General features: G+C 33.4%; 2 protein-coding genes and 3 long non-coding RNA genes across 7 annotated transcripts; 4 read left to right on the top strand and 1 right to left on the bottom strand.

Moving 5' to 3' along the window:
* Positions 1–13,141: 13,141 nt before the first annotated feature.
* LOC103489604 (putative polyol transporter 2) lies at positions 13,142–15,101 on the top strand. Its single transcript, XM_008448826.3, has 3 exons — positions 13,142–13,432; positions 13,511–13,860; positions 14,004–15,101. Exons 1-3 carry the CDS (start codon positions 13,300–13,302, stop codon positions 15,057–15,059), a joined length of 1,539 nt encoding a protein of 512 aa, XP_008447048.2. The 5' UTR covers positions 13,142–13,299; the 3' UTR covers positions 15,060–15,101.
* Positions 15,102–17,612: 2,511 nt separating this feature from the next.
* On the bottom strand, positions 17,613–19,714 carry LOC103503189 (uncharacterized). Of its 2 annotated transcripts, XR_001764668.2 has the most exons (3): positions 19,219–19,714; positions 17,919–18,217; positions 17,613–17,828 (listed from the first exon to the last, which is right to left on the bottom strand). It is a non-coding gene; the product is annotated as an uncharacterized LOC103503189 (long non-coding RNA). The 2 variants fall into 2 exon arrangements; XR_540748.3 differs by having other exon boundaries at positions 17,613–18,217.
* A 23,578-nt stretch (positions 19,715–43,292) lies between these two features.
* On the top strand, positions 43,293–47,362 carry LOC103489603 (uncharacterized). The gene is made up of 5 exons (XR_007820532.1): positions 43,293–43,710; positions 43,961–44,009; positions 44,564–44,784; positions 44,903–46,077; positions 47,241–47,362. It is a non-coding gene; the product is annotated as an uncharacterized LOC103489603 (long non-coding RNA).
* Positions 47,363–47,955: 593 nt separating this feature from the next.
* Positions 47,956–48,639, top strand: LOC127149121 (uncharacterized). Its single transcript, XR_007820506.1, has 3 exons — positions 47,956–48,050; positions 48,180–48,386; positions 48,493–48,639. It is a non-coding gene; the product is annotated as an uncharacterized LOC127149121 (long non-coding RNA).
* A 12,420-nt stretch (positions 48,640–61,059) lies between these two features.
* On the top strand, positions 61,060–67,010 carry LOC103489602 (polyol transporter 5-like). Of its 2 annotated transcripts, XM_051084276.1 has the most exons (4): positions 61,060–61,340; positions 61,518–61,649; positions 61,728–62,074; positions 65,684–67,010. In XM_051084276.1, the coding sequence occupies exons 2-4, from the start codon at positions 61,523–61,525 to the stop codon at positions 66,731–66,733; spliced, it is 1,524 nt and encodes a 507-aa protein (XP_050940233.1). In that variant the 5' UTR covers positions 61,060–61,340; positions 61,518–61,522; the 3' UTR covers positions 66,734–67,010. The 2 variants fall into 2 exon arrangements, with proteins under 2 accessions (XP_050940233.1, XP_008447047.1); XM_008448825.3 differs by having other exon boundaries at positions 61,061–61,649.
* Positions 67,011–67,708: the final 698 nt, after the last annotated feature.

Raw genomic sequence — 67,708 nt, 5'->3', positions numbered from 1 at the left:
TGTTGATAGCGGCGAACTGGACTGAAAAGGGCAGAAACAGATTGAAAAAGGGCAGACGGAAGAGATGATCAACGAACTTGTTGCAGACTGGACTGAAAAAGGGCTTGAGCGGCGGCAGCTTGTTGCGAACTTGTGACAGCGGGCTGCTTGCGACAAACCTATGAATGGCGATGGACAAACTTGTTGGATCAGACGAACAATTTGCGATGAACGACGGCTTGCGATGAACGACGGATGAACAATTTGCAATGAACGGCGGACGGATTGCGATGAACGACGGACAACTTGCGATGAACGGCGGATGAACGCAATAGACTGAAGACAAAATGGGGCTTATGATGAACGGCAGACGAACGCAATAGACGAAAGACTGAATGGGGGCTTGCGATGAATGGGGGCTTGCGAGTAGAGACAATCGTGAGAAGATTTTTACAAAATAGGGGGAAAAAGATTTTTTACAAAATGGGGGAAGTTAGGGTTCTTTTACAAAATTTGGAGGAAAATGGAAATTTTGGGAAAGTAAACTTAAAAGAGGGAAAATTTAAATTGAAATGTTGAAAACTATATATTACTTGACATTTTTTAAATGTCATAATTAAAAATAATCTTGACATTTTTAACTTGTCAAGTATTTAAAAAAAAAAAAACAAAAATTATGGTTTTTTTTACCCTTTTTTATTAAAACTGTCAAGTATATCAATTATAAAATTGTCAAGTAAACCCAGTTTTGTAGTAGTGAATATTGGCTAATAATGTCTTCTTTTACATAACTTATGAGGGGACAGTTGATATTGACAAAATATCTCACCTAGTATGTTCACCTTTATTACAATTGATTCTTTCAAACTTCAGGGTCTCTGTTTAATTCTTTGCTTCCCCTAATTTTGGAAACAGGTACAACAACGTGCCACACAAGATCAAATTGCCTACTTTGGTCAAACTCCATCTCAACTTTTGACTGTGCCTCATTTGAGGAAGAAACCCTTAGCTGATGTCCTTCATCTGCAGATAATGTCATGTTTGTACTTCTAATAATGTACATGCATGTGTATATGGGAATTTCATATTTGTTATTTGACAATAGGGAAGCGACGAAGGTGACCTCTCTTCTTTCTTCACTTGAGGGTATATTCTTAGGGAGGGGAAAAGGGATTAAATTTGCAATTTTGATGCATTGAGCTTATTGAAAGACCAAAATTAACAGAAAGTTGAATAACTAAATTTACAATTTGATTGTTTAAGTTTTTGAAATTGCATAATAGTAGCTAAATAATCAAAAGAAAAACATTAACACAAAGTTCAATTACTTTTTGATTGAATGTAATGGTTTTTCTTCAAGGAAAACTTAAAAGTTTTAAAAACTGGGATATATACACTTAACGACAATATATTTTCTCTTACACTAAATGATAATATATTATACTCTTAATTTTTATATTTTGTATTTAAATATTTAAATTTGTAGTTAATTATTAAAATCATACTAAAAAATGGTAATGGGCTAAAAACATCTAAAACGCTACAATCCACAAAGAGCAGAGTCATAGAAGAATCACCTTCATTATTGTGGACATAAATGCAACTTCAACACTTAACCATAATGTTCAGTTTTTTATTTTTAAGCCAAGTTATTGATTTAAAATGATTTTTAAGTCAGGAAGATAGAAAAGTGAGTCATTCTTTGATTTTCATTATATGTCAATGCCTATCAAAATGTTCATCATATAAACAGTACTACTACAATTGCTCATGCTGTTATTGATCTTTTCTTTGATCTTCAAATCTTTCTTTTGTCATTATAGTTCATGTATTCTTCTAGTTATTATCATTCTCTTTTGTGTTGGTTAGGTAATTGTGGAGAAGGCAGAGAGAAGTGATATTCCTAACATTGACAAAAAAAGTAAGAAGAGTTTCTTTTAGCAATCTTTCATTAGTTTCTTAATTCTTCATTTTCTTGCTGTGTAATTACAACAAGATTTGGTTGTATCTTGGCCTACTTAGTTTCCTTGATGTTCAAGAAGATAGGATTTCAGTTTCTTGACCTGATTACGAATAATTTGTAGGTATCTAGTGCCTGCTGACCTGACTGTTGGTCAATTTGTTTATGTTATCCGAAAAACAATAAAATTGAGTGCAGAAAAGATAATTTTCATATTCGTGGACAATGTGCTACCGCCAACAGGTTAAACACCCTTTTCTCTTATTGGGTCAAGAACTGTAAGGAAATCAAAATGATAATTATTTTGTTTACATAGAGGGACAACCCTTAGCCATTTTTTAGTAAATATCTTTTATTTATTTTTTAAAATTTGTACATAGTTGATTAGTTATTGTAGAGGGTGAAATAAGTAGAAAAGACTTAAGGGAGGGAATACCACAGCCAAACAGTGAGCAAAGGCCAACAATCCTACATAGGGATTGATAAACGAGCGCATGTAATGTTCTTAGAAGAAATGATAAACTATGTAGAAGCTGAAAATACTTGATCAATTGTTCTAAGAGTTGTAACGTGTTTCATTCTGTGGTTGTTTTAGATGTTAAAAAATGGAAAAGGAATGGAGATTTGGTTTCATACGGTGTTTTTGCATCAATGAGTCAAGCGAGACAATAAAATCATTTAACTATTAACTTTATTTCTTCAAAATCACTAATATCCATAATCTATGATGAGAGGAAGGATGAGGATGGGTTTCTTTATGTTACATACAGTGGAGAGAACACATTTGGATGACGTTTACTATTGTTTTGAAACTTTGTTGTGGTAGCCATTCTGAAACTTTATTGTGGTTGCTATTCTGAAACTTTATGTATACAGATGTGAAACTTTATGTATATAGATGGTATACTTTTGGGCTAATTTAATTAATTAGAGGATGTTGAGTTGAATTCTTGGAAATCTGATGGAATTGTTTATATTGGTTTTGTAAATGATATGAATATTTGCAAAGTTTTGGAAATGATATGGTGAAAGATTTTATATTTGATGAATATTATCGTTTATATGTATTTATAAAACAATTGTTGGACCCCTATACAAGACCAATGGGAGCATAATACAATAACAAAAATATAATTGAATTACAATTAAAAAAATAGAAAAATTCTTGACGGTTTTAAAATGTCATAAACAATTGCATTCTTGACGATTTTTAAATGTAATAAACAATCACTTTCTTGACGGTTATTAAATATCATGAAAAAGCATACTCTTGATGATTATTAAAGGTCATAAATATTCATATTCTCAACGGTTTTTGTCATGGATACTCATATTCTTGACGGCTTTAAACTGTCATGAACACTTATACTCTTGACGGTTTTTAACTGTAATAAAAATTTGTATACTTGACGGTTATAAACTGTCAACGTTCACTATTCTTGACGTTTTTACCAACCGTCAAGAACTTTGACTTTCTTGACACCGGTTTCAATGACAGTTTTAAAACCATCAAGAATAATAATTATCGACAGTTTAAACCATCAAGAGAGTCTGCTTTTTTTAGTAGTGACATGATTTGTGGAATTGATTATAGGCCTTGTATGTAAGAAATGATGTTCCTAACAAAGTCTATCTGAGAAGAAAGACTATTCTCATTCAAGATGAATGCTGAAAAAAATAATGGATGAGAATTTAAATGAATTCAAGAGAATTTAGATGAATTCAAAAGATTGACTTCTAAGATCAATCAAATAGAAGATAAGCCCAAGAAAGAAAGCTAAGCTACTAACCTCCTAAACTCTTTGCCAGATACTTAAAAAGATGTGAAAATCGCTTTGAAGTATGGAAGAGATCGTATATCTACAGACTTAGTCATTGTTGCCATAAACTGTAAAGAACTAGAGTTTAAATTAGAAAACAATGCGTCAGGAATATGTGAGACCTTGTTTTCAAAAGAAAAAAGCAGTCACTTGAAAAATAATAAATTCATCGAGGAATAGAGGTTTCACACGAAAAAGTCAGCATTTAAATGCTATCACGGCCATGAAGAAGGCCACATTAAAAGAAACTGCCTTGGCAGAAAGAAGAAACACTCGAAAGATCATTTTAGATCAAAGGACCATGGAAAAAAATAGATTTCTCTATTGGTGATGATACATTTTCTTATTTAGAAATCCTAGTTGTAATGAGAAGGCCATGAATAAGACTACTAAGGATAAGGAAGACTGGGTAATTGTTTCAGGTTGTACCTTTCATACGACTTCTAACAAGAAGTGATTCATATGTTATAAAGTTGTGGGAATAGGAACTATGATGTTAAAATTACAAAACAATAGAGAAATCTAAGTGAGTGAAGAATGTGAGACATGTTCCCAAGATCAAAGGAAATTTAATTTCTCTTGGAATGCTTGATGATGTAGGCTATTTAGTTAATGTGAACGAAGGTTTTCTTATAATTATAAGAGAATCAAGAATAGTACTTGAAGCACCAAAGTGTAATGGCTTGTACATTGTGCAAAATGTTCATCCTTTATATCATGCTTTGCTAGCTCGCTGCAGAAAAGATGAAGGGCTAGAGTTATGACACCGAAGACTGTATCATATTAGTGCAAATAGCTTGAAAGAACTTCTAAAGCAAGGTGTAATTAAATCTAGAGGAACAAAGAGGCTCAAATTTTGTGAACATTGTGTTTACAATAAAGCCAAAAGGTTGAAATTCACAAAAGAAGAATATTCCACCAAGAGCATCTTGGGATGTGTGCATGCTAACCTATGGGAACCTTCCAAAACTCATTCCCTTAGTGGTTATTTAAGGTATTTATTGTCGTTGATAGATGACTACTCAAGGAAGGTATGGACTTATATACATAAATCAAAGGATCAAACCTTTGAAAGATTCATAGATTGGAAAGTGAAAATTGAAAATCAAATAGAAAAGATGGTGAAGCATCTCAGAACAGACAACAAGCTTGAGTTCCCTGGGGCATCATTTAATCAGTTTTGTTTTGAAAATGGAATTACCATACAAAAAATAACTTCCTATACTCCTCAACAGAATGGAGTGACTGAATGAATGAACAGAACAATATTAGAAATAGTAAGATGTATGTTGTCAGAAGCTAACAAATGATTATACATACTAATGATAACCAATTAAGTCTAATCAATTAATTAATATCGCATAACCAATTAATATCAAATCCAACAAACTCTGACATTCAAACAACAAATTTAATAAAGAATAAACAACAAATTGAAAAAGGGATCTTTTAAAAAATATAACAAAGCGGCAAAATATTTACACTATATAGAACAATTTAAAAAACGGAAAAAGCCCACAGGTCCACAATGGTAAATACCAAAAATGCTCTGTCAACTATGACGTCAACAACACGCGTAATATATTTGGTACACAATCGTTTAGATTTGACTATTGTTTGGTACACGATCGTTTATATTTGATCATTTAGATTTGGATAGCCAAATCTAAACGATTCATTTTTTTCAATTCTATCATTTAATTTGGTTACACGATCGTTTAGATTGATTCATTTAGATGATCGTTTAGATTTTGCTAAACAAATGCCATAAATTAAGATTGAAGTAGCCAAATCTAAATAATATTTTAAAGATTTTTTATACGCGATCTTTTAGATTTGGTTATCCTAATCTAAACGACGTAAAGAAACAAAGGCGATGGAAAAAAATCGCAGCGAAAAAAAGAAGAGAAAAAAATCAGATTTGGTTACCCAAATTTAAACGACATAAAAAAATGAAAATAAGAAATATGATGGAAAGAAATCGCACCAGAAAAAAAAAGAAGAGAATAGGAAGAAAAACAGAAGAAAAAAAGCTCGAAGAAAGACAAAAGGACAAACCTGTAACATTTGAAAATGGCTAACTTTATAGCATTTATTACATGGGCCGTAAATATTTTAGTAATTTTTTACATTTATGAAAATTTTCCTATAATAAAAGTCAAAATAAACTAAAATAAATTTGATACTACAAATTAAACCTTAAATCTATTAAATTTGAAGTCAAATTAAACTCAATTATATTCGATGAAATTCAAATCCAAAACAAACCAAATCTAACAAATAGACAGAAACCACCAAATTTAATAAAATTCAATTCGGAAAAGAAAAGAGAGACAATTTATAAAAAGGAAAAAGAAATACCTTTGAAAACCTTAAGTTGGAAAACTTAATATCTTAGCCTATCTTTTTTCCTTCAAAGAAAAACTCAATGTATCTTCCCTTAAAAGAAAATGAAGATATTCTTTGTACGGTGAAAAATAAAATCTCAACATATCTTTTTCCTTCAAAGAAAATCTCTCCATGCGTATCTTCCTTTAAAAGAAAATCTCAACGTACTTCTCTTAGTTTCTCTTGGATCTTTTTATAGAGTAATGAGTCAGTTTTTTTTAGAGTGGAGAGAAAGGAGAGGGATCGAGAGTGGGGAGAAAGTGGGAGAATGGTGAGGACGGAAAGAAAAAAAATTGTGGGAGAGAAAGTTGACAGATATAAAAGGACGTAGTTGAAGAAACTAGGAATAGGAAGAGAAATCTTGAGATGATGTTTTCTTTTAATTTTGTTTTCTTATTATTTAAAAAAAAAGTTAAATTTAAATCTTAAACTCGAATAGAAAAAAACAAATTAAAGTAAATAAATAAATTAAATTAAAAATAAATAATGAAAAAAGTACAAAATACAGTATCTATGTGCACGTCCAATTACAAAGACGATTTATTGCGCTTACTATTATTGCATGTAAGGATTTTAAATATGATATTATTGAATAAGAAATTTACTAAAATAATTATATTTTGGATTAACTAAAAATTGACATTTGTCCAGATTAAAATTAAAGACATAAGTTGGTTAATTTTGATGATGTCACATGTCTTTATTATGACAATTTGATCAAATTAATTATTTTGGTTCAATTAAATATTATTTATTGAGCTAAAATTCAATTGAGGAAAAAAATAAGTTTAATTTAGCCCAAAGGTTAAATATGACCCAAACCCATGTAATTGAGTCCATGAGTCTGGTCCATGTATCAACTATACCCAACTACATAAAGGTTCACTAGAGAACTCTACGAATATATAAATAGAAGAGTTCTCTTTATTTGTAAAGGTTAAAAAAAATTACTCTAGAAGACCTGGAGAGAATTCTACCAAAAGATACAAACTTTCTTCAAAGACTCCAATTTCAAAAACATCACGAGCTCCACTTCCTCAAATCAAGTGTAAGCATCTTGTCGAGAGAGAATCAAAGGATCAAATTCTAGAGATTGGACCACATCGCATCAAATGAACATAAATACAACACTAACATAAGTTCAACTCTACGAATCAAATTTCTCTGAAAATCTCATGTGAACAATAATTTATTTTAATATTTTATAACATGCACACTATTTAATTATATATTATTCATAACCGTTCAAAATAATTTTGTTCAAGACATACATGTTTACTCGATGGAACACAATTTACAAGATTTGAGCTCAATGTATGGTGAAACCTTGGAAAATATAGAACATATTATTCAGCAGACCAGACGACTCAATGTTGTCAACATGAATTGAAGACGCAATTGACGTAGAAGACTACGACATGACAATGATGTCGCAAAAGAAGATTAGGATAATACTTAGTTTATAAACCGCACTTTTTTGTTCATTAATGGAGTTAGGTGGAGAAGATAATGCTTCGTCTTAAAAGGGAATTTTAAACCACCACCTACCAGCATTTAAGGATAACTTTAATCAAGTCACCCTATGACCGGTCAAATGGGTTGACGTGGATTAATGTAAGTTATGTGTCGGGTACACAACGTCCATTGTCAGCTAAAACTATTTTTGATAATAGTTTCCACTTCTACCCTATTTTTGAAATTTGTTTACATGCTACCTTATTTTTGATATTATTTTAGAATAAATTATATTTTTTAAAATACTCCTTATTTAAGGGTATTCTCAAGTATATTTACTGTTGCTCACATTGTTGAGTTAATATAACAAGTGCTAGTTTTTTTTTTTCTTTATATATCCTTTGGCTAAAAGTTACTTTATTCCAATTGATATATGGAGCAAAACTTGAAGATACTACCAAAAGGTCTTCCTTAGGTGTGTATATAAGTTTGGTTGGACCAAGTTGGAAGAAAATTATGCACCAACTCAAAATATAATGATACCCAATCGGTTCAATATGCAAAGGTCAACTAGACCTAACCCAACCCAACCCAAAAATACAATTTCCATTAAAAAGAAGATTTACTTTTAGGTTTTAGGTTTATATATATATATACATAATCGGGTTGGGTCGGGTCAACTCGACCCCTTACTTGCACAACCTGACAACTTAGCTCAACTTTTTTTTTTCCTTCAATTTTCTAACTCAATCCAACCCAACACAAAATTTAAACCTATCCAACCCTTACGGTTTGGATTAGATAGTCCAAATTGATCGATTATTAATTTCTTTAACAACCATGATCTACCTTGAAAGAAAAAAATACATTGAAAAAGTCGCAGCAAACAGCTGTCATTTTTAATTTCAATTTTCAAATCCGAACTTATAATAATAAAAAGAAGACCAATTAATAAAAGACGTGAGTCATGAACCAAAGTCAACCAACAATATCTTTCAACCAGACAAAGAAAAGTGGAAAAGTCAACCAATAATATCTATATATAAATATGATGAAATAAATAACTATGTATAGTTTTTTATTTAAAAACAATATTAATTGAAGACGAAGAAGGATATTAGTTTTTCTTTTTCTCTTTTAAAACCAAAAACTTGTGATGAATTTTTAAAGGAAAAAACCTTTTAAATTCTACAAAAGGGGTTTATAAACACTGCTTTCTTTTAGTTAAACAATGTTGGTGGGAGATGATCCAACCTTTTATTTATTTATTTTACTTTTTTGGAGATAAAAACATTCAATGAGCTTTGGTAAATTTACAAAAATTATTTAATAATAAATATAGAATTAAAATCTCTAGGGATCTTTTCAAAAATATAAAAAAGCGTCAAAGTATTTATATTGTATAGAATAATTTCGAAAATGGAAAAAGCCCAGAGACCCACCGTATAAAATACCAAAAATGTTCCGTCAACAATGCGCGTAATATATTTGGTAACGAGATTTGGTACACGATCGTTTAATTAATTGGGTACACGATCGTTTAGATTTGTCTACACGATCGTTTAGATTTTGCTACCCCAAATATAAACCATTTTTTTCAAATTTTGGTATACAATCGGCTATACAATCCTTTAGATTTGGCTACACGATCGTTTAGATTTGGGGTTCCAAATCTAAAAAAGAAAATTTTCAAAATTTAGTATATGATCGTTTAGATTTGGCTACACGAGCGTTTAAATTTGGGGCTCCAAATCTGATTTATTTTTTTCAAAATTTGGTATACAATCGTTTAGATTTGGCTACACGATCGTTTAGATTTGGTGTAACGACCTGAACTTTTAAACTAAGTTAAAGGTCATTACTCAAAAGATAAACATCAAAAGACACTTTTTGGAAAAGATGATAACTAAAATCTTTATAAAATTAATATCAAGACATTCACAAAAAAACATAAGATTTTCAAAATTAACAAAAATAATTTGAAAACGTGACCCGCAGGTTCTAACAATTTTAAAGAACTAAAAACAAATAAATAGGATAAAATCTTTAAGTAAAAATGGGCTAAAATTTAAAAATACTAAAAGACATATAAATGAGTGTGGAAGTTGAACTGTGTCCCCATATCACATGCCACGAATCCCTCGTTGTCGCTTGCTAGCTTCTTAAGTTCTTTACCTTAGCCTGAAATATTAAACATAGGAAAAAGTGAGTATATAAATATACTCAGTAAGGGATTCACTACTAGTCCCGCTAGGTGATCTGTTAACTTTTCGTTAGAAACATAATCATAACGTTGTGTGTCCAATGGACCACACCTGAGTGAATGAGACCCTACGAATACCCCTAAATCGTGCGAGTGATCCCGTAGGAACACCCCTGGTCATGCGAGTGATCACAGGTACACACTCCATAAACATATCTATAATACGTAGGTACAGTCCTAGTCGTGCGAGTGACCCCGTATACACAATATTACTGTCCTCTAACCGTGCATGTGATCCGTAGGTACACCCCTAAATCGTGCGAGTGATCCAACACCCCTAGTCGTGCGAGTGACCCCATAGATAGGATCATAATACAGGTGGAGTAAAAAGTTCAACAGATAAAGTTAACAGACACACCGCAATCCAAAGCATGTAACATCATTATAAACATCATAACATGACATGAATATTAATCATAACGTCCTTATTCATGTGATTAATATATCATGTATCATAAACATCATAAATATACCAGTCATCATCATCAATTATAATATTAGTCATCATCATCAATTATAATATCAATCATCATCAACACAATATCAATCATCATCTATAGCATCGCATTATGCATCAATCAATAATCGTAAATACATGCAGTCTCTTAAATTCAATTCGAAAGTCTAGTTGGAGAATCTCTTACCTAGAGATTTTCTAAAAATATTTCTTTACTAACAGTAATTTCCCAATTAAAACAGATCCTAAACAATAAGGGAACATCAATAACTTAATTAATAAAATTTACCAATGGCTAGTATCTAAAATTTTTCGATTTAACTTATCCAAAATTTAAGGTTGAAACAAATTCAACTTGATTGGGAAAAATACAAGATTAAATCTAAAAAAATAGTCAATTAAACATTTAAAGAAACCTCAATTAGATCCAAAATTAAATTAATAAATTGTTAATTTAATTAGCTTGGCTTACCAAACTTGACCAAATGGAGGTTTAAAAATTATCTAAACCTTGATGAAAAAATTCATCAATTCTTCAAGCTTTGCCAAAGGGACCAATCATAACTAAAACTGGTGAAGAACCTTTCTATTTTTTAACTTAAGCATTCCAATGCTATTTATAAACCCAAATAATAACAATAATATTTATTATTATTATTTATTTTTCCTTTTAGGATATATATAAAATATACATATATCTTTATTCTCATTATCTTTTTTCTAAAATAATTAATTATCTTCCACAATAATTAATTATTATTTATCTTCTTCCAAAATAATTAATTATCTTCCACAATTATTAATTACTATTTATCTTTTTCCAAATAATTAATTATCTTCCACAATAATTAATTATTATTTATCTTCCTCCAAAATAATTAATTATCTTCCACAAAAATTAATTATTATTTATCTTTCTTCCAAATAATTAATTATCTTCCACAATAATTAATTATTATTTATATTTTTTCAAAATAATTAATTATCTTCCATAATAATTAATTATTATTTATCTTTTTTGAAAATAAATATCCTCTTATAAATAATTATATTTACCCAAAATATAATTATATTCCTTTTTCTCCCTTAAAAATATACTTTGTCTAAAATCAAATTATTTTTTTCTTAAATAATTATATTTCAACAAATGTAATTATTTTTTTGTTCAACATAATAATTATATATATTTCCATATATACATATAATTATCAAATCTCCAACAAACACTCTACAATTTAATTAAATAACATCCATAATTATTTAACTCAACTTCAACAACACTAAAAATCCACAACTTTACTTAATTCTCTTAACCTACTATTTAATCAAAATTTCAACAAACAGCACATGTCAAAACCTCTAAATTAATTAAATATTCATCCAATAAATATTTAATTAACTTCAATTCCCACAAAATCAAATACTTCTTATTAAATGAATTCAAAATAACCTCCAATAAATTAAATCTAATTAAACAAAACTAAGATAATTAACTCCAAAATTATCTTATTTTTCGGGGCGTTACATTTGTACACGATCGTTTAAACGATTTTTTTTTCCAAAATTTGGTATAAACGATTTTTTTTAATATTCTTTATACAAGATTCTTTAGTTTTGTTTACTCTAATTTAAATGTCTAACCAAAATTTTTAAGATTCTTTTTATACACCATGTGTGTAATAAAGAAAGGAAGAAAAACGATTTTTTTCAATATTCTTTATACACAATCTTTTAGTTTTGGTTATTCTAATTTAAATGCCTAACCAACTTTTTCAAGATTTTTTATACATCATCTATTTAAAAAAAAAAGAAAGACGATACAAACAGTGAATGAAAAAAAAAAAAGAAATAAGAAGAAAGACATGCCTAACAAAAGAGAGAAAAATAAGAATGACAATAAAAATAAATAGATTTGGTTACCTAAATCTGAAAAAAAAAAAAAAAAAGAAATCGCATGAAGAGTACGAAGGAATGAGGAAGACGATAAAAAATCGCAGAGAAAATGATGGAAGTGAAAATCTGAAATATTTAAAATAACTAAATTTATGGGTTTGGTTATACGGGCCGTAAATATTGTTATATTTAAGAAAGTTCTTAAATCTCTAAGTGAGAATCATATTTAAATTTATTGAATTAGGCTTATTCATTATATAAACATATTAAAAATAGTTTTCTTTCCATCGATTTTGAAAAGTAGTCCAAGGATGGGTTAGGAAAAAGAAAGAAAAAACAAAAAGGGAAATAAAAATCAATTTTAATTAACCCTACACGCTTTCTAAATTGCAATTTTAACTTACAAAAATATTGCATTCATCCTTAATCTTAAACTTTGAGAATGGTTGCAATTTTATCTTTTAATAATTACTTCTTCCTCTAAATATGGTTAATCTTTTCATTGTCCTTATGAAATTGATAAAATTTTAGGGAAAAAAATCGTTTAAACGATCGTGTACAAAACAATAAGTAGAAGCAGATCGAGAGGCAAAATTACAAAACAATTATTTGAGTTCATGTCTGAATTGATATAAGTTAGTAACAAGTGTGGTATTAAATTTTTATCAATATATCAGATATTTCTATCCATCTTTTCGGGAACTAATGGATATTTCTATTATACTGAAAACCTTAAAAGAATAAGTTAGAAAAATGTTATTAAGGTAAATATAATATAATATAAATAAATAAATAAGTCAACTTTTAAAATTATAAAAGATTGTTAACATCAGTTTATCTCATCTGCATCGATGTCTCCCAATTTGTAGTCAACAAGAAAAATCATAAAAGATTTATATACTTATTTAGATTTATTTTTCTCCATGCCTAATGATCGAAATTTTGGTAAAATTAAAACGACGACCATGAACATGCACATTTGGAACATTGATTACAAGTGAAAATTGATCATTCCAAAAGCTTAAAATAGTATCTACCCCACCACTTGTCCATAGAAGAGAAGGTCACATCCCCTGCTGATGCAATGGCCATGGAAAATATGGGCAACCGGACTGAGTTTGATCGGCAAATTCCATCGCCCGGAAAGCGGAAGAGAAACAGATATGCTCTTATGTGTGCTATTTTTGCTTCCACCACTTCAATCCTACTGGGTTACGGTGAAGAAGGAATTAAATTGGTTTGGTTTCATATTTTGTCTCAAAATAAAGAGAATTAGTAACTATGTTCTTTAACAGAGCAAAGCATGAATGGAGGTGAAGCACTAATATTCATCCAACAACATTTCAAACTCTCCGATTTCAAGGTGGAAATTTTTGCGGGTGTCAACAATATCTACACCGCCATCGGAGCCGCTGTTGCAGGTAGAACCTCTGACTATATTGGCCGCCGTTACACCATGGTTCTTGCAGGTTTCATCTTCTTCGTTGGAGCTTTTCTTATGGGCTTCGCCAACAACTATGTCTCCCTCATGCTCGGAAAATCCATCATCGGACTCGGCACAGGATACGCTTTAGTTGTATCCCCCGTCTACATTACCGAGGTCTCCCCAACTTCGTCTCGTGGCTTCTTCACATCGTTGACAGAGGTTTGTTTATCAAACTAGTTTCCATTAATTAAACTAACACCTAATTCGACAGAAATATCTACATGCATTTCCAAATGCACCAATCTTTGTGCATTTAAATTATTGTTTATTTGAGTGTATAATCTTAATTTGTATGTATGTAGGTGTTTATAAACTTTGGCATAATGTTGGGGTATCTCTCAAACTTCCTTTTCTCTAAGCTTCCAATTCATCTGGGTTGGTCATTCATGGTTGGAATTGGTATTTTTCTGTCGATGTTTTTAGTAGTTGTGATTTTAATGATTCCGGAGTCACCTCGTTGGCTTGTGATGCAAGGCCAAATAGGAAAAGCCAAGTGGGTTCTTGACAAAACCTCAGATTCCATAGAAGAGGCTGAACGAAGACTCGCAGATATCAAAGAAGCTAATGGAATACCCTCTGGCTACTCCTCATATGAGGTCACTCCCCTTCAAGTCTCAACACGTAGCAACCAAACTATGAAGATTTGGAAAGAGTTGTTCCTCCACCCAACACCATCCATCCGTCACATCTTGGTTGCCACCATAGGACTTCATGTTTTCCAACAAGCTTCTATGATAACCGTTATTTTTTTTTTTTATAGCTCCACCATTGTTAAGCGGTTGGGAATCAAATCTAACAATCATATGCTACTGGTGATTATATTGGCTGGATTCACAAAGACAATTTTCGTCTTAGTAGCAACAATCATGGTGGATAGAATTGGACGACGACCATTGCTTCTCACTGGTGTTGCAGGAAATATGATTTCTCTTATCATCCTGGGATTTAGGCTCACCAAAATCAACCACCATTCACAAGTGAAGTTCAGTACATATTGGGATATAGGATTATGTATTACAATGATATTATCATACGTGGCATTTTTCTCAATTGGAACGGGGCCTATCACATGGGTGTATACCTCAGAGATTTTTCCAACAAAGCTACGTGCACAGGGAGTGAGTGCAGGAGTGATAGTAAATAGAGTCACGGCGGGTGTGGTTACAATGACATTTTTGTCCATCTCAAATGCTATTACTATTGGTGGGGTGTTTTACTTACATGCAGCGATTGCAGCAATGTCTTGGCTGTTTTTCTACCTCTTGTTTCCCGAGACGCAAGGAAGGAATCTAGAGGATATGGAGGGGCTCTTTGGTTACTTTAATCCTTGTTCATTTTTGTTTTCATGTAGTCCATAAGTTTCCACGTTGAACATTCTAAAGTTTGTTTTTTCTTCCTTTTTTTTTTCTTTTTTTTCTCCTGCACTGAGTACATTGTTTTGTTTTGGTCTTAATTAATGTCAGCGTCTATTAATTTGAAAGAACTTAAAAAATTATAATTAACTAGTTTTCACTTATTTTCTATCATTATTAATATTAATTATAAAATTTCACTTCACAATTATTTTAACTCATATTCATCTCTCTTCTTTTGGAAAAAAGAAAAGGATTGTGCAAACCAAAGAGTGTGAAGTCTAAAAAGTTGATCCTGTCAACTCTTGGAGTTCATGAGCTACAAAAACAGACTCTCTTGATGGTTTTAAACTGTCAAGAAAGATTATTCTTGACGGTTTTAAAATCGTTGTTGAATCTAGTGTCAAGAAAGACAAAAGTTCTTGATGGTTGGTAAAATCATCAAGAATAGTGAATGTTGACAGTTTATGACCGTCAAGTATTCAATTTTTCATGACAGTTTAGAATCGTCAAGAATATAAGTGTTAATGACAGTTTAGAACTGTCAAGAATGTTAGTATGCATGACAAAAACTATCAAGAATATGAATATTTATGACATTTTAAAACCGTCAAGAATGTCGTTTATGACATTTTAAAACCGTCAAGAAAGCTGTTGTTCATGACATTTTAAAACCGTCAAGCATTTTTCTATATTTTTTAATTGTAATTTATTTACATTTTTGTGCATGTATTATGCTTCCATTGGTCCTGTATAGTTGTCCAGCAATTGTTCCATTTTAAATATATATAAACGACAAGATTCATTAAATGGCAACTCAACATCATCTATTCATATCATTTCCAAAACTTTGCATCATATTCATATCATTTACAAAACCAATATAAACAATTCCATCAAATTCCCAAGAATTCAACTCAACATCATCTAATTAACTTAGTCCAAAAGTATAACATCTCCATATATAAAGTTTCATAATGGCAACCTTCTACATATGAACAATTCACTTAAACCCTAAACCACAACAAAGTCTCAAAAGTATATCAATCAACCCCCTCTATATGAACAATTCAAAAATCAGTCACCAAAAAAAGTTTCTTGCTTCAGAATCACAAATAAGTCATAGATCATATGTACGAACCCAAAAACTCAACCAACTCAACCCGCACCTCATCTAACTCGGCCTGTGAGTATGGTTTTCGTGTATCAATCTGTAAACATGCAAAATAAATGAATTAGTATTCATGAAAATTATTATAACCATAAGTTAAAAGAAATAGTTTGATATATAACATACCGAATCCGAATGACAACGCTTCCCCTATTTACAATTTCTCTTATAAACTTTATGACATAGTATCCACACTCGGTGCTCTAGACTTGTAGTGGACACTATGAAAACAATAAATTAGAATAACGGACTAATTAAAATACCAATACTTGACATGTATGAGATGGAGAATGAAATTGTAAAACGTCTATGAAGTGTTTTATCTACTTCAAAAGGCAAATTAGTAGATATTAATTACGGGTATTATGGGTAATTAACTAGTGGTGTCTTGATTATAAATAAGAGAAGTTGAGCACATTAGGAGAGTGAAGATCATTTTGGTGGGAATTTCAATTGTAATTTCTTGGTTGTTTGCAATATAGTTATATTTAATGTTTACTTGTATTTTCGGCATTTGGATGCCCAACAAAGTAAATGGAAAACTTTGTTATACCAAGTGATCTCAAGTTTGCACCTACAAAGAGGAACTCTACGATCAAGTCCACATATTGGTCATTTTCTGGTGCAACTATACAATTATACCTTGTCCCATAAAGTTGAGAGGACTAAAATTTTTGGCTTTTGATAGGAACTACAAACTGTAACTTAAATGAACTGAAAATTGTAGTGATACAAGAAAGGAAACTGAAAAGATACCAAGCACACTTCAAGAGGCCTGGATTCTCCCAAAGTCAAAATTTCCATCCAAATACTGGCTGCCTCCAAAATTCCCAAGCACACTTTATCTATAACCACTCAATTCTTACAACTTGTATGTAATTACTCATATGCCTTTGCTAATATCCTTAACATATACCCAACAGCTTTGGCACATATAATATCAGCCAATTAGCCAAGCCTGATATGCCAGGTGCAGCCAACGATTAAATACGTCTCACATGATAATAAATGTGAAATATATCTTATCAACAAGGTTTGAACATATATTCTTGATTCGGTTTCAGCCAGCAATTCTCCACTAATAATTTTGATATTTTAAAGATGTAATTTTTTTTTATAGAAAAAATCATCTTAAAGTCTTTTCTTTGTTTATTCAATTTGATTGTATGAGAATACCAATTACACAAGGAGGGGAAGTGACTACATGGCCATGACAGAAGTAAGGAGCATGTGGGATTAAGGCATTGAAATTGACTTGAGGAGTAAATTGGTGGGGCAAAAAACATCAAAAGCACTTGACCGAAAGTGGCAAAACAAGAACTGACCATTAAACGAACAATTACCAGGCCCATGCCTAGTATCCATAATTAGAGGATAGAACCATCCTGTGATAATGAGATTGTTTATTTTTGAAATGGAAGAGAATTCTAAAGAGTAAATAACAAACAATATGCTCGCTAGCCTGTTTCCTCACCCCCTTATGAAGTTGAAGATAGATAAGGCTGATAAAACTCAGTGCTCATAAACAATACTGCAAAATTCAGAAAGGAGACGGGGACTGCCAGCTAATCTTGAAGTTCCAAAACCAATTGAAGCATATGAAACTAAAAGGATAAAAGTACAAGCAACCCTTAAGATTACAATTAGCAAAAAAAAAAATTAAAAGATAGAAACATAACATGTTGTTCGAATACCAAGTCTCAGAACATGGGTCAAACCGAACATAGTCGTGTGTGTTAGTAATCACAAGGGATGAGGACCATCCATAGCCTTCTTCACCCATATTAGCCGTACAGTTTCAACCATATGATCGTTGCATTAGACAAATACTTGCACAAATACTTGCTTTTTACTGATACAATATGATAGAGTAAGAAAATTATAAATAGAATTACAAATATACTCATGATTTGAAGTTGATTTTTACCGTTATAACAAACACTCGACTTTTTTCTATATGCTCATTAGACAGCAGCAACAAAGAGCTGCAAGGCTGCAAACACCAAATTAAACCCTTTGTTAAGCCACACTAAAAAAACAGAGAATCCAAACCTAAGATGTAGTTCAAACTTCATAGACGTTTACGTCAGATATGTTTCTTCTTTAGATCATCCTAACACCCTCCATTTAAGTCTTTAGTTTTGATATATGCAAGCAAAACCAAAACAATTAAAGAGGAGTAAAGAAGAAGCTCTTTGGCATACCATCCCTCCAAGAAACCCTTGATTTAATAAGCTAGGAGTCTTGATTAAGCTTCAATTTCAAGCTCCCAACACAGCTTTTAATTTCTTTTGGGCTATATATTACACATTATATGATTTAACGCTTATTTTAGGGAATCCTTTATGAACCAAAACCCACTCTCACACTACTTAAGAAAAAATTCAAAGGTTTATATCGACCGATTGATTTAAACATTACTAAACCAACTATAGTAAGTTAGGTAGAAGTTTGGTCTGAAATTGGATTTCGATCATTAATGATCATCCGTGTCGGAGAGAATAGGTATGAAAGGAAACTTTCTAATAAATATCTAATAGATGATTAATATAAGATCACTAAACTTTTCTTTTTCACTTTGACTTAAAATGGTCACTCATTAGTGTCCACTAATTAATACTTAATCACACTATTTTTTGTTCAAATTTGAATTAGAAAAGAAAATCCTTTTCGCAAAGAGCGGCCCGACGAAATTCCCTACAAAAGCCTTCAACTCTCCTCTGTTTTCTCATATCCTCCATTATTATACTTCAACAGTGCTTTGTAAAACAAACTAAAACCCACTCCCTCTCTTCACAAATCATGGCAAAACCAAAGAATTCAAATCCCCAAAATAAAACCACCCCTCTTCCTACTACTCGGCCCGCCGACAAAAGACCAAGAGATTGCAACAAACACCATCGTAGGAATTTCATAAATGAATAACAATAATACAAATTAAGCAATCAAAATTCGACATTTCATGAAAAAAAGGTTAGTAATCAAAGAACACACCCATTGTAGGAATAGTTGTGATAATTTCTCCGAGCTTGAGCTTGAGCTTGTACAAGATCGTGGTCTTTCCAGCAGCATCAAGACCAACCATCAAAATCTGCATCTCCTTCTTTGCAAAAAGCCTAGTGAAGAGCTTGGTGAAGGTCAATCCCATTTCTCCTTTTCCTTAGCCGACTATTTTCAATTTGTCTAAGATTCTGATACGTAACAAAACGAAACCAACAAAAGTAATCAAATCAAGCAATCTAACAAACAACAAGGACAACAAAAGAGAAGGGGAGCGACGTTCGCGTTAGGCGTTCGGCGTTTGGATGGAAGTTAGCGTTCGACGCTCGGTGTTCGGCGGCGTTCGGGATGGGTGAGCACGGGAGGCGTTGGAGGCGTTCTGCAACGTTTGGCGTCATTTGGGTCGGCGACATTCTGATGGGTGAGTTTTGGATCGTGTGGGTTGTGAGAAAGGAAGAGGGAAATTGGGCTTTTGTGCAGTGGGAAAGGGAAAAAGTAAAATAGAAAGGGAAAACATAGGTTTTTTTAAAAAAACAAGTTTTTATTTTTTTTTAATTATTTAGTAATTCTTGACTTTTTTAAAACATCAAGAAAAAGTATGTTACTTAACGTTAAGAAATTTGAAAAATTACTCCCTTTGCCTTTTCATGAAAAATTCTTGACGTTTTAAAATGTCATACATTTTTAGCTCACAATCGTAACTTCTCAACACGATTGTGCGGCACTTGCTTAGCTCAATCAGCAAGTCAGCCGTTCGATAATCGGAATCCGCGGACAAACTCGCGGTATGACGTAGCCTCCCTCCCCGTTCTTGAAAAAAATGTTTTTATAAAACGGGAGAGAGAAAGTAAATAATTGAAAACGTCATAAAGAAAGCATTGAAGACTGTCAATTGCAAGGAAAATAACTCAGCATGCAAAGAGTGCGACAAGGCTTGGGCGGGGGTCGGACTGTTCATGTACCCCCTATAGTACATATTGAGAATTTTGGCCTTGGCAGGCTTGCATATGAAAAAGCCGAAATGTCACACTATGACTCGGCGACACCTAAACGAAAGAATTAACCTAAACTACTTTCAAGACATAAAGATAAAGTAATTTGGGGGTATTCGGGCATACGACCAACGGTAAATAATACGTTGGACAATTATGCCCCTGACATTCTCCCCCACTTAAACGGTTGACGTCCTCGTCAACTGGCGAAGCTGGAGCTCTTCGGTCTTCTGCGTCCATGCTTCAAAATCTTCGACAGGTCTTCCACTGGTTACCTCCACGAGGGCTTCTTCCGCTTCACCAGGAATTTATGTATCTCCCTCGTGGGCCTTCTACAGGTCCTTACTCTGTCAGCAAGGCCTTCCTCGACTTCTCTGTCTTCCTCTAGGTCCAGGTTGACAGGCAATCGTACGGCGTTGTTGCACCGTCACTTGAAAGCTTGGTCATCCCCTCTAACTCGTGGGGGCATCGCTTTTGATCTCCCCTCTCCTCCATCAGCCTTGAAGCTTCTTCTAGGCACACTAGAGCGATGTTGGCCATCTGTTCACATTCTTCTCCAACTCGATGGACTTGAGGGCGGTCCCGTAGATAGGGGCCATCAGCGACGGGCGGCAATACAGAATGCCTCTTGTCTTCAATCTCAAACGGACTTCTCTTGATCAGCGAGTCGGTCTGAGTACTATAACCGAATTGGGTTACCCTCGGCAGTTGAACCCAATTCTTTTGTCTGCCATCAACACAATGATGCAGGTATCCTTCGAGCACACAGCTAAGTTGCTCGGCTTCGACTTCAGGAGTCTTGGTCGCATCGACGACCCCAAGACTTGGCCCCCCGATCATGGTTTGCTTCGAACCATTGAAGGCGACCTGACACTCGAGGTTCTCGCTCCACTGAGTGTCTTCTTCTCTCGACGACCCACCTTGGTGGCACTCACTCACATGAATCGGCACGCTCACTCGACCCTGCACAGAACAATACTTTCCTCCCTTGGCATCAGTAAGACCCATCGGCACCACGGGGAACTCGCAGGCTTCATGCCTAGTGACACAATTTTTCTCGAGTCCCTTTGCCTCCGTTGTTCTTACTCGACATTGCCTCGGTCGGCCGTCTGACTTTGGGAGATGCTTCACTCCACGTGGGCGGCCATCAACACACTGTTGTGGGCTTCTGTCCTCCTTCTTCAGGGAAAGGACGCGGGCTCCATACGGAGCTTGTACGGGTATACTACACCCTGTATTCGACAACATCTCTGACGGTTTCCGAAGTTTGGTTAACTTCGATGGCGTCATGCGATAAGCATTTTTCGCATGCGCGTTTGCCTCTGATGGCGACTCTACCCCATGGTCGGTTCTCCTCCGCATCAACGAGGACTTGGGCCACCTACTTGGCATCACACCATGGCACTTCTTTGGGGCACACATAGTGTCCTTGGGGACTGTCTCCCTCGGCTTTTCCAACGCCCCAAGCAGGATCTCCACAGACAGTGGTTCCTCTTGGGCGCGACTCTCGTCTAGCTGCATGGCCGATATCATTCTGAACCCGTTAGGCTGCCGAATATCTGCTTGCACTACCGTAGGGAAGGATCCAGTAATCGCTAGACATTTGGCTGACGGCATTGGAATGACTTGATGTTCGAGGAGGAACTCCATTCCCAGCACTACATCAAAGTCGTCCATCTTTACAACCACAAAGTCTACGGGGCCTCTCCATCCTCCCAACTTTATCGTCGTTCGCTTCACCAATCCGACGATAGGTAGGGCAATGGAATTCACGGCTTTCATCTTTCCCGAATCCCTCTCCCAACGGAGCCCTAGACGTCTGGCTTCTGCCTCTGTAATAAAGTTGTGGGTTGCACCAGAATCAACCATTGTGCTCTTAGTCTGTCTTTGATTGATCCAGGTGTCAACATACATTAGGCCCCCTTTTGTTGGTACATGTCTCTCCCCTGACTTTTTCTGGAGAGACGACATGTACTTTATGGCCCCAATCCGAGTCTTCTCGCCTCCATCTACCAGGTCCGCTTTGTCCTCAGCACGATTTGACTTATCGTCTGAATCCGCAATTAGTGAGGCCTGAAACGCATGGAAGTCGACTTTGTTCGGGCATTCCCTTGCCAAATGGAGCCCCTGACATATGAAACAACTGAGGGGACGCTTGGTTGGGCTTCGATCATTCGGCCTCTGCCATGTATTTTCGGTGGTTGGCTGGTAAGGTTTGCGGTCCTTACCAGAACGTCTGTCTCCCCCGACAGCTTTGGGAGAGCTCGGGCGACTATCCCTGTTCCTTCTTGGTGAGGAACTTTGATTACGCCTCGCATCTTGAGAGTCACTTGTCAGGTCGAACAACCGTTCGGCTGCTGCATATGCTGACGTGAGGTCTTGGACCCTTTGTTCATACAACTTGGCCCTCGCCCACGGCTTCAGCCCTTCGACAAAGTAGAAAACTTTGTCTTTCTCTGACATATCCTGGATGTCCAGCATTAACCCTGCGAACTGCTTCACGTACTCCCGAATCTCGCCAGTGTGTCTTAGATCGCGCAATTTTCGCCGAGCCAGGATTTCCACATTCTCGGGGAAAAATTGCGAGCGGAGTTCTCTCTTCAGGGCATCCCACGTATCTACAGTGCAACGTCCTTCCTGTATGTCTACGTATCGGGACCTCCACCACAACTTTGCATCTTCAGACAGATGCATCGTTGCCAACGTCACTTTGGCTTCTTCGGCGACAGTGTTTGTAGCCTTGAAGTACTGTTCAAGGTCGAAAATGTAGTTCTCCAAGGCCTTAGCATCTCTTGCCCCATAGAAGGGCTTTGGTTCTGGGACTTTTACTTTGCTAACCGAAATTGCTCCTCCAGCTGGAGTTTGGTTAGCCATTGCTCGCATCGTGAGACTCAGCCTTGCGTTCACGTCTGCGATTTCATTTCTAACGACATCGAGGGTGACTTTAAAATCCTCCGACATGCCGTTTATCATCTCTAAGAGTGTCTTCTGAGTGTTATCAAGCTCACTGACGCGTTCTTCCACGTGGGCAGCAAAACCTGAAGAACTCTCCCCACGCTCGTAGTGAATAGTTCTTCTGGCGTTGGTGTTTTCTTCTAGGGCGTCAACCCTTGCCAACAACTCTTTTATTGGCAACCCTTCGACACGGCCAGCTACCGCATCGATCATGTTAGCTTTCTCAGAAATTTCGTCGACACGAGACTCCAAGTAGCGGATGGAGTCGGGAACTTCGACTAGGTAGAGCATCTGCTCCTCTATCTCTACTAGTCGGTCTCTCTGGGCCTTGCCCGATGGATTCGACGACGACATGCTTCGGTGTAATCGTCAATTAGCCAATTTGGCTCTGATACCACTTGTCACAATCGTAACTTCTCAACACGATTGTGCGGCACTTGCTTAGCTCAATCAGCAAGTCAGCCGTTCGATAATCGGAATCCGCGGACAAACTCGCGGTATGACGTAGCCTCCCTCCCCGTTCTTGAAAAAAATGTTTTTATAAAACGGGAGAGAGAAAGTAAATAATTGAAAACGTCATAAAGAAAGCATTGAAGACTGTCAATTGCAAGGAAAATAACTCAGCATGCAAAGAGTGCGACAAGGCTTGGGCGGGGGTCGGACTGTTCATGTACCCCCTATAGTACATATTGAGAATTTTGGCCTTGGCAGGCTTGCATATGAAAAAGCCGAAATGTCACACTATGACTCGGCGACACCTAAACGAAAGAATTAACCTAAACTACTTTCAAGACATAAAGATAAAGTAATTTGGGGGTATTCGGGCATACGACCAACGGTAAATAATACGTTGGACAATTATGCCCCTGACATTGGAGGCGTTCTGCAACGTTTGGCGTCATTTGGGTCGGCGACATTCTGATGGGTGAGTTTTGGATCGTGTGGGTTGTGAGAAAGGAAGAGGGAAATTGGGCTTTTGTGCAGTGGGAAAGGGAAAAAGTAAAATAGAAAGGGAAAACATAGGTTTTTTTAAAAAAACAAGTTTTTATTTTTTTTTAATTATTTAGTAATTCTTGACTTTTTTAAAACATCAAGAAAAAGTATGTTACTTAACGTTAAAAAATTTGAAAAATTACTCCCTTTGCCTTTTCATGAAAAATTCTTGACGTTTTAAAATGTCATACATTTTTAAACGTCAAGGATAAGTACATATCATTTGACGTTTAAAAAATGTCAAGAATGTCAAATTTAAAAAAAATTTTGACGTCTTGACGTTTTAAAAACGTCAAGAATTTAATAGATAATACTTGACAGTTTTAAAACATTAAGAAAAAATGCATATTACTTGACGTTTTAAAACCGTCAAGAAAGCTGAAAATTGACTATCCTCCGCATTTTCATAAAAAATCTTGATGGTTTTTCCTTTATATCACCTCTTTCTTGATGTTTTTTTTTTCAAAAACCGTTAAGAAATCAAAATTGCAACCGTCAAGAAAGACTCTTTTTCTAGTAGTATAGTATTAGCTACTAACTTAGATAAACCTTATTTAGAATAACTCAAATTTCACTTCTGTTCAAAAAGACTAATCTTCCACTTTTGTCTAAATGTGTAAATTAAAAAAAAAAAAAAAGAAAAAAAAAAAAGAAAAAAACTTAAAACAAGAGGTAGTTATTGTTGTACCCTCCACTATTTATGACTTTTAGTTGCTACATTTTTTTTGAAAAATATAGTATTAGTTTTTTTATTTAAAGAAAGATAACAATCTTCTTTCATATTTAGAAGAAAGATAAAAGATCGTTCTTATTATCTATAGGGATCTTTTCTAAAAATCTTTTATCTTCTAGAGAAATTGTTCTGTGCATCTTCAAGAAGAAATTTTAAATCTATCTCTTTTCAAGGTCAATCGATTTCCAGTCCTTCATCCTTTTTTTATCTTTTTCCCTATTATAAAAGGAGATTGTATTTCCCATTCATAGTATTCTTTGAAGACGTCCCTGAAGCTATAAAGTTCGTGAACAGTCTTTACGAAGGTAAGAGGTTACCTTCTTACATATTACATGGAGATTGTTTGATATCTATGATTCAAGTGTATCCGTGATAAGAGATAAAGAAGACTAAGTAATTTGATTAAGGGTCAATTATTTCAGGGGGAGCCTGATTATCCTCATTAGATTCAAATACAATTCAGGGGGAGCCTGAATATTTTTAGTTTTTGTTTACAACTAAAAAGAGTATTAGATTTAGGGAGAGTGTCTTCTAGACTGTTAATGTGTTATACTCGTTTGAATCTTAATAAAATTATCTTATTTGAGTTATAAAAGCTCTCCAGACATACGTAGATTCACCGAACTGAGTTAACAAAGCTTTTTGTGTTCTCTGCGTTATTTATCTTTTTGCTCCTTTAGTTATTCCTCTAATTGTTAACTAAAGTTATAACAGCCATAGAAAAATTATTTTATTTTCAACAATTGGTATCAGAGCGGGTTTTGTACATATGACTATGATTAAAGAAAGAGGATCTACTACTCATCCTCAAGTTATTGATGGCACTAATTATGCATATTAGAAAGCTCTATGACAGCCTTTCTTAAATCAATAGACAATAAAACTTGGAAAGTTGTCATCATTAGATAGGAACCACCTTCTCTTACTAAGGATGGAAAAGCTACACCTAAACCAGAGTCTGAATGGGTTGATGCTGAAGATCAAGCTTCTCTTGGCAACTCATGTGATCTTAATGCTATTTATAATGGAGTTGACCAAATTGTGTTTAAAGTAATAAACATGTGTTTGTCTGCATAAGAAGCGTGAAAGATTCTTGAAGTTGATTATGAAGGAACTTCAAAACTAAAGACATCACGATTCCAATCATTGAGGTCCAAATTTGATTCCTTAAGAATGATGGAAAATGAATCAATTGCACATTTCAATGTTAGAGTATTTAGATATTAGTCAATGAATTTTGTGCTCCAAGAGAATGGATTTCTAAATCTAAACTTGTGAGAAAAGTTCTAAGATCTCTGCCTATAAGAGATTTGATATGAAAGTAACAACAATTGAAAAGACACTCATTATATAGAATCCTTGAAATTAGATGGATTATTATTATTTGGTTATTTACGTACATACCTGATATATCTATCTCAGGCAGAAGAAAATAAGAAAGAGAAAGAAATAGCATTCCAATGAATCAATGAGGAAGATTCCCTTAAGAAGGATAAACCTTTAGGGTGCGTTCATGGGGGAAGGTTGAGTTAGGGAAGGGTTAGTGTTATGATAAAACTAGTGTAGAAACATCAAAAGCAAATGGAAAAAATATAAAAAAGATAGACGAATAAACAGAACAAACATAAATAGAAAATAACAAAGAAGAGGATGGATAATGGTAATACATTAAAACTGTGAAACGATAGCAAAAAAGGAGGATAAAAGCATTTAAGGTAAACATCAATACAATAGATGACTATAAGTACATACAAAACAGTTCCTAAGTGAGAAAGGAGGAAAAAAATTAATTGCAGAAGATAGAAACAGAGAGAAGAATACAATAGAGGAATGAATGAAATAAAAAAGAAGGCAGATTAAAAGGAGAATGAGAAAAAAAAAGCAACTTATGAAGGAGAAGATATAAACAAAGAGAAGAATGCAGTGATAGAGAAGAATGCAATGATAGAGAAGTGAAAGTGATAAATGAAAAGAGAAAACGTAGTGTATATATAGGGGAAGATGGGGAAAGTTAATAGGGCTTTAATGAAGAGAAACCAAAAACTAAAGAGGGAAGTAATACACTGCAAGCCTTCCATCAATAAAATCAAGGACTGAAAGATCGGGAATCTCTTCTACAACTGACTAAAAGCATAGAAAAGTCCAAGCAGTCAAAGATTATATACTGGAAGCTATACCAAAAGCATACAATTTGAGCAGTTGGAAGAGACAACACAATGTTGAACTCAGCGATCCTATGCAGCCACATATTTTTAACCTAAAATATCAGTGATGCAAGAAAAGTGTGTAATGCACTTGAAACATATTTTGTAAATCCCAAATCAGGCAACAGAATTGATAGGAAATGAAGGGTTAGGTGAATATAAGGAAACATAGAAGTCATTGCCAACATACATTTATGAACAAAACAAAGTAAACCAAGAAGACAAAATGGAAGGCTAAAATAAAGTACATTGTACCCAAATTAAAGCACAACAGAATCGAAAAATAGGTCTACATACATATATGGAAATAAAAATTCAAACATCAACACAAACGGTGGGAAATAATGGCAATACCGAAAGTAAATTATTATAATAGAGAACGGAATGCAAACAGATATATATATTCCAAAACAAAATCAGTTTGTATTCAAAGGAATGAGAACTCATCATCTACTAAAAAATTGGATTCAAAAGAGTCCAATACCTCCCTACCAAGCTCAATCGGCAACCATTGGCAGACAACAGTGGTGAAGTGTTTGTCTTATCAGTGAAGGAAATGACGAAACGACAAGTGAAACACCCAGCTGCAACAATGGAGCATCGAGCGGTAAGGAGAAAATTAGAGGGTCACCTTTAACAAAACGTATTTGGAGGCAAAACCCTAGATTTGAAAAGGATATCATGTTTAGAGCCAACGTTGTTGAAGGGTTAGCTTCAATAAACACGAGAAAACCTTTGGGGACTGAGAGAGATGGATGAAAGAGATGTAGATAGAGATTCGACGTCATGAAATGGGGTTTCATCGACAAAACGCAAGGGACGAATGAAGAAACAAAATATATAGAAAATGCGGGTTAGATGTTATGGAAATCGACAAACGTGGGACATAAATGGCCATGGTTTGAACTGGGAATCGGGAAAAAATGGACAAATGAGGGTTTATGAAACACATTTGAGAACCCAAAAATGGTAATGGAGGAGATGAGGGAGACAACACAGAACGAAAGAAGGAGAAATCGAAGAGGATGAAGACGGATTGAGCGTGAAGGGTTAACATGGGTTGAAGATGCAAATGGAGGAGGAAAATCGGCGAATTGAGGGGGAGACAGTTGAGGATAAAATCGAGATTAAGGAAACCCTAGGGTTTCCTTAATCTTGGGCCCAAACGGGGGCTAGGGTTGGGCTAACCTAAGCCCACAGTACTAACCTTAACCCTTAAACGGGCCTTTAGATGATAATATTAACGATTCCATAGCCATGTTTACATAGCAATTTTTCAAAGTTAAAAAATTTAAAAAATCAAATAATTATGGCTCCAATAGCAGATATCATAACAACTTTAGAAGAATGGGTTTTGATACAAATTAGATAGGTCCTTCAAATGTAGAAAGGCTATGGTCACTATCAAGTTGAATGTCCAAATTATTTAAAAAGACAATAAATAAGTTTTACTGCAATATTATCAGATGATGAATTTGGAAATAGCAACAATGAAGGTGAAAATAATCGAACCTTTATTAGTATTCTTTTTAAATATCACTCAGAATCAAATATAGAAGATTCATCTATTATCAATCAAGAAAATACTTCGTCTTATGATCAGCTACACAAACAATAACAGGAAGACTTGGTCTGCGCTTATGATCCATAAAGAAACAACTAAAGAATTAATTGAAGATAATTATTGATTGTTATCAATTATTTCTTCCTTGGAACAAGAACTAAAGAACACAAAGATGGAATATGACAACATTTCCAAATCTGTAAAAATAATGTTAAATTTTGGTATTGATAATCTTAATCAAATACTTAAAACAGGGAGAAACAATCTGAACAAAGAAGAAATTGGGTATGATGATCAAAAGAAAGAAAGTAAACAAAATAATATGACTATTTTTGTTCCATCCAAAAATAAGGAAGAATATGAGCTAACTAAGATGATTGTTCTTGTCAAAGCCAATCAAGTTAGAAACAATCCTGTTCAAAAGAAGACAAAGTCTTGGGTGTGCTATTGTTGTGAGAAACATGGGCATAGAAGACTTTTTTGCTATGAACTTCACAAAAAATCAGTTTATCATCAAAATGCTCATCTAAACAAATACAGATCCCATCTCACAAGAAACCCAACCTTCATATTCACAAGCCTAAACAACCAAGGATGGAATGGAGATTAAAATCAACTTCCAATAAATGCAATGTTGCCTAAATTCGTCATTTGAAGCCTCTACTTCCTTCATCATCTTCTCCTTCCGTAAATGCTACTGAAAGTTGAGTTTTTTGTTTTAATCGCAAAGCGAGAGAGAGCTCTTGTTGTTGTTGTTTCTTGAGTTGCTAATAGTTGACAATTTTTTGCTGAGATAATTACTAAAGACCTGTTTATTTCGAATACTTGTGTTATCTGAAAACTTATATTGTATTGCTCTTCTGTGTTATTCAAGATTATTTTATGAAGTCTTGATTTTTTAACATTCAAGAAGAAAGCATATTCAAGATTATCAAATGTTGCACATAAAAATAAAACTAATCATATATGAAAACAAGTAATTTTTTATTTTTGACAAAGATATATAGAATTAGGTTTTTTTTAATTTTGAAAAAGATAAAAGATCTTCCTTATCTTTAGAGATCTTTTCTAAATCACTACAAGAAATTGAGTTTTTAGTGGCGCACAGAAAGCATTACTAAAACGAAAAAAGTCGCTAAAGTATTAGCGAGATGCAGTATCATTCGTCGCTAAGACTGTCGTTGTGCGCCACAAAAGATGTACTCTTAGTGAATTTGTCCGTTACTAAATACTTACTTTTAGTAACATATGTTTTGTCACTATTTATTCTTTATGGTGACATAGTGCACTCGACACTAAAGGTGATGTTTTAGTGGTAAATAATGTTGTTGCTAAAAGTTAATTTGTGACCATTAGAAACATCTTGTGCGACATTTTGAAGTGTGCCACTAAAAATTTCTACAACTTTTTTAATTTAAAAAGCCAATGCTTTTGCGATGATATTGAAAGCGCCAGTAAAAGTATTTTATTAAATAAAAATATATTATCCAATTTATTATATAAACCTGTTATAAAATGTCAAATATAATAATCTTAAGAACTATCACTAGGCAACATGCAATAATAACACGAACTTTATCACAAAAAATATATGTCAAGAAACTTCGATAATTTCATAAATAGTTCGAGCAATTTCAATCTAAGATATAAGTAAGAAGTTACATCAAGTAAATAGACATCCAAAGTTAGTTCCAAAGTCGACATAAGTATGAAATTACATAAAAAATTTACATTAATGCAAAAGTATTGTGCATAACAATAAAATTCCTACAAGTCTTGGAGGCATGAAATGATCTTTCCTAAGAAAACTATAGGATACATCTCTTCATATTCATCCAAAACAAAAGTTCCTACTATTGGGGTTGATGCCCTAAATCTCGTGGTCTTGTATTTTGTAATGGTATATATTATACAAATTTTTTATTTATCTAATAAAATAAAGTGTTTTATTTTATTTGAAATTTAGTTGCATTAACTCACAAAACCAATAAACTAACATCCAAGGTTATCTTCTGTAACCTAAACATGTATGTGGAGACATACAAGTGGATCATGTTTAAGTGATAACCTAAATGGTCTGTAGTAAATGGATAAAGCTGGATATCTTATCCTGGTGGCACTACGAATACGGCCTGCTTTGTAGTTGTTACAATTGTTCTAAAGTGCTACAAATGATTTGATCCTAATCATTTATGTCGAGACATTAGAGCGGGGGTATTCTATACAAAGAGTTTGTATAAGAGCGGACCATGAAATGAATAGTCTCTCTTATTAACACCGTTACTAGTTGAGACTACATTTCACCAGGATGACTATAGGTGACTTGACCTGAATCTTGAGTGAGTTGTGAACTCCTGCCTATGTAGGCAATCCTTTGATTTGTATGGGTGAGAGTGGCCTATGTAGCCGACTCAATATGCCTACCATTTTGGGGATTCGTCTGATTGGGGAGCTGGGAACGCAGCTACACAAGAAGGAATTCACTCCTTCTCTATAGATAGAGTAAGTAGAGAATTTGCTCTCTTAAGGGTTGATTTCAGGGCTTGAACAATGTGGCGCCACACCCTCTCTTGGCCTGAGAGGAGTTCAGTTATAGTAGGACTATAATTATTGTTCATTAGAGGAATCAATGGTACTTAAGGAGTTAGATGTAACTACAGGGGCAAAACGGTAATTTTTGGCCTAGCTGTACTTACGAGCAATTTGTGAAGGGTCATTGCACTGTTGATTGGTTATATCTAATGGACACAAAAATATATCTACAGTTAGAAGAGTGCAACTATTAGTCTTTAGTGGAATGACTAATAGTTAAATGAATAGAGATTAAATTTAATTAAAGAGTTTAATTAATTAATCTCATTTCATTAGAGCTTCAATCTGTAGGTCCATAAGGTCCCCTTGTTAGCTCAATAAGGATAAATGAGAATCAAATTTATTTTGGTTTAATTTGAATTGTTCAAATTGATTAAAGGGAATAAATTGTATATGATACAATTAATATAATGTATTTGATACATTATAATGTAAAGTTTTTTTATGAGAGAAGTTAATATTTGAATATGATTCAAATAATAATAATAATATGAATGAGATTCATAAATAAACTATAGGTTAAAATTGAATTCGATTCATATTAGAACTATAGATTATATGAGAGATCTAAATCATTGGTTATATTATATATGATATAATATAAAGTTTATATTATATGAGATATGATATATTTGTAATTAAATTTATATTATATGAGATATAATATATATTAATTAAATTTATATTGATTTTATTTAATTTAATTAATACATACATATATATATATTAATATATTTAAATAGAATAGAATAACTCCACGTGGGAAGGATGGGGACTCCATTGTTGAGATTTGTTTTAAAAGAAAAAAAAAAGAGGAAGATTTTTCTTTTTAGAACAGCACAACACAATCTTACGATCTCTCTCTGTATCCCAACAAAACAAAATTCTCTCAAAAGCTTCTTCCCTCACCAAAATTACAGAAGCCCACAACTCTCTGTGATTCTTTACTTGGAGAATAACGAGGAAGATTTTGTGGTGTCACGAAGCTTGGAAGAAGAATTGGTTCTACAAAGGTCAGTTTATTTTCACCTTTTCCATGAGAAGCATGTTTATTATTTTTCTTTGAATTTATTGGTTTCATAAATTGAATTTCACTCGCACGGGTGTTCATAAGCTTTCGCTTTAGGAATTCTATTCCTACACCTACAACTTCAAAATCTTGTATAGAAGACCATTTGTACGTCAAAACTGAAATGTGCAACATAACAAAATAAATAAGTAAAACATAAACAAAAAATGAAACTTAGGCACTTTAATTATGACACTACTCAAATGGATGAAACTTAAACATTCTAAAAAATGAGGGAGTCAATCTAAATCGAAAGCAAATATATTTGTTACGCGCGTCTTTCAAACATCGTGGGTTGCTTCCTGTTGTAGTGGCTGGTTGTCCATTACTGTTGCAAAATGTCGTGGCTTCGAGTTCCAGATCGTGCAGTTTTTTGTTTTTTTTCCTTTTTGGTTTTAATTAATTAAATTAATATAATTTGATTATATTAATTTGATTATTTTTTTTAGGAGTGCCAAATTCGGTCTATTTTGCTTTTAATCTTTTATTGCATGTGATGTTTTATTAAACTAATTATATACATAATGTATGTCAAATAGTTTAAAATCCCACCTTATGATTATAATTATCATGCATCATACTTAAATATAAGTGTTGTATTTTAGTTGCATGATTTTCTAAGCATGCTCATGCATCATATTTAATATAATTGTTATATTATATGATAGCATGTATAATTAATATATATCCATGCATCATCCTATAATTTAAAATGTTGTATTATATAGTTTGATTAATGGATGTTTTTATTTTCATTGCATTAATATAATTGTTGTATTGTGTGATGGAAATGAAAATGCATTGAGCATGTCATTACTTAGAGAATATATATATTAAATGACATTAGAATTGCATGTTTATAGATTTTAATTATTTTCTTTCCTTATAAGTGTTATAAGTTTATGAATTTAGAATTAAAATCTATAATAAAGAGTTGCATGCTAACATAAGGTCACAATTAGTTTTAAATAGTTTAAAATTCATTCACCTAGACCTTAATGAATAATATTTCTAATGAGATTAGAAATAGGGTTAATCTTTTCTCGTTTTATTAGGATTAAAATGATATCAATAAAAGATTAAATTTATAAAATATTTGTCTATAAGGGACCTTTGTCTAAGGAAGGTTCTGTCTAGGCTGGGGTACTTAAGCTGACGGTAACGGAACACCCCTACCTGGGAACTGACCTGGAAGGTGAATTAGTCAAACATTTTATAAGCATGCAATACATGATTATATTTATCAAAGTGTTTGATGAACAATAATCATATATTGTTAAAACTATCCAATATAAGAGTTATATTGGGCCAATTTAACAATGGACTTAGATAAATAATTAGCCGTATTTTCTAAGTTGTTTTTTTAAGTAAAACACTAAGTGGGAGGAAATGAGGTATATGATACTTCATTTTTCTTTTCATGTTTCTCCTTAAACATTCACACCGTGAGACTTATGCTCGGCCTCGAGGCACCTTTGCTTGTGTCCCCCTACGGGTGGTGTTTGTGTAAGTCAATAACAAGGTGAATGGAGATAGTGTTTATAGTAAGTAGGAGAGGGATGTGTGTCAACACATCCTGCGGTCTCTTTCATTAGTTTTTAGTAAATTCTCATGCTCGGCCTTGAGGCACCTTTGCTTGTGTCCCCCTACGGAAGGTGTTTGCATTAGATTTTACTCAAACTCCAGAAATGGATAAGATTTCTTTAGTTTTTGCTCCAATCGGTTTTTTTTCCTACGGATTACTTATTGGGGTGGAACTCTAGAATCTAAAATGAAAGGTTACACTTACAAGAAATTTTTAAGTAAGTTAATCATTTCTTGACTAAACAATGATGACTAACTATTATAGGAATAAGAGTTATTCTAGTGTAATATTTAGTTGAGATTGTCTCAATTTAGTGAAGGGATAATTAATCACCCTACGGAGATTTTTATCCTACCTCACTGAAGCATCATTGCAAAATAGATATCACTTAGGATACATTAAAATTTTGCTAAATTGATTGGTTTTATATGGAAAATGCTAGTATAACTAATATAAATAAATTGTATGTTTTCAGTAATTTGATAATGACGAGTGCTACTTTGAATATGCTGGCTGCTGATAAACTTAATGGCAATAATTATGCATCTTGGAAAAATACTATCAACACTGTGCTAATCATCGATGACCTTAGATTTGTCCTAGTTGAGGAGTGTCCTCAAGTCCCAGCTGCTAATGCAACTCGAACTGTTCGAGAACCATATGAGCGTTGGGCCAAGGCAAATGAAAAAGCCCGAACATACATCTTGGCAAGCTTATCTGAAGTATTGGCCAAGAAACATGAATCAATGCTTACTGCTCGTGAGATTATGGACTCCTTGCAGGAGATGTTTGGTCAGGCCTCTTATCAGATCAAGCATGATGCTCTGAAATACATTTATAATGCCCGTATGAATGAGGGAGCCTCAGTGCGAGAACATGTTCTCAATATGATGGTTCATTTCAACGTGGCAGAAATGAATGGGGTTGTCATCGATGAAGCCAGTCAGGTTAGCTTTATTTTGGAATCTCTGCCAGAGAGTTTCCTGCAATTTAGAAGCAATGTTGTTATGAATAAGATTGCTTATACCCTTACCACCCTTCTCAACGAGCTACAGACTTTTGAGTCTCTGATGAAAATCAAGGGACAGAAGGGAGAGGCAAATGTTGCTACTTCCACAAGAAAGTTCCATAGGGGTTCGACCTCTGGAACTAAGTCTATGCCTTCTTCATCTGGCAATAAGAAGTGGAAGAAGAAGAAGGGTGGCCAAGGAAATAAAGCTAACCTCGCTGCTGCTAAAACGACCAAGAAAGCCAAAGCTGCAAAGGGAATATGATTCCATTGCAACCAAGAGGGACATTGGAAGAGAAACTGCCCAAGTACTTGGCAGAAAAGAAGAAGGCTAAACAAGGTAAATATGATTTACTAGTGCTAGAGACTTGTTTAGTGGAAAATGATGATTCAGCCTGGATAATAGATTCAGGTGCCACTAATCATGTTTGTTCTTCATTTCAGGGAATTAGTTCCTGGCGGCAGTTGGAGACTGGAGAGATGACGATGCGAGTTGGAACTGGGCATGTCGTCTCAGCAATTGCAGTGGGAGGGCTTCGACTTTGTTTACAGAAATCTTTTCTTTTATTAGAAAATGTATATGTTGTTCCTGATTTAAAAAGGAATTTGATTTCTGTAAAGTGCTTACTAGAACAATCTTACTCGTTAACTTTTAATGTAAATAAAGTGTTTATTTACAAAAATGGTGTTGAGATTTGTTCTGCAAAGTTAGAAAATAATCTTTATGTGTTAAGATCATTAACATCTAAAGCTCTTCTTAATACTGAAATGTTCAAAACTGCAATAACTCAAAATAAAAGACTTAAAATTTCTCCAAAAGAAAATGCTCATCTTTGGCACCTAAGATTAGGGCACATAAATCTCAATAGGATTGAGACATTAGTAAAGAATGGACTTCTAAGTGAGTTAGAAGAAAATTCTTTACCTGTATGTGAGTCATGCCTTGAAGGTAAGATGACCAAAAGACCTTTTACTGAAAAAGGTCATAGGGCCAAAGAACCTCTAGAACTTGTACATTCAGATCTATGTGGTCCTATGAATGTTAAAGCAAGAGGAGGATTTGAATATTTCATCACTTTTACTGATGATTATTCAAGATATGGGTATGTTTATTTAATGCAACATAAGTCTGAAGCTCTTGAAAAGTTCAAGGAATACAAGGCTGAAGTTGAAAACGCATTAAGTAAAACTATTAAAACATTTCGATCGGATCGAGGTGGAGAGTATATGGATTTGAAATTCCAAAACTATTTGATGGAATGTGGAATTGTATCTCAACTCTCAGCACCTGGTACACCTCAACAGAATGGTGTATCAGAAAGGAGAAATCGAATCTTGTTGGACGTGGTTCGGTCTATGATGAGTTACGCTCACTTACCTAATTCGTTTTGGGGTTATGCAGTGCAAACTGCAGTCTATATTTTGAATTGCGTTCCATCTAAAAGTGTTTCTGAAACACCTTTAAAATTATGGAATGGTCGTAAAGGTAGTTTACGTCATTTCAGAATTTGGGGTTGTCCAGCACACGTGCTTGAGAATAACCCTAAGAAATTGGAACCTCGTTCAAAATTATGTTTATTTGTAGGCTACCCCAAAGGAACTAGAGGTGGTTACTTCTATGATCCTAAAGATAATAAAGTGTTTGTATCGACAAATGCTACATTTTTAGAAGAGGACCACATAAGGGAGCACAAACCGCGTAGTAAGATAGTATTAAATGAACTTTCCAAAGAAACTACTGAACCTTCAACAAGAGTTGTTGAAGAGCCTAGTGCATTAACAAGAGTTGTTCATGTCGGTTCATCTACTAGGACACATCAACCTCAATCGTTGAGGGAACCTCGACGAAGTGGGAGGGTTACAAACTTACCTATTCGTTATATGAGTTTAACTGAAACCTTAACTGTCATATCTGATGGCGACATTGAGGATCCATTGACTTTTAAGAAGGCAATGGAGGATGTGGATAAAGATGAATGGATCAAAGCTATGAATCTTGAATTGGAGTCTATGTACTTCAATTCGGTCTGGGATCTTGTAGATTAACCTGATGGGGTAAAACCTATAGGTTGTAAATGGATCTACAAGAGAAAAAGAGGTGCAGATGGTAAGGTACAAACTTTTAAAGCTAGACTAGTGGCAAAGGGTTATACCCAAGTTGAGAGAGTTGACTATGAGGAGACTTTCTCACATGTTGTCATGTTAAAGTCTATTCGAATACTTTTGTCCATTGCTGCATATTTTGACTATGAGATTTGGCAAATGGATGTAAAGACTGCCTTTTTGAATGGCAATCTTGAGGAGACCATCTATATGCAACAACCAGAAGGATTCATAATTCCAGGTCAAGAGCAAAAGATTTGCAAGCTTAATCGTTCTATTTATGGATTAAAACAAGCTTCTCGATCTTGGAACATAAGATTTGATACTGCAATAAAATCTTATGGATTTGATCAAATCGTTGATGAACCTTGTGTCTACAAAAGAATCATCAACAAATCAGTAGCTTTCTTAGTTTTGTACGTAGATGATATCCTACTCATTGGGAATGATATAGGTTTACTAACTGACATCAAACAATGGCTAGCAACCCAATTTCAAATGAAAGATTTGGGAGAGGCACAATTTGTTCTGGGTATTCAGATCTTTAGAGATCGTAAGAACAAAATGCTAGCTTTGTCTCAAGCATCGTATATTGACAAAATAGTTGTTAAATATTCAATGCAAAACTCCAAGAGAGGCTTACTACCTTTCAGGCATGGAGTTACTTTGTCTAAGGAACAGTGTCCTAAGACACCTCAAGACGTTGAGGAAATGAGACATATCCCCTATGCATCAGCTGTTGGCAGCTTGATGTATGCGATGTTATGTACTAGACCTGACATCTGTTATGCGGTGGGGATAGTCAGTAGATATCAATCTAATCCAGGATTAGCTCATTGGACTGCCGTTAAAACTATCCTCAAGTATCTTAGGAGAACGAGGGACTACATGCTTGTTTATGGTTCTAAGGATTTGATTCTTACAGGATACACAGACTCTGACTTTCAGACTGATAGAGATTCTAGGAAATCTACTTCAGGTTTAGTGTTCACTTTTAACGGAGGAGCTGTAGTTTGGAGAAGTATCAAGCAAGGATGTATTGCTGACTCTACTATGGAGGCAGAGTACGTTGCAGCTTGTGAAGCTGCCAAAGAGGCTGTTTGGCTTAGAAATTTCTTGATTGATTTGGAAGTAGTTCCAAACATGTCATAGTCAATTACTCTTTACTGTGATAATAGTGGGGCTGTGGCTAATTCTAGGAAGCCCAGAAGCCACAAGCGTGGAAAGCATATTGAGCGCAAGTATCACTTGATTCGAGAGATAGTGCATCGAGGGGACGTGATCGTCACACAGATAGCTTCGACACACAATGTTGCTGATCCGTTTTGTTTGAGGGTCACCTAGAGAGTCTGGGTCTACGTGACATGCCACATTTAACCTAGGGCAAGTGGGAGATTTACTGGGTGCATATTGTATGCCCTAGTTTTTTGTTTTGTGTACTATTATAGTATTTTATTTTTTATTTTGTACACCCCACTAGCTTTAGGACAAGTGGGAGATTGTTGGGGTTGATGCCCTAAATCTCGTGGTCTTGTAGTTTGTAATTGTATATATTATACAAACTTTTTATTTATCTAATAAAATAAAGTGTTTTATTTTATTTGATATTTAGTTGCATTAACTCACAAAACTAATAAACTAACATCCAAGGTTATCTTCTGTAACCTAAACATGTATGTGGAGACATACAAGTGGATCATGTTTAAGTGATAACCTAAATGGTCTGTAGTAAATGGATAAGGCTGGATATCTTATCCTGGTGACACTACGAATACGGCCTGCTTTGTAGTTGTTACAATTGTTCTAAAGTGCTACAAATGATTTGATCCTAATCATTTATGTCGAGACATTAGAGCGGGGGTATTCTATACAAAGAGTTTGTATAAGATCGGACCATGAAATGAATAGTCTCTCTTATTAACACCGTTACTAGTTGAGACTACATTTCACCAGGATGACTATAGGTGACTTGACCTGAATCTTGAGTGAGTTGTGAACTCCTGCATATGTAGGCAATCCTTTGATTTGTATGGGTGAGAGTGGCCTATGTAGCCGACTCAATATGCCTACCATTTTGGGGATTCGTCTGAGTGGGGAGCTGGGAACGCAGCTACACAAGAAGGAATTCACTCCTTCTCTATAGATAGAGTAAGTAGAGAATTTGCTCTCTTAAGGGTTGATTTCAGGGCTTGAACAATGTGGCGCCACACCCTCTCTTGGCCTGAGAGGAGTTCAGTTATAGTAGGACTATAATTATTGTTCATTAGAGGAATCAATGGTACTTAAGGAGTTAGATGTAACTACAGGGGCAAAACGGTAATTTTTGGCCTAGCTGTACTTACGAGCAATTTGTGAAGGGTCATTGCACTGTTGATTGGTTATATCTAATGGACACAAAAATATATCTACAGTTAGAAGAGTGCAACTATTAGTCTTTAGTGGAATGACTAATAGTTAAATGAATAGAGATTAAATTTAATTAAAGAGTTTAATTAATTAATCTCATTTCATTAGAGCTTCAATCTGTAGGTCCATAAGGTCCCCTTGTTAGCTCAATAAGGATAAATGAGAATCAAATTTATTTTGGTTTAATTTGAATTGTTCAAATTGATTAAAGGGAATAAATTGTATATGATACAATTAATATAATGTATTTGATACATTATAATGTAAAGTTTTTTTATGAGAGAAGTTAATATTTGAATATGATTCAAATAATAATAATAATATGAATGAGATTCATAAATAAACTATAGGTTAAAATTGAATTCGATTCATATTAGAACTATAGATTATATGAGAGATCTAAATCATTGGTTATATTATATATGATATAATATAAAGTTTATATTATATGAGATATGATATATTTGTAATTAAATTTATATTATATGAGATATAATATATATTAATTAAATTTATATTGATTTTATTTAATTTAATTAATGCATACATACATATATATATATATATATATATATATATATATTAATATATTTAAATAGAATAGAATAACTCCACGTGGGAAGGATGGGGAAGTTATTTGATAACTTCCCCCTCCATTGTTGAGATTTGTTTTAAAAGAAAAAAAAAGAGGAAGATTTTTCTTTTTAGAACAGCACAACACAATCTTACGATCTCTCTCTGTATCCCAACAAAACAAAATTCTCTCAAAAGCTTCTTCCCTCACCAAAATTACAGAAGCCCACAACTCTCTGTGATTCTTTACTTGGAGAATAACGAGGAAGATTTTGTGGTGTCACGAAGCTTGGAAGAAGAATTGGTTATACAAAGGTCAGTTTATTTTCACCTTTTCCATGAGAAGCATGTTTATTATTTTTCTTTGAATTTATTGGTTTCATAAATTGAATTTCACTCGCACGGGTGTTTATAAGCTTTCGCTTTAGGAATTCTATTCCTACACCTACAACTTCAAAATCTTGTATAGAAGACCATTTGTACGTCAAAACTGAAATGTGCAACATAAGAAAATAAATAAGTAAAACATAAACAAAAAATGAAGCTTAGGCACTTTAATTATGACACTACTCAAATGGATGAAACTTAAACATTCTAAAAAAATGAGGGAGGGCATGTCGATCTAAATCGAAAGCAACAAACTCTATAATGAGGAAGGGAGGCATGTCAACATCAAAAGCAACAAATTCAATATAATTCAACACAAAAAATGAAACTTAGGCACTTTAAACCAACATTAATAAAGAATAAAATCATGAATACCCAATGGACCATAACTATATCAAGTTATAATGCACACGACAATTAAATTATTAAGTAAGAAAACTAAACATTAAACGACAAACTGATCTAATAAGTTAGCCATATCCTAATCAAGACACGTTTAGGAACAACTGATCATTTAAGCACACATTAAAAAAAAAAACTATTATAGCTTCAGGATAGTCATAGCACTTCAACACACAAAAACTAATCAAATCCAAAATGTATCAAACATTGCACCAACAAATTTAAAAATAAAAATATTTCCAACCGTTAATATTAAATACACAAACAATGGTTAACTCAGTCAGAAAGTTCTAAAAAAATATAGTATCTTCCTCACCTCTTCAAAAACTACGTAAACCTGAAAAAAGTACATTAAAATAAATAAAAATATGTTTAATCTTAACTACTTGTTTCAAATTAATCAAGTATGAAGACAAGTAAAAACAAATGACATATGTATTTAAGATAACACTTACATGCCCTCAAAAAGTGTCTAAGTGACATTTTAAGTCTTAAAACAACACTTACACATGCCTAAGTGCAACTTTGTAAATAAAGTCTAACTAAAAATTGTGATAAATAGGTGTCTTAACTCCAACTACTTGTTTCAAATGAATCAGGTATGGAAACAAGTAAAAACAAGTGACATATGTATTTAAGATAAAAAATCCTCATATGTTTCAAACTATCCAAAAACCCAAAAGAATGTCCTAAAAATGTTAAAACAAGATCCAAATGACCTAAAGTGTGATTTTCAAACTTAAATTCTAACTACTTGTTTCAAATGTCATTATATACATGATTGACTACTATAATTGCAGGATAGCCACAAAATATTTCAACTCAAGTACAAAAATAAATGTAAAATATATGCATGATTGGCTACCGTAACTACAGAATAGCCACTTAATATTAAGACATGCTTTAACAATATAAATTTTTTATTTTTAGTTTAGAAAAATACCTAAGTGTTTGAAGGTGCATCATCTTCCTCTTCTTCTTCGCCTTCTGCTCCTAAATCCAACTTTTTTTATGTCAGTCCACTCCCCATGAATATAATCACTTGAAAATCTATTTTTTAGTTTAATCCAATTCCTATTCATCTTAAGATAGAATGGACAAAAAGTTAACCATGTAGGAATTACCACAAAATATTAGCTTAAGTTGAATCGACATAAAAAACAGCAAAAAAATTGTCAATGTTTCATTTTAACTCTCAAACCAACCTAAAAAATCATACCCAGACACAAATTCTCTAAAATGAGTCTAAATGACATTTTAACTCAAAAACAACTGTCTAAGTGGCACTTAAAAAAAAAAACAAGTTAAAAAATCTTACAAAACGAATACAACCATTACACATATTTTACACAACCTAACACATACTTCATACACAACCTCAATACTTCCCTTTCAACATGGAATTTTCTTCCCATTTCCCTCCAATCAACTACGGTTACATAAACTTCTTCATATCTAAGCACACCTATATCTAATGTTATCACATTTATAGACTTATAGACTTTCAACTATTATCACATTTATAGACTTTCAACTTCATATCTAATATATATCTAAACTTTTTAATTTTGTATCAAATAGATTCATAAATTCTTTTAATTTTTTGTTTAATAAACATATTTTAGTATTAAGCACAAAATATAAAGTGTATGAACTTTTTGGATACTTTTTGAAGTATATAATTAATCTTAGATGTTTCAAACACCAAGTTGTTTTACATGAACTTTTTAGATACTTTTTGAAGTATATAATTTTTTTCATTCCAATACATTCCTATACTTAAAGGAATTTATAAAGCTATAACATATATTATAAAGAGTAGCCTAAAATTTATACACAAGCTATAACAAATATTATAAAAAGCAGCCTAAAATTTTGATTCCTTCCCAAATGCTAGCTAATGTCTAGAATCAGAGATCCTTTGACCAATTTCCAACCAAACATTCAAAAGAAGGCTTTCACCACCTTAAATACTCGACAATCATATAGTACTACAAGCAACGAACTTCTCTGAAGGGGAAAACGTCAAACCCACTAGGAAATAAAAACTAAATTAAAACAGCATAATACACCATCTATTAATCTCAGGTTGTAGGCAATAAAAATGCCACAAAATTAAACAAAAATCAAAACATATATTGGGTGAGTTAAAGTTGAAAAATGTTTAAGAACAATGCAAATCAAACCATGGTTTATAATGTAGTATACAAATTGGATCGAACTGTAACGCGTGTTCCAAATTTTTGAGGTAAATTCTTGACACTTTTACCCTGAAATTAGTTTTACTTTTTTTTTCTTTTCTCAATTTGTGGGTGTAAAATTAATTATGTTTGGGGAGGAAAAAAAAAAAGAAAATAGAATTTATAATGATATAATACAAAATAAAATAATATAAGAGAATATAATATATATTAAATTGTTATTATTATTATTATTATTATTATTATTATTATATTAAATTATATTTTCTTTTAAATAACCCTAAGTCAAACTCATTCTTCTCTATCTTTTCTTACGCCGCACAGCCCTCCTCTCCTTCAAACTCTCGCGTCGCTATTCACACACCCCGTCTTTTTGTTTTCCTTTTCTCCTCAACCAGCCGTCGGCAGCCGTAGCCCCACGCCTCCATTCGCTGCCGTGGTTCGTCTCTGCCAAGCATCACCGACCGCCTCTCATCTTCTTCTTCCTCCACCGTGAAACCCGTCGCATCTCCTTTCGTTTGAAGCCAAGCCGCCACGTTCGTGTACCGTAGTTGAAGCCCTGTCGTCACACCACGTTCGTCCGTCGCGAATCAACCGAGTCGCTGCGCCTCGTTCATTCGCCGTAAATCCAGCCGAGTCGCCCTTGCTTCTCCTCTCGTCTGCCATCGTTTGGCTCGATTTGTGTTCTGTCGCTTCTTGCCTCATCGTAAGTTTTGAGGTAAGAACGAAATTGCGAGTTTCTTAGCATTTTCCTAGCCGAGTTAAGTTTAATTACTAAATTAAAATGTCAGATTAATTGGGCTCATTGTCATGGACTTTCTTCAAGGTTTGGAAGTCTTTTCTTGGAACCACCACGACATTGTTTAAAGTTTATTCTCCTTTTTACTTGGGTGTTTATCAATTGGAAGGCTGGTGTGGGCAACTTGCTCGTTTTAGTACTTACTTAAAATTTCATGTGTTATGTTTAGGTTGGTTCGTTGGATCCTAGTTGATTAAGGAACGTAGCTAAATCTCAATGTAAGGGTTCCTACTACTAGACTCGACTGGAATGTAATACATGCTAATTCCGAGATCTCAGTAAATTGTTGTTTTGGGTGCTCTTATGAAAGTAGTATTGGTATTTCTTTTTCTCTTGAATGGTTTTGGATGACACAATCGCTAAGAGTAGTTTTGATTTACATTGATGGATCGTGCTGTTATTTGTAACTTGGGTTATTGTTGGTTTGTGTTGTCGTTGGTTTAGTATTATTTGGATGTTCTGTGTAACCTATGCATACTGTTGGATTGTATTGTTGATAGACTATGGATTTGGGGCTGTCAAGCGTAGGTTGTATATTTATTGATGAGTTGCGCCGCAAACTAAATTAGATGTCATGTCCAGAATAGATTACTTATAGCTGTATTAGTATATGGACTGAGCTGATGTGATTGTCAGGTGTAACTACACAATGTTGAGTGGACTTACTGCTGATTATATTTAGAGACTGGACTGTTAGTTGAGATTGTTGTGTTGTGACTGTTGTAGACTGTTGAGACTGAATTTAGAGAATAACTGTTAGCTTTATCTATAGGGTAGTGGACTTTGCAGACACGGTGTCCTATGGGATTACCCCATGTTGTGTATCATTCGAGACACTAGACTGATATGTGTATCCTTTGGGGGCACTAGATTGATATGTGTATCCTCCAGGAGCACTAGACTGATATGTAGATCCCACGAGACCACTAGACTGATATATGTATCGGACGGAATCACTAGACTGATATGTGGATCCCACGGGACCACGAGACTGTATGTTGCAGAGTACCCTTAATAGAAAGCTAATTGTTGTTTTTCCTAAGCGGGACCAGTAGTGGGTCCCTTACTGGGTATATTTTTATACTCACCATTTTTGTTTAACTTCTTTCAGGTAAGGGTATTGCACGAGGCAGAACGGCAAGGGGCAAGAAGGATGCGTAAAGGCCATACGAGGATGCCTAGTTTTATTGCTTCCGCTAATTAATTTTGTGTTTTCGTTTTAAGGATTTCTAAATTCAAGTTTTGGGTTAGGATATTTGTTTAATTGTTTTGTTTGAACTTCATAAGTTATGTTTGAAACTTTTAAAATTGATTTGAAATAGGGCCCGTAGACGATTTTATTATATCTTGAGTTTTAATGAACTTTTGAATGGAGTTTTTGTTGAATTTTTATGATTGAATGTCGTGTCTTAGTAGTAGGTAGTGACCTCAACTTAGTCTGAAAAGTTGGGTCGTTACACAAACTTATAGGTTTGAGGAGTCGTGGGCGAAGGAAATCAACTTGAGGAATCGTCGTTCAACCTAAAAATCAGCCAGAAGAGTCATCGATAAAGGAAATCGACGGAGAAGGGTAGAGGGGTCTATCTGTTCGCTTGTGTGAGAAGAAGATTGGAGACATGTGGGTTGCCGTTTGTGCTATTGAAAACCTTTGTGGCCGCCATTCGCGCAAGGTTGTTGCCAGAAAGAAGAATGGGTAGTGGTCATTCATGTAGGGTTACTGTTGGGAAGAAGAATGGGTGGTTGTCGTTCGCCCGAGGTTGCCAGTGAAGGTTATGGTTGTCGGAGTTTGGCAGTCGTTGAAGTTGAGATTTTGGGTCGGCAAAGCCACTACACCAAATTAGATTTTTAATAACATATTTTAATAACGTAGATTATATAATGTTATTAAAAAAAGGTGGGGGATTAATTAAAATAAAAAAAAACGGGTGGCATTATATCTTGAAATCCCTAATTTAAACATTTGTGTGGCGCCCCTTCTCCCTTGATCATCTCCTTCATTGTGCGACTCCCCTTCTCATAAAAACCCCCTTTTCGTTCCAACTTTTTCGTTCCAATCTCAGACGATAGACGATCTCATTTGTTCTCTAGTTACGTCGCGCGACGCTTCATCGATCTTATCTGTCATAATCTCCAGCTTTGTCGGGCGGTATTTCATCGATCTCATCTATTCTCTCTGTTCCAATCATTGGAGGACGTTACAGCCGACAACCTCACAACCAACGACCTTACAGTTGACGACCTTACAGCGTTGATGACCCTTATCGTTCTTCTTTTGATTTTTTTGAGGTATAGACTCTTAAATCTTTACGTATCCATTATCATTTTTTGATGGAAATGTCTTTAGTTGATTTTGATAAAAGAATAAGGGTATAATCCAAGGAAAAACACTTTGCTTTTGGTTATTTACTATACCCTTCACCCACAGAGGCATAATTTTTTTTTCACATGTATTTAAATGGTCAAATTCTTTGTTTTTATTCCATCCCAACTCATAATAAGTTTTAAAAAGTTAAACTCTTCCAGCCGTGCTTTTAATGAAGATAAATCACAATTTCTCTAAGTATAAGATCATAAGATCATAAGATCATAGACTTAAGCAGCACTCTAAATAAAAGTACTACTTCCTCTCAAGCACACTCAATGTGCACCATTTTTAATAATTGTATTACAGATCAGATTAAGCTATTTTGTACCAAATATAAAAATTAAGTATTGTTAGGAAAGAATACCATATGTATTGTGTGTTAGGAATGAGACATCAAATTATATTTTAGAGTCCTAAAGCTCAATAATGTATGGTTTTGGTAGCAAAAAAAAAAAAAAAAAAATACTTCAGTCAATGTGGAGCTAGTTTAGAGCATAAGCACAATGCACAGTGCTTGGAATCTCAATGACAGAGAAATTTTAGGGTTCAATTTATGTATAATGAAGTTTGAAAGTGGAATATAATTGAATGTTTCTAATGGGCAAAGTTGGTGTGTGAATTAGGAAATGGCAAAAAAGAAGTATGCTTATAGGTTTATTTATTTGATTTTAATTGCTTTGTAGCCATTATTACTCAACCCATGGAAGAAAAGAGAAACAAAAACAGGAGAACAAATTTGAGATGTGTTGGTAATAATTATCTACGTTTGAAGTATAGAATTATTTGTGTATAGAACTTGTGGTTGAGTTGCAAAAAAAAAAAAAAAAAAAAAAAGAAAAGCTAAGGTAAAAAAATTGTTTTATAAGTTGTTGATGTTAATGGTGATTATTACTTTGTTGATGTTAACTTTGTATGCTAGTTGTTTCAATTTCACCTTGGATAGAGTTGGTTCTCAATTACATTTCACGTTCTTGTAGCAATAATTTGAAGATATAATGTTTCAAAAAGATTGGGTTCATTTGAACAGGTAAGGGAATGTCAATTTTTTAGTTATATTAATTGCAAAGTTGGATCTTTTTAATAGAGCAACCAATGGATATCTGAGGGGAGCATGAAACTTTGTGAAACAAGCAGAGAACATGTTGGATGGAATAGACAAAATTTCGTGTCCATGCAAGACATATAGGAACATGAATCATCAAACCTTTGATGTTGTAATATGAACATTTGGTTATAAAAGGTATGGATCATACTTATAGGTTTTGGTACCATTTGGTTATAATCGTGTGGCTTCTTTGAGTAATGTTGTTGCAGCCAATTTTTATCTCTTGTTAGCTTACTGCCCATTGAGTAGTTGTTGTCCATTGAGTAGTAGATTGTTTCCTTTAACTAAATGGCTTGTTGTGACATTCTTATGCCCCTCGACCCACCCCCCACCCACCATGACTTTTGAATAGTTAATATGATTTTTGGTTAGGAGCGTATTGAACAAAATCGTGTGGCTTCTTCAAGTAGTATAATTGATGATGCAATTAGTAGAGTTCTTGGTCCCGATCAAGGCTATGTAAGAGGACTAGGATTTGGTGTTACTCTATCAAGGGTGTCTACATTAATTCACAAAGATAAAACCATTACATCTCTTGAAAAAAAAATGTGACAACCTAATTTCGGATGTAGATGAGTTGAAAAGTGTGGTAGCTTCCTTATTAAAGGACAAGGTAAATTTGTCTTAACACTCTTAAAAGTTCTTAAAGTTTGTTTATAGCACATTTTGACATTGTTGTTTATATAGGAAAAAACAAGTGATGACAATTCTAATCATCTTGTTAGAAGAGTACCATTATCGACGCATATTCGTACTCATGCTCCTACTCCAATCATAAATTCTCCACCGGTAAATCTAATTATCTTTGCTATTTTAAATTATTATTGTTTGAGATTTTTCTAACCATAATATTGTTGAAAAAGAGTGTTACTACCAACACTCCCCATAAGTGCTTGCTACTAAATTAGATTGGTTCAGGAGAAGTCATTGCTAAAGGTAGATGGTCTTCCAATGATCCATTTGTTCTTGTCCACCATGTACCTCTTGGCCCCAATGTAGTTCGTGTGTCGGTTGATATGGTGAAAATACCAAATTCCTTCTTATGAAGGCCTATCTCTAACATTATTGTTATTGATGATGCTCTGGGCACTACTGCAGCATGGCCAATGGATAAAGTCAAACTATGTAAGAAATTTTATTTACTTTGTGAATTATGTATTTATTAAGTTCTTCAACTAATAATTTATTGTTAGAATTACATAATGATATTTCTTTTTATTTTTTTTGTTAGGTGATTGATGTGGAGAAAACATTGGAGCAACACATATATGTTGGATAATTTAACAATTGCTACAATTTGAACATCTTTTTTTATCCTCTCACACTAGAAGAAATCTGGTCTTTAATGTCGGGTGGAAAAAATGAAAAATAAGCTTTAATGTCGGTTTTCAAAAGGCGGATGTTTAATGTCGGTTTTAAACCGACATTAAAGCTTTATCTTTAATGTCGGTTTAAAACCGACATTAAACATCATGTTTTTTTAGAACCGACATTAAATGTCTTTTTTATTTTATCTTTTATTTTTTTAATTTTTGTAAAAAGTTGAATTTTTCTCTCTCTTACTTTACTCTTTTCTCCTTTCTTCTCTACCAAACCCTACGAAAGAAGGTTTTCTCTCAACATTTCTTCCCTTTCTTCCTTTCTCAATCTCATCACTTTCTAATCTCCCCTTGGCTTCCAGTCAAAACCTTCATATTCCCCACCTTCACCATCGCCGCCGTGAAATCCGCCTTCCAGAGGCTCCGACTACTCCGATACTGTCTCACCGTCGCTGCCGTCAATGGGTCATCTTCCATCGCACTTAGGTAACATTTTTACTACTACTATTATCATAACAAACACCCCTTATTTTTCTTATTTTTATGCATCTAAAACTACATTCGGGAAGGAAGAGCAAAAGGGATAAATGGCAAAGGCAAAAAGTCATAGTAATGGAGACTGCCTTAAAAGGAAGAAAAATGAATTTACTTAAGTTTGCCGTAGTACCCATTTCCAAGTATAGAGGAAAAGCACAGGAGCAAATCAAAAAAGATGAGGAAAGCACCATCTTCATCACGCTATATGAGGATGAATCTGAATGCACTACTTGGCCCTTAATATTACGAAGGTAGCAAGGATATAAAATTGTTGGAGGGTTTTGTGGATAGTCAAGCTTCTATTTTCGCGGAGGAGGATCTAAATCAGTTAAAGGCAGCTCTTTCTGAAGCAAGACAAATGATTAATTTGCTTTTGAGCAGTCATCCAGAGAATTTCCTGAATGCAGTTATTCGAGAGAGAAGTTACTACAGTCTGGACCACAAGAAAGTTGTCACAATATCTGAGAAGCTAAAAGATTCTTCGGATCGGTTATTCGGAACCTTTGGAAGTCGGACAATGAAGCAGAATCCAAAAAAGAAGTCACTGGATACTTTGATAAAAAGACTCAGGGACGTGAGCTAATTGAGATAAGCATTTCATGCTCTGTTTTTCCTATTTGTTTCTCTTTCTGCTGCTGATTGAAATAGCAGTTATATCTCTTATTGGTTCATTCCTAACTTTGTTTCCTTTGTCTCCCAATTGTTGTCTTCTGTTTCATTAGAGATGTGCACATTTTTTGTATATTATCACATTTATGTAGTTGTTTCATACTTGTTTATCTTTGGAAAGTATCAGCAGCATTTCATCCATGGAGACTCGGACTTGGAAACCTGGTTGTGGTGATAGTCTTATGTGCTGAAAACTGGCCGCATCGGAGACTGATGATCAGAACTGAACCAAGTCCGTGTTTTGTGGATTACTCATAGACATAAGGTTTAGATGGGCTTCCTTCCATAAAATCATTGATTGATTTCACAGTCAATACCGCTTACAACTGGTAATTTGTCATTTGCCTTTAGTGTTGCCATTCTTTAATGATAATCTTTAGTGTTGCTATTGTCGTAGTTCCCATTTTAAATTAGGCCGTAAACTTTTAACTGTGTCTTGTTGGAAGTTTTTACTAATAAGTTCATGCTTAAGCTTCTCAACATGCTCCGGCTATGGCGACTCCGACGGGTCAGCTCTCTTTTCGCAAGGTATTACACCATCATTTCCTTTATTTATTTATAATCCCGATCAAAACTTGAAGATTGGGTTTGTGGGATTGTTAGCTACTGGCTTTGCAGATTTGGAGGAATATATATTGGATGGGAGAAGAAGCAGCTGTTTTGGCTGCAGTTTGCAAAACAAAACTTGAAGAAGAAGAAGAAGAAGAAGAAGAAGAAGAAGAAGAAGAAGGTATGAAATTTCTTTTTCCCTTTTATTGTTTTGGAGTAGATAGTTTATTTATATGCATTTGTGGACCAAGTAATTTTTCAGAATCTATGTTGCTGGTTTGCGAGAAGAGATTGTTGCTGGTTTCAGAATCTATTTTTCAGAATTAGTTTTTAAGCTTTGACTTTGTTTTTTAAAACACTTAATAAAAGTTGGTATTATAACCTACAAACTATTATAACCTACATACTATAATAACCAACTCAACATTCCAAACTCCCTCTTAAAGTTCTTCTCCCGTTGTGTACTTGCTTGTTAAGGCCTAGTGCGCTGCTAGGTCTCTTTAAGTAGCTTGGGATGAACTTCAGGGTCTGTCACATTGCAATGACTGACTGCATGGTTGAGATTGAAGTGTGATTTGTCATTCCTGCATTTCCGTTGATTTTCTTTGTCACCATTGTATAGGTCTGCCATGACATTGGTTATTATACATGCATTTATTATGCAGCTAGTAGGACGCTCACTCTTCTGTCTTGGGTTGGTGCTGTGATTAGTAGCTGGTGCAATTTCATAACTGTCTTGTATGTTGGTAAGTGTTTATAGATTTTGCTTCTCAAAACATTTACATCTTTAATTTCTTTGATGATATCATTTACCTATAACCACTAAAGAGATTTAGAGTGTTTTTGGTTGATTTAGATATTTGATATCATTTAGATATTTGTACAATAGTGTTCTTTGAGCGTTCCGATATTATATGTAGATAACAATTATTTTTGTCGTGCTTGATTGAATGTAGATAACTGTATATTTTTCCAGGTCATTTTCTACTAGAGGAGGATGATAAGTTTCTAGATAAGGTTTGAGCTACAGTTCATGAAGAGGAATGTCAAGCCCTTGCTGCATTTGGTGCCTGTTTCCAATATTAATAATTGTTTGAAGAAGCATTTTCGAGACCTTTAAAATGTCGTGATCTTTGAATTTATATAATTCTGTTTGGTTGCAGTTAATTTTACAAGCGTGTTTTCATTGTTGGTGGAATCAGACTTGAATAATATGGGATTTATGTGCTTTAAGATATGAATGTGACTTATTGTTGCTTTAAGATATGAATGGGATTTATGTGCAAGTGCTAATAGCATTTTCATTGTTGGTGGAATCAGACTTGAATAATATGGTTTCCTACGGAATGTGACTTGTAGTTTCAAGTTTGTAGTTAATTTCACTTGTTGGATTCAATGTTGGTTTATAAAAAATGGACAATAATACAACAATTAAATAAATATAAATTTCTAAAAATGGACAAAAACAAGCCTTTGATGTCGGTTTTAAACTGACATTATTGGCCTCTTTAATGTCGGTTTTAAAACGACATCATAGCTCAATCGACATTAAAGGGCTTCAATAACACTATCAAAGATGTCGGTTTAAAACCGACATTAAAGCCAAACCGACATTAAAGGGCTTCAATAACACCATCAAAGATGTCGGTTGAAAACCGACACTAAAGGCCTTTAATGTCGTTTTTAAACCGACATTAAAGAGGCCTTTAATGTCGTTTTTAAACCGACATTAAAGTCCAACCGACATTAAAGGCCTTTAATAACGCTCACAAAGATGTCGGTTGTCAAGTGACATTAAAGCCCTTTAATGTCGGTTTAAAACCGACATTAAAGGTCAAATTTCTTGTAGTGTCAAAATTTTGGGACTTTGGAACTTAGTGTTGATGTTATGAAGTCATTTTAACTGAACTAACAATTTACTTATTCTAATAGTTAAGGACTTTGAAACTTAGTGTTGATGATTTTGTATGTTATAAATTTGAATATTTTGGTTATAATTAATTATGATTGTAGATTGTGATGAATGTGAATTAGACCTTCATAGTATGACAAATTATGTCTTCATATGTAAATATCTATACGATTACGACGACAACATTCATAAAACGGAACGAAAAATTGTTTATAGCATTTTTCCAAACAGCTATTGAATGATTTTTATACAACGCTTTTCAAATGTAACAAAAAACGCTACAAAAAATCTTTTATAGAATTTTTGAAATGTTATTAAAAACGCTATTGAAACCTTTTTATAGTGCTTTTCTAACGCAAAACAAAACGCTATAAAACGTCTTTTATAGTATTTTTCAAATGTTATTGAAAACGCTATTGAAAGTTTATAGCGATTTTTCGATGCAATAAAAACCGTTATAAAAACGTTTCGATAGCGTTTTTTCTCACGTCATAAAAAGCATTTAGAGCATAATATTTGTGCTATCGTTGGCAACATATTATAGTTGTTTGCATAGCATTGAAAAAACGCTATGAAATGTCATGGACTTTCAATAATAGTGGCTACAACAACATTGTGACAACGCTATAAAAATTCATCTATAGCGTTTTTTTTGATGCTATTGTTGCGGATATTTCTTGTAGTGAGCTGAGGGTTTGGGCGGGGTTGCTTGTCGTGAGAGAAAAGAAGGAAACAACAAAAGAGAAAAGAAGGAAAGGGAGGGAAAATTAGGGTTTTTTTCTTTAAAAAACTTCTGTCCACGTTATTAGTCTTGCAACATCATATGTATAAGTTTTGCATCGCCAAAAATATGTAAAAAAATTTACGTCAGCACATCATATCTTTGCCACATTTTTTTTTCGTTGCCAAAAAAAATTGTCGCCAGAACCAAAAATTCTTGTAGTGGTAGAATTTCAAATAAATATTACATGTTGATTGTCATTAGATTGTTATGAACTTCCATTCCATGTTAGACATAGATTCCTTGTCAACCTTCTTTGGATTGTTCAATTGTTGCTTATTACGCTTCAACTACACTTTGCACTTGGTTGAATTACTTCATTTAGAGCATTATTGGGTGTTCTAACATTAAAAAATAAAACATGTTAGTTTCTACTGTGAAACATACACATTCAATATGTATCATTATTAAGCACTAGATTCCAAGTAACCACAAGAACTATGTGAACTTCATGATATTTAAAAGCTCATTGATGTCCATTAAGAAATTTGATGCCCAACACACCTTGATATATATAATGAAGTATGAGGAAGAATTACTCGCGCTATACTTTACATGCACTAACTTTCGGAAGAAACTCTCCAAAAACATTTACGAGGTTTGTTCAATGAGAAATGTCCAAATTAGATCACAATTTCCTTAATTATATTATTATAAATCCATTGCAAATAAACCAACTTATCAATATATATAATATGTACAAAAGAACTAATAATGTTATATATAATTTTCCAAAGAAGTTTCCTACCAAACATAGGACTCCATGTTTAGTTGATAGCATCCAAACGAATCGAGCCCGACCTACAATACATAAACGTATGTAATCACTACAAGAAATTTGACCTTTAATGTCGGTTTAAAACCGACATTAAAGGGCTTTAATGTCACTTGACAACCGACATCTTTGCGAGCGTTATTAAAGGCCTTTAATGTCGGTTGGACTTTAATGTCGGTTTTCAACCGACATCTTTGATGGTGTTATTGAAGCCCTTTAATGTCGGTTTGGCTTTAATGTCGGTTTTAAACCGACATCTTTGATAGTGTTATTGAAGCCCTTTAATGTCGATTGGGTTATGATGTCGTTTTAAAACTGACATTAAAGAGGCCAATAATGTCAGTTTAAAACCGACATCAAAGGCTTGTTTTTGTCCATTTTTAGAAATTTATATTTATTTAATTGTTGTATTATTGTCCATTTTTTATAAACCAACATTGAATCCAACAAGTGAAATTAACTACAAACTTGAAACTACAAGTCACATTCCGTAGGAAACCATATTATTCAAGTCTGATTCCACCAACAATGAAAATGCTATTAGCACTTGCACATAAATCCCATTCATATCTTAAAGCAACAATAAGTCACATTCATATCTTAAAGCACATAAATCCCATATTATTCAAGTCTAATTCCACCAACAATGAAAACACGCTTGTAAAATTAACTGCAACCAAACAAAATTATATAAATTCAAAGATCACGACATTTTAAAGGTCTCGAAAATGCTTCTTCAAACAATTATTAATATTGGAAACAGGCACCAAATGCAGCAAGGACTTGACATTCCTCTTCATGAACTGTAGCTCAAACCTTATCTAGAAACTTATCATCCTCCTCTAGTAGAAAATGACCTGGAAAAATATACAGTTATCTACATTCAATCAAGCACGACAAAAATAATTGTTATCTACATATAATATCGGAACGCTCAAAGAACACTATTGTACAAATATCTAAATGATATCAAATATCTAAATCAACCAAAAACACTCTAAATCTCTTTAGTGGTTATAGGTAAATGATATCATCAAAGAAATTAAAGATGTAAATGTTTTGAGAAGCAAAATCTATAAACACTTACCAACATACAAGACAGTTATGAAATTGCACCAGCTACTAATCACAGCACCAACCCAAGACAGAAGAGTGAGCGTCCTACTAGCTGCATAATAAATGCATGTATAATAACCAATGTCATGGCAGACCTACACAATGGTGACAAAGAAAATCAACGGAAATGCAGGAATGACAAATCACACTTCAATCTCAACCATGCAGTCAGTCATTGCAATGTGACAGACCCTGAAGTTCATCCCAAGCTACTTAAAGAGACCTAGCAGCGCACTAGGCCTTAACAAGCAAGTACACAACGGGAGAAGAACTATAGGAGAGAGTTTGGAATGTTGAGTTGGTTATTATAGTATGTAGGTTATAATAGTTTGTAGGTTATAATACCAACTTTTATTAAGTGTTTTAAAAAACAAAGTCAAAGCTTAAAAACTAATTCTAAAAAATAGATTCTGAAACCAGTAACAATCTCTTCTCGCAAACCAGCAACATAGATTCTGAAAAATTACTTGGTCCACAAATGCATATAAATAAACTATCTACTCCAAAACAATAAAAGGGAAAAAGAAATTTCATACCTTCTTCTTCTTCTTCTTCTTCTTCTTCAAGTTTTGTTTTGCAAACTGCAGCCAAAACAGCTGCTTCTTCTCCCATCCAATATATATTCCTCCAAATCTGCAAAGCCAGTAGCTAACAATCCCGCAAACCCAATCTTCAAGTTTTGATCGGGATTATAAATAAATAAAGGAAATGATGGTGTAATACCTTGCAAAAAGAGAGCTGACCCGTCGGAGTCGCCATAGCCGGAGCAGGTTGAGAAGCTTAAGCATGAACTTATTAGTAAAAACTTCCAACAAGACACAGTTAAAAGTTTACGGCCTAATTTAAAATGGGAACTACGACAATAGCAACACTAAAGATTATCATTAAAGAATGGCAACACTAAAGGCAAATGACAAATTACCAGTTGTAAGCGGTATTGACTGTGAAATCAATCAATGATTTTATGGAAGGAAGCCCATCTAAACCTTATGTCTATGAGTAATCCACAAAACACGGACTTGGTTCAGTTCTGATCATCAGTCTCCGATGCGGCCAGTTTTCAGCACATAAGACTATCACCACAACCAGGTTTCCAAGTCCGAGTCTCCATGGATGAAATGCTGCTGATACTTTCCAAAGATAAACAAGTATGAAACAACTACATAAATGTGATAATATACAAAAAATGTGCACATCTCTAATGAAACAGAAGACAACAATTGGGAGACAAAGGAAACAAAGTTAGGAATGAACCAATAAGAGATATAACTGCTATTTCAATCAGCAGCAGAAAGAGAAACAAATAGGAAAAACAGAGCATGAAATGCTTATCTCAATTAGCTCACGTCCCTGAGTCTTTTTATCAAAGTATCCAGTGACTTCTTTTTTGGATTCTGCTTCATTGTCCGACTTCCAAAGGTTCCGAATAACCGATCCGAAGAATCTTTTAGCTTCTCAGATATTGTGACAACTTTCTTGTGGTCCAGACTGTAGTAACTTCTCTCTCGAATAACTGCATTCAGGAAATTCTCTGGATGACTGCTCAAAAGCAAATTAATCATTTGTCTTGCTTCAGAAAGAGCTGCCTTTAACTGATTTAGATCCTCCTCCGCGAAAATAGAAGCTTGACTATCCACAAAACCCTCCAACAATTTTATATCCTTGCTACCTTCGTAATATTAAGGGCCAAGTAGTGCATTCAGATTCATCCTCATATAGCGTGATGAAGATGGTGCTTTCCTCATCTTTTTTGATTTGCTCCTGTGCTTTTCCTCTATACTTGGAAATGGGTACTACGGCAAACTTAAGTAAATTCATTTTTCTTCCTTTTAAGGCAGTCTCCATTACTATGACTTTTTGCCTTTTCCATTTATCCCTTTTGCTCTTCCTTCCCGAATGTAGTTTTAGATGCATAAAAATAAGAAAAATAAGGGGTGTTTGTTATGATAATAGTAGTAGTAAAAATGTTACCTAAGTGCGATGGAAGATGACCCATTGACGGCAGCGACGGTGAGACAGTATCGGAGTAGTCGGAGCCTCTGGAAGGCGGATTTCACGGCGGCGATGGTGAAGGTGGGGAATATGAAGGTTTTGACTGGAAGCCAAGGGGAGATTAGAAAGTGATGAGATTGAGAAAGGAAGAAAGGGAAGAAATGTTGAGAGAAAACCTTCTTTCGTAGGGTTTGGTAGAGAAGAAAGGAGAAAAGAGTAAAGTCTAGGGTTTGGTAGAGAAGAAAGGAGAAAAGAGTAAAGTAAGAGAGAGAAAAATTCAACTTTTTACAAAAATTAAAAAAATAAAAGATAAAATAAAAAAGACCTTTAATGTCGGTTCTAAAAAAACATGATGTTTAATGTCGTTTTAAACCGACATTAAAGATAAAGCTTTAATGTCGGTTTAAAACCGACATTAAACATCCGCCTTTTGAAAACCGACATTAAAGCTTATTTTTCATTTTTTCCACCCGACATTAAAGACTAGATTTCTTCTAGTGAATAAATCTCAACAATTCCACCCACAAGAAAATAAGGCCTTATCCACATTAAGAACTAATGTAATAGGTTTTGAAGATGAAATTTAGCGACTCACATTTTTATCCGCATTTTGAGGATAAGTTTTGTTGATAAAATAAACAACAAAACCACAGTAAAAGATGAGGAATTAGTCCTAAATTGACGCAACAAAAAAGGTAACAAAAATCAAAGATGGGGGTAGATGATTTTGAAGTCCTCTAATTCCCTTTTGAATCTTTATTTCTTAAACACTTGTATTAAAAAAATGAGCGAAAGAAAAAGGAACAAAATCAGGTTATGAGAAAAAAACAACAAAACTAAAGAACATTTAGGAAAAATTAATTTATACAACTATGACTACACTTATTTCAAGCCTTTATTCATATCTTTATGTATGCCATATTAGATTCAAGTTTGTATCTTCCATCCAATAAAACAATACTAACAATAAACAATACTGAAAAGAAAAAAAAAATCTTAAAAACAGTCCTCGATCTTCACAAGAAAAACCAAAATCCCTAACCACTGGATTCCATTCCAGTCAACATACCTAATGCATTCCAATTTGAAATGACAAAAAAAGTATCATAGTAGCTTTGAGTAATGGTAGCATATGAGATAGACCGGTGATTTTTTCTAATGAAAAAACTTGTGAAACGACAAGGGAAAGGATGGGGAATGGAAATACATGGGGAGATCAGGCCAGGGTGGAGAAACAATGTGAGAGACAGACACAGGAAAATCGTGAATCAGTGGAGGAAAATCAAAAGTTCAATTGTCTTTAAAAATAAAAACTTTCGGTGACGCATTAGTAACGTTGCTAAAAATTATAAATTTTTAGTGGCATATATTTATTTGCCACAAAAACTTAACATTACTTGGAATGACATTTCTAAAAAAAAAAAAAAGGTAGGATTTTGCAACATTTTTTTAACTCATTACTATAAGTCAACTTTTACCAATGAAAATTGCACCTGTTACTCAAATATTGTCAGTAAAAAGGATTTTTCTTGTGTGAATACCTTTTATCTTTTAAAAAGATTTGTTCTATGCATCTTCAATGAGAAATTTCAAATCTATCGATGATCTCACAAGCTCAGTTTATTTTTAGTATTTCATTCTTTTTTTTTTTTTTTATATCTTTCTTCCTATTATAAAAGGAGATGATATTTGCCATTCATAGCATTCTTCGAAGACGTCCTTGAAGCTCCAAAATTCATGAAGAGTCTTCAAGAAGGTAATTAAGACTCTTCTTAGATATTAATTGAAGATTGTTTTGATATCTTCATAGATGATTCAAGTGTGTATTCGTGATAAGAGATTTAAAGAAGACTAAGTAATTTGATTAAGGATCAATTACTTCAAGGAGAATCTAATTATCTTCATCAGATTCAAATACAATTCAGGGAAAGTTTGATTATTTTTTGTTTTTGTTTATAACTAAAAAAAGAACTAGATCTAGGGGGAATATCTTCTAAGTAGGTTGTTTAAGTGTTATACTCGTTTGAATCTAAATAAAATCTTCTTCTCTAAGCTATAAAAGCTCTCTAGATGTAGGTAGGTTCACGAACTGGATTAACAAAGCTTTCTGTGTTTTCTGCGTTATTTATCCTTTTGCTCCTTTAGCTATTCCTCTAGGTGTGAACTAAAGTAACAATATGAAAGTTATTTTATTTTCAACAATACCAATTCTTTGGACCAAACAATAAATAAAGTTTACAACTTCATATCCTCAACTCATTGGCTTAAACACTTTGCATAGTTGGTTGACATCATATGTAGCTTACCTCTTAATTCCAAGTTTTTGTTTCAATATATCAAACATTGAATCTCATGTCTCTTAAAATTTATTGAGACAAAAGATAAACCGACAGATAATTAAAGATGTTATGTGTATAATAGACATTTATTAAAAGAACAAAGGGCAAAAAGAGAGAGAAGAAGCGTTTTTGCAAATAGTTGTACCCTTTCATATCATGGTATTTGTTGGAGAAAAACTTCCCTTAAAATAAAATCAGACATATATGTCAACACGTTTATTTCAAACCTAAATATTAACTTTTTGGTGTGTTTGGATCACATTTTCAAATGTTTAATTTAAAAAATAAGTTGTTTTGAAAAAAATTAAAGAATTTAAAAGCTACTTAAAACTATCTTTTAAATATGTTTTTATAAAAATAAGCTTAAATAGAAATGAATTTTTTAAAAAACATGTTTTTTTAAGTAAATCTAAACAGATTTTTTAGATTTTGCTATTTTTTGTACACGATGTAAAAAAAAAAAAACAAGAAAGACGGTGGAAAAAAATCATAGCGAAAAAAAAAAGAAGAGGAAAAGTAAAAAGACGATGGTAAAGCGAAAAAAATGATGGAAAGATTAAACGACGTAAATAAATAATTGAAAAAGAAGAAAAATGATGGAAAGAAATTACAGAAAAAAAATAGGAAAGAAGAAAGATGAAATCATAGGAGAAGATTTCTTTTTGAAAAAAATCCCACAATGGAACCTAGAGATGGAATGTAGAAATATTTAGAAGTTTGTTTTTTAGATTCTAAAGCAAATGAGTGATATTTTTTTGGAGTCTTAGATTTTGTTTTCAATAAAAAAAAATGAATTTAATTAATATTCTAAAAAACTTAATTTATTAACAATTTAATAAAGAAATTGTAAGCATAAGTGATGAATTTTGGTCAACTATAATATAGTAAAAAATAATAATGAAAAGTGTTAAACTTATTATTGAGATCGTTAAAATGTTAGGCACACATGTTAATTGTGTTTTGAATGCATATAGAGGTGCCTAAAGATGACCAAAAATGTTACTTTTTATTATTATTATTATTGGACTTACTCCGTGCCACATAGAAAAAATAAAATAAAAGAATGATATATATATATATATATATATATATATATATATATATATATATATATATACCATTAAATTAGATGTGACATCAACATTTTTAAACTTAGCTCTTTATAGCAGCGCGATTCCTCCGTCTCTCCCAACCTTTCTTATTTTATCCTCACAAAAAGGTATTGATCCAGAACTTCACGTGAAGGTTAGGGGAGACGACTAAGATTCACACTTTCCACTTGTGAGAGAGAGTGTGAGAGATGCATCTTCTTCCCACTCTATCAATTATGATGTTTAACTAACTTGCACCCTACTTAGGGAGGGAGGAATGATTGTTTTAAAATTGGTTTATCAGTCCAAACAAAGGCAGATCATCTAAAATCAATCAACGTTAGGAGAGGGGAGAGCAGTGGATCCATAAAATAAAGTTTTACAACCTTAGAAGAAGTTGTTTAGGGAGATGAATTAAGTGATGCATGTGGGCAAAGTCCATAAAATTAAATATATATATATAAAAGGAAGAATAATAAAGTTTTATAACAAAGCATCAAAGACACAATGATAACGTGTGTGAATAAAAGAAAGAAAGGTAGATTCAAAAGATGAGAGCGAGGGTTGGGTATTAAATTGGAGTGTAGTGCAATTTGCTGACACGTAGTTTCAGACTTCAAAATTATTATTGTTTGGAGTTCTGCGTTTAATTGAGTCACGAGTGGTTATAAAATAAAAACTGTTTGGATTTCTTAAAATGATTGGTCCACACACATATTCCCTCACCATCCCCTTTTTGGTGGTTCCAAATTATATCCCTACCATCTTTGGATAATTACAACTTAAAACGTTTTCTTTTCTTTTCTTTTCTTTTTTACCATAGTTTTTGATTAATTCATAATCGTTTTTTGAAGCTTTACTATATTTTCGTACATGGCCACTTAATCCAAAAGCTTAAAATCAGTATATGGTCTTGAAATATGTATGTGAGAGTGGTATTTTTAAATACAAATTCAAAGTTTTGAAACTACCCCTCAATTAATGGGAAAATTGGCGTAAGTAAGTGCTAAAGTGCCTACCCTGTTTATATCTAGAGTGATAATGAACTTGTAAGACCAAAAAAGGAAAAAGAAAGTCAAAGTTGTTTCCAAATTTCTATATATAAAATGAGTATTTGTAACTAAAAACTTCAGAATCTCAATTATATGAACAAAAACCCTTCTTTGCTTTCTTCAGCACCAATGGCTCACCAGAAAGATGAAACCTCCTCAATTTCCGACCACTCTCCTCCTCCTGCAGCCAAACGGAACAATTATGCTTTTGTTTGTTCAACCATGGCTTCCATGGCTTCTGTCTTACTCGGTTACGGTAAGATTATTATCTCACTTTTCTTTTCATCTTAACCGTGTCACCAGTCTTACTCGTTTTAATGTGTATCTATGACAGATATTGGTGTAATGAGTGGAGCAGCGATTTTCATTCAGGAGGACTTTAGGATCTCCGACCTGGAAGTGGAAATTCTTGTTGGGATTATTAGTCTTTACTCTATTCTAGGGTCGGTGGCAGCCGGAAGAACGTCGGATTGGATTGGCCGGCGTTACACCATGGGCATTGCTGCTGCCTTCTTTCTTGTGGGAGCAGTTCTTATGGGCTTGGCGACCAACTACGCATTTCTCATGTTCGGCCGGTTCTTTGCGGGCGTAGGCACCGGGTTTGCTGGATTGATTGCTCCTGTTTATACGGCTGAGATTTCTCCGGCGGCCTCTCGAGGTTGCTTTACCACCTTTCCTGAGGTCCCATCTCTATCAACTTTACACCTCTCTTCTTCCCATCAAATACTTTTTTGAGTTCCAATTATTTCTTTGGTAGGATTGAAAAAGGGGGATTCATTTTATTTTATATTGATCTATAATTATTTGATTAATTGAACTTTATTTCGGTAGGCACAATTTTCTTTTTTTCTTTCTACTTTCTAATTTTGATTAAAACCCTGTGTGCTTCTTTTTTTTTTTTTTTTTTTTCTATTTTTGGTTTCTAAACTTTTATAAGTGTATTGTTTGGTTGATGAAATTTTGAAAAATAATATGAAAAAAGTTTTTATAAATGTTTTATGTTGAACAGAAAAACATAATAAACCCATTTGAATAAAATAAATTTAAATTAAAATAATTTTTTCTCTATTTTTCAAAAACATAAATCTCTCAAATATATAAAAAAAAAAAAAAGAAAAAGAAAGAAAATACAATGAATCACGAAGTATCCGAAACTTGAAGCATTACAAAATTTGTTTATGCGGATGAAATACTGTATAGGAACCTTGCTAAGCCATAGGTTGTTTGTGGTGTTCCCTTCACAAGTATAGCAGCTAGTGATTGGTGTTAATGATGCACAAATTAAACACTAGATGAGCTAGCTGTATTAAATAAACAATATTTTTAAGTCCTTTCACTTTCCTCCTCTTCAACTCTCTCAAATAACCTCCATCATGTGAGAAATTTTTTTTTTTTTAAAAAAAAAAAAAAAAGAACAGAAATTTAGGGTCCTCTCCTGTGTCCTTCTCTCGAGCTTTGATTTGATTTGATTTGATTTTTTTTTTTTCTTTTCTTTTCTTTTTCTCTTTCTCATTTTTTTGTCCCTAGTATTGGGAAGTGTTAAGTTGGGTGGAATTTGTTTCGATGCTATTATTTTTAGAGATGAAAAGAGGAAGAGAGAAAGAGCTGTGAAGAAAAAGATAAAAGGGGAACATAAACTTCACCCAATACATAAACTTAGAATAACAGCTCCTCATTTAAATTTTACCACCTAAGCATTACATGCCATTTTTTACGTTGCTTAACTAACCATCACATTAACTTGGGACCTCTTACAAGTCATTTTAAAATCTTAGTTAAGGGTTAAAGTATTCCTTTTTAAATTTTACAGACCCAACAAACATTAATCTCAAACCTTAAATATCCAAATCTTCAATTTCGGAGATATAAAATTTTTACTTCTTTATTCGTTTTCTTATCTTATTTCTATCCATTCTTTTTTTTTTTATATATATTTGAAAACTAATAAAAATAATTTTGTGAAATTCTGAAATACCTATTTTTCAATAAAACTAAGAAATGGTCCACATTCAATTGGAAATAAAAAAAAAAAAAACTGACTTGCCAAATAAAGAATATAATAATAATAATAATAATAATAATAATAATAATAATAATAATAATAATAATAATAATAATAATAATAATAATAATAATAGCAACAACAATAAAGATAATGATAATAATAAAATGGATATTTTTATAGATAGAACAAAGTTTCAAAATATTTAAATTTCGAAAATGAAAAAATTCCATTTTGCTATTCCAATTTTAATGATTTTTTTCAAGATTCTCTATACATGATCTTTTAGATTATGTTATTTTTTTGTATATAATAGTCTAGATTTGGTTACCCAAATTTAAACGGCGTAAAATAGAAAAAAGAAGAAATAAGAAAGACGATGAAAAAAATCGCAGAGAAAAAAAAAGAAGAGGAAAAGAAGAAAGACGATGGAAAAATTAAACGAAGAAGAGGAAAAGAAGCAAGACAATGGAAATAAATTGTATTGAAAAAAGAGAAAAGAACAAAGACGATTGAAAGAAATCAACGAAAAAAAAAGAAGAAAAGAAGAAAGACGATGTAAAGAAATCGCAGCAAAAAACAAGAAGTGGAAAAGAAGAAAGATGACGAAAGAAATTGCAATGAGGAGGAAGACGATGAAAGAAATCGCAGCAACAAGGAAAAGAAAGACGGAAGAGCAAACCTTAAATATTTAAAAAATGGCTAATTTTATGGAGTTTGTTATATGAGCCGTAAATAGTTTGGTGTTTTGTTAGCTTCATAAAAATTTGTTGTAATAAAATATGAAATACAATTTAAAATTAAAGGTTAAAAAACAAATATATTTCTTTTTGACTCTTTGTTACTTTGTCTTTCCCCTCCCATCTGTCTCTTTTGTCAACAACAACAGCAACACACAACAAACTCAGACGGCAAAAGAATAATAATAATCTATCCTCTACTTAGATGTAAATCTCCAATTGGTCCAATAATTAGGGCAAGATGAAATTTTGGAGAGTATAGTTTCCTTTTTTGTTTTCTCTTTGTATGGAATACATCACGATATGGAGATGGAGACAAAGATGGAGAAGAAAGAGACATGGAGGGGGGAGGGAGAAATTATCAAAATTATTTTTAAAAATAAATGATTCTCAACCTTTCATTTTAAATCATAATTCATATTTTTTCTTTTTTTTTTTCAACTCTTATTTTTTAAATATTTGTCAAATATTCTACTTTTTATAATGGGGTCTTTTCAAAAATATAAAAAAAGGCAAAGTCTTTACATGGTATAAAACAATTTCGAAAATGGAAAAAGTAAAGAGACCCATCGTATAAAATATCAAAAATGCCCCGTCAACAATGCGCCTAATATATTTGGTAACACGATTTGGTACACAATCGTTTAATTAATTGGATACTCGTTTAGATTTGGCTACACGATCGTATAGATTTGGCTACACGATCGTTAAGATTTGGCTACCTATCGTTTAGATAAGACTACCAAATTGTTTAGATTTGGCTACACATCGTTTAGATTTGGGGTTACAAATCTAAAAAGAAAAAATCAAACCTTGGCGTTTATATTTGGCTATAAGATCATTTAGATTTGGGGTTCCAAATCTATTTTTTTTTTCAAAATTTGGTATACATCGTTTAGATTTGGCAAACGATTTTTTTTTCTTCAAAATTTGGTATAAACGATTTTTTCAATATTCTATATACACGATTTTTTTTGTTTTGGTTCCTCTAATTTAAATGTCTAACCAATTTTTTCAAATACTTGGAAGGGCAAATATGGAATATTAAAAAAAAGCTAAATTAATGGGTTTTGTTAGACATACCATAAAAATTTAAAGAGTTTGTTATATTTTGGAAAGTTTTACTTTTATAATTTATCCTATCAAAAATAATATTTTAATAAAAGGAAATATAGCTAAGTGTCATGTAAAATGCTATATTATGTTCAAGTTTGTGTTCTGGTCACTATTTTCTTTTAAACAAAAAGTTTGAAAACAAGATTGAAATTTCTATTTTTTACTTAAAAGCTATGTAAATGTTTTAATGTTAAATTACAAGCTTAATTTGTCCATGAATTAAGTAATATAGATCACCTTCTTTATAAATAATAATAATAAAAAAAAAGGTTGAAAATTCTAAATCCTTTCTAATGTGCCATAAAGTTGAAAATTCACAAAATAAAATCAAAATTTTAGCAATATAATTTAGGGACGTTTTTAGAGAATAAATGTATAAATATAAGGAATATAGTTGTAATAATTTAATGATACAATCAATTTTGTTTGCAGATATTCATTAACGTGGGGATATTGCTTGGGTATGTTTCGAATTTTGCATTCTCCAAGTTCCCAACTCACTTGAGTTGGCGATTCATGCTAGGAGTTGGCCTAATACCCTCCGTCGGATTAGTAATAATTGTCCTAGTGATGCCTGAATCACCTCGTTGGCTTGTTATGAAAGGCCGAATCCCAGAAGCCAAACGAGTCCTCGATAAAACATCCGCCTCCATTCTAGAATCTCAACAAAGACTCCTCGATATAAAAAACGCCGCGGGTATAGACGACGTCAATGGCGTTGTTCCACTCTCAAATCCACACAAACAAGGCAAAAGCGTTTGGAAAGAACTCTTTATCCACCCAACTCCGTCTGTCCGCCATATCTTGATCGCTGCTCTTGGACTCCATTTCTTCCAGCAAGCCTCCGGTAGCGACAGTGTCGTTCTTTACAGTCCAAGAATCTTCGAGAAGGCTGGAATCACCTCCTCTGATCACAAATTACTGGCCACTGTCGCCGTCGGAATCGTCAAAGCCATCTTCATTTTAGTAGCTACGTTCCTCCTGGATCGAGTCGGACGCCGACCGTTGATCCTCACAAGTGTTGCTGGCCAAACGATTTCACTTGCTATTCTTGGGTTCAGTTTAACAATCATCAATAATTCGGACGTGAAAGTCAAGTGGGCTATAGTACTATGTATAGCAACAGTACTGTCCAATGTGGCATTTTTCTCAATAGGACTTGGCCCCATGTCGCCGGTTTACACGTCGGAGATATTTCCGTTACGCCTGCGCGCTCTAGGAGTGAGTGTGGCTGTAACCTTGAATAGAATTGTAAGTGGAGTTGTTGCAATGACATTTCTGTCTCTGTACCACGCGCTTACAATTGGCGGCGCGTTTTTTCTATACGCCGGGATTGCGGCGGTGGGTTGGCTATTTTTCTTTGTGGTCTTCCCGGAGACAAGAGGTCATAATTTGGAGGATATTGAAGGGCTTTTCGGTAATTTCTCTTGGAGATTAAAGAAAAATAAGAATACAGCCATGGAAGTTGAACTGGAAGGATGAATGATAATGGGGGAATTGGAGATGATGACTCATTCAGTTTGTCTTAAAATTAAATTTTGAATTTATGTTTCCATTAAACTTCCTATGTTAATACTATATTATATTATCAGTCTAGTTATATATTCCATTCTCTCAGTTATTATACTGAAAAAAATAGTCAATTTGTTATACATCAAGTTGATATTATTGAAGTCCACCTAATAGCTAGGATACATGTAGTTTCTTAATTAGTGGCGTAAATGGTATCAGTCCTATATTTTACATTCTAGTTATAAAATTCAATCAAGCTATATGAGCAATCTACCATATTCCTAACTATAATATGTTGGTTTGATTAACTCTGAATTAAGCGCGAACAAGGATACATATATATATACAAATGGAAGAATCATAAGGCTATATGTCAGTTTCTAAAACGTTAGATACTGATACATTGAAAATGCCTTTTTTTTCTTTAAAAAATCTACTATATAGGTACATTAGATTTAACATAAATATAGAATATAATGTAATCCATGAAAAGTCATTGAATGTCAAGTTAATGTTTATAATAATCCAAAATATGGTATGAGAGCACCAAATTAGCCTAATTTTCATTCCATCTCAGTATTATTTCATTCAATTTAAATGTTGTTGAACCTTACTGCAATCGAGGTTGCTGCTGAGCCGGATAGCAATAGAAAATATTTAACCATTGTGCTTCGGAGGTCCTCTCAACGGTCTTGTCCTCTTTCGTATCTAAAGGATTATCATTGCGCAATTTGATTGAAAATAATAAACATGTAACTTCTATGACTCCTTTTTTTTTTTTTTTTGGAAAATATCTCTCCTATCAAACATTTTGATCCAATCATAAAAGTTGCCTTCTTGAATGTAGTCTCTGTTTAGTTGTCAAATTTCAAAATTGAGAGATGTCATCACTAATACAAATTTAGGTTTTAACGATGCAAGTTTTGCGTCATAGAGACTTTCAAC

Source organism: Cucumis melo, chromosome 1 (assembly GCF_025177605.1).
Source record: "Cucumis melo cultivar AY chromosome 1, USDA_Cmelo_AY_1.0, whole genome shotgun sequence".
In the NCBI taxonomy this organism is placed as follows: Eukaryota; Viridiplantae; Streptophyta; class Magnoliopsida; order Cucurbitales; family Cucurbitaceae; genus Cucumis; species Cucumis melo.
The sequence above is the reverse complement of the archived record's forward strand: the minus strand, read 5'-3'. Positions and strand labels throughout refer to the sequence as shown.

What these genes read in the sequence shown, in the direction of transcription:
- LOC103489604 (XM_008448826.3), top strand. Translation starts at nt 13,300, where the DNA reads ATGGCCATGGAAAATATGGGCAACCGGACTGAGTTTGATCGGCAAATT. An exon ending in TTCAATCCTACTGGGTTACG is followed by an intron (nt 13,433 to 13,510) that starts GTGAAGAAGGAA and finishes GTTCTTTAACAG; the next exon opens with AGCAAAGCATGAATGGAGGT. An exon ending in TCTTCACATCGTTGACAGAG is followed by an intron (nt 13,861 to 14,003) that starts GTTTGTTTATCA and finishes GTATGTATGTAG; the next exon opens with GTGTTTATAAACTTTGGCAT.
- LOC103489602 (XM_008448825.3), top strand. Translation starts at nt 61,487, where the DNA reads ATGAACAAAAACCCTTCTTTGCTTTCTTCAGCACCAATGGCTCACCAG. An exon ending in TTCTGTCTTACTCGGTTACG is followed by an intron (nt 61,650 to 61,727) that starts GTAAGATTATTA and finishes TATCTATGACAG; the next exon opens with ATATTGGTGTAATGAGTGGA. An exon ending in GCTTTACCACCTTTCCTGAG is followed by an intron (nt 62,075 to 65,683) that starts GTCCCATCTCTA and finishes TTTTGTTTGCAG; the next exon opens with ATATTCATTAACGTGGGGAT.